The sequence below is a fragment of the Poecilia reticulata genome, chromosome 9 (genome assembly GCF_904066995.2).
Source record: "Poecilia reticulata chromosome 9, P_reticulata-male-v2, whole genome shotgun sequence".
Lineage (NCBI taxonomy): Eukaryota > Metazoa > Chordata > Actinopteri > Cyprinodontiformes > Poeciliidae > Poecilia > Poecilia reticulata.
Window position 1 is genome coordinate 15465288 of NC_088838.1, and position 71988 is coordinate 15537275.

Here is a 71988-nt window from a genome sequence, read left to right on the forward strand (position 1 = left end):
TGTTTAATTTTCCTTTGGCATCAATAAAGTGTTTTATTTTTTTCATTTGAACTGAATTTGAAAGGCATCATCTCCTCCAAACTTAAACTGACTTTGCAATCCTCTCCAGTTTTCCTGGTTACTTGTTAAAGGTTTTCCTACCACATTTGCTCGGTCCACTAAATATGCCATTGATATTCTTTGTTAAAAGCGCCGAATATGTCCATTTTCTTTAGTGATGACCTTTTGTGAGTTGTGGAGGGTGTCATTGACCATCTGCTGAGCCACTGTTTTTTATAATTTTTTAAAATTAAACCTGTATAAGATATAATATTGTATGTAATATTATAGTTTTAAATATCTGTAAACCATTATCAGTCAGTATTAACAGTGATAAATAATTTAGTGTCCGAGTGTAATGAGTATTACACTAGATTCAGCTTTAGAACTGAATTACCAAAATAATAATAATAATAATAATAATAATAATAATAATAATAATAATAATAATAATAATAATAATAATAAAAAAAGCTACTAAATTTCCGAGATATTCAAATTTTCTGCTGCATAACAACCGATGTGCAAATAGATAAGCTTTTACACAATTCATGAACGGCTAATGTTGCCATTTGACTTGCAGCGGAGCACCTTTCCTCCCAACGACCCAGCGAGTGAAGTCATTATGCTTTCCACTCTCTCAACAGGAGGTGGGGCTTTGGGCGAAAACTTATTCCACCCAGCCTCACAAAGACCAGCGTGCAGTCACAGCCTCTCCTCCACGCTGTGAGTGCGCACACATCGCCCGCTCTTGGTTTGGAACTACATCGCCTTGAATCTGCAACACTTTTTCTGAGCGTCTTTTCGTGGCCGATCGTTAACTACTGTGTGGCCGATTCCATAAGATTGCCCCCTTCTCTCTCTCTCTCCCCCCCCCTCCTCAAAAAAGCCCCCCACCCTCCACACCAGGACCCGTGAACACTTGAAGCTGTGCGGGAGTGGTCCGGGAACTTCTTTTTTTTCTTTTTTTTGTGTTGCCATAATGAGCAGGCAAACGGTCAACCTTGACACCTACAGCCTGTCGCTGCTCACGGCCAAAGAGGACATTCTCAACCCCCGCTCCTCCACCAACTGGTAAAACTTTTTATTAACGCGTTTAGTCTGAAAGTGATACTTTCATGCCTTTGCTGGAACTTCCTTGCTCTTCACGTTGTTTCATAGTGTCACAGTCGTGCACAACGAGAGTGTGCGCACACAGTTGCGTAAGGGGAGGTTTGATTTGAATTAATCCAGTCAGAGATGTAGCGGTGGCCAACTCAGGAAGCTGCACGCAACTTCTGCTATGTTTACCAGCTCAGCGGTAGCAGATGTGTGCAACTGTGGTTTATCGCGACGGGGGTGATGCACTGACGCTGGGGAGAGCAGCACCTGGCCTGCAGCCTGCTGCTGGCCTCACCCTGTGGCCCTGCGATCTGGGACTGCTGCCTCTCTGATGGGAGCGCTCCTGGGATCGTGTTTCTGCTGGGGTGCTGATCTCTGACTGGGCTCGTTTTTCAGAGAGAGACTCTTTAATTTGACGGATAACACTGCATTCAGAAGAAACAATCACACAAAGCAACACTTGACGCTACACACACACACACACACACACACACACACACACACACACACACACACACACACACACTAGATGTCTGCAATAAATGGTGTCTGTTGAGTTCAAAAAATATTTGTAGAATTGTAGTGTTTTTTCCTTTTTCTTTTTTTTTGCTGGCATATTAAAGCATGTTAGTTGTAACTTGACTACCTGACGCTTTGCTCCAGCTTTTCTCTCTTGTCTCTTTGTCCCAAAGCTTGGTCAGTCTGTCACTGTGGCAATGGATCCATCTTTTCAAACAAAAGCGGCCTATTTTTCTTTGCATTTTCTTCTTGTTTACACTTCATTTATCAAGGGTGGGGTTCTCTTTAGGCACAAACATGTCTCCTCTACTCGGCGAGAATGCTAAAACATTCTCGCCGAGTACTACCAAAGTAGGTATACTTTGGTAGTACTGGGTAAGATCTCCTTTGGACTTCAAAACTGCCCAAACTGCTTTTGTATTGCATTGAACAACAAATAAAAAAAATACAGACCAAAATCTGACGTATCGACACCAGCTATCATGTCCATATTGACACGATAGCTTCAAAAAGACTTTTCAGCTGCTCATCCACGATGTGACTCTCTTGTGATTGGGTTGAGCGCTTGAAACTTTGAGGCAGTTGGAGTACAGTGAAGTCATTGTCACCTTCAAGATCCCAGTTTGAGGTGATTTTTTGCTTTGGTAATTGGTACATTATGCATTATCCTTCCAGTAGTATCCATTTGAAGATGGGTTAACTGTGGTCATACGGGAATGGACATCTGGTAGTCTGTGGCATTTAAACGATGCACAACGAAGATACCTCCATGCCGAGTGTCACTATGGTGGTTGTCTGATTCATGGTACGATTTGTTGTTTGTTCAGCATACCTTGGTTGTCATGAGTAGTCATTCAAGCTACTTTTGCCTTGACATATTCTCAGTCTAACCTGCCTATTCTCCTCTGTAGACTGAGTCTACACTACCGCTCACTGTGGTTTATTGCAACGGGGTGATGCACTGACGCTGGACATTTTGCTTTCCAGAACTTTCCTTGTTAACCTGCAAGATGATCTTTTTTTTCTGACTTTGCTATTGGGTTTGCTTTATTAAGCAATCACGGAGCAGGTCTTTCTTGGAAATGGCAAGAACTTTACACTGGTTAATTACCATTTTCTTAAAGCCTTGGTGTCTGAAAATAGGAAAAAAAAAGAAGAAAACAGAGAGAATCACTTAACAAGCTGAGTAAGTGCAGTGGGAAAGGAATTTGGCAATGTTTAAGCTCCACCCAGTCTTTCAGTGCGATTTGGAAGGATTTAAGGTTTGAGGAGTTGCCCATCCAAGCTAATATGTATGTTTTTAATGTAGACATGAACATGTGCGTCTCAAGGCACTGAAGAGTTTGTTTAGAATGGGGTGAGAGGCTTGGTTCACTGAAGGATCCCGCCCCCCACTGTGTGACCTTGGGGTCCTTGTGTGCATTATCTAATGACCTTGTCTTCTGAATGGGAAGCAGGGCTTTTGTCAGCAAGGCTACCAAAAAAAAGAGGAGCGTTTTCAATGCGTCCTTCATTCGGACCTCCATGCTCTGTGTACGGCTTTGAAGGCCTCCGCCTATTCTCTTTGAACACCAAGAAGTTTGTTCCTTCTGGGCTGGAAACGTGCACTGTGTGCATGTGTTATGTGTTTGTTCATGTAATAAGAGAACTGAAGAAAAATAAACTGCAAAACGTCAGGTTTCATGTGATTGCGTAATCCTCTGTTCAGGAAACCACCATAGTTGCCTGGAAAAGAAATTCAGATTTTGATTTTACATCAAGGGTGAATTTAAATGCAATAATGAAAGCATACATTTCCTGGAGAGGCCCAAAATCAAGACCTGCAGCTGCTGAGCTAAACATGTAATATTAAAGGAGTGTATGCTCACACATTACAGTTTAGTTTGAGTCATGCTAAGCTTCTCACATGGGAGATCAATGCTTCTGAATGGCTAATTAGCATATTGAGATATTGTGGACTGTGACAGAGTTCTTCAAATGCATCTTTTCTGCAGGACATTGAAACTGTGTGTGAAGCTTGTGGAAAGGTTTCTCTACTAGAGATTACTGTAGTCAGGCACAGGCACATAAAGTACATTAATGATTTCATTGCAGTGACACCGTGTAACTCAGTTTTTTAAAGTGTATTACTAAATGAAATGGTTGAAGTTGTATTTGTTTCTGATGGAATGACAGCACTGCACAAACTTATTCAGGCAATTCATTTTTAAAAACTGCCTCACAAAGGCCCATAATTTCATTTTTATGTCAATATTTTTTTTTAAACATGCATTCACAATCCACTCTTTGAGTCATCTGTTTTCATAAGCTGTGTCTTTTTGAAGCTTAAGTAGGTTGTATTATGTATTATGCTGTACTTGGTTGAGTCTCAAGCCCAAAACACATAGTGAGAATTTTGACTTGGAAAGTTAGACATTGTCAAGCCATTCTGAGAATAATATATAATATGTCTGTGTGTATAAAAAGTTTATTTGCACTTCAGATAGTCTGTGTGAATCAGTGGCACTAAAGGTTTTGTGCAATCCCTAAATATGAACATATTTCTTTAGTGTCTTGGAATGGAAAGATTTTTATTGGCTTGTGATGCCAATACAAGTTAGCTTGGCCACTGACCTTATAAATGCACATCCTACTGGAAGGTGCACAGTTTGAATGTGATGTTTTACCCAATCAGAGATCTGACTTCAGGTCTGAAAGCAGCTATAAGTCTGATTGTCAATCAATCAGGATGAAAAGGAAACAAACTATTTCAAACATAAGTGATGAAGTCAGTGTTATGTCTAACTTAAAAGAGACAACTTGGCAGCAGATCAATTAGTAGTTGTGTCTCTAGGCACTTTGCTAGAGGCAGCCTTTTAAGGAAACAGTACCCTGTAAAATAAGCATAACATAAAAAAGAATGTGGCTTTAAAACCTCAACAGCAAATTAGCAAAATATGTCCGTAAGAAGCTGAAATATATAAATCTAGGACCTCACACATACCTGGCAAGTGTCATCTTATTTTTAAGACAAAATGCTATGTCTGTCCAAGCATCCTTGCTTGATATATTGTCTTTGATTTATCTAAAAAAAGAGGGTTTGTAACCAGTTAGGTATAGCGCCTGTAGGTGCAAATCTCGCCTGTGTGTAGGTTGTATTTGGCGATCATTTTATGCTGCTTAATATGCAAATCATTCTTCTGAAAATAGTCGAGTACAATGACTGAAATAAGGATTTTTCAAAAAACAACCTCTCTCTGAAATGTAAGGTTGATTGTTTAAATCTGAAACCAAAAACAACAACAACAAACTAGGTGTTTGGCCCTTTTGTCCATTTCTTTAGCTCTTGTCGGTGGGAAAATATTTCCAATTTACCCAGAGTAATGAAACAACATTTATTGAAGTGGTTTTACTGGAATATACATTGACACTTTATAATTGCTTAATGTTTACCAATGATCAGAAAGGATCTAACACTTCATAAGGAAAGCCTTTCAATATGAACATTTTTGGGGGTTGAAATGTTGCGCAATCTGTCATCACATAGTAATTAGTCAGACAATTGCATTCACTCCTATTCTACCTCAAGCAACTCTGGCAACTTTTAAGACCTTAACTTGGCTTGAGTAAGTTGTTATGTGTACAGATCCTGAAAATCATCTTCATATATTGAAACACAACACACCATCCAAATTTTAGACACAAATCTACATTAAAAAACTATTTGAGCTTTAGGGCTACCTTAGAGTTGGCTTAATGTATACCGATGACTAACGCATTTTAATTTGTGACATTATTTTCTCCTCCAGCACCATGAACACTTACAAGTAAATTACCATTTTAAATAAGTGTTAGCCCCTCCATTTCAGCACAGGCCTGGGGTGTGTGTGCTGCAGCTACTTGCCAGAAATTTCCACTGGCTCATGCATGATTAATTGATACCTTAAGAGTCACAAAGTTTAAGGTTACTTGCTTTTAAAATACACCTGTGGGCATAAAGAGAGCATAGTAGGAAGAAATACAAAATGTGTGTGTGTGTCTGCTGATGCATCTGTTTATGATTATATAGTAGGAAACAATATCAAAAAGCTTCCCATATTTTGAACTTCTTCTCCCAGGTTCTGCTTTTTTGCTCCGTTCCCTAGTTATCGACAAAGATTAACCTCTTAATAAAAGTCATATTAACACCATCTTTTGATATACAGACTCTTTTGTAATCTCTATCTGAAGTTGTGTAAAATACTACAGATAACCTCGTTGCAAACGGGCGAGACAGCATTAGTTTTCACTAGAGGTGTGCCAATCGATCGGCCACCGATCATAATCGGCCGATTTCCGTGAAAAAGTGTATGATCGGTGATCGCCGATCAGGGTCTCTTGTTGCCGATCACACAAACCGATCACCTGCATCTCATTTCGCGGGCCTGCCTGTGCAGCTGGTCTCCGCTTTCCTTCACACTGCACAAACGCACAGCAACAAATACTGAGCGATGTCGTGTGGAACCAGGGGCCCCTCAGACCAGTAATCAGCGAGCTGCCATGCTATCAGAAAGTTTTTATTCAGTAACTCAGGATTGTTTATTGTAATGGATCCTGTATTTGCCTTTGAGTGTTAAGTTTTATACTTGACTTTTTTGGCAATGTTGAGAGGTTTTATTTGGACTTTTTGCATTATTTAGCCTCTTCAGAGCCTTCATATGTTTTCAGTCTGTTAAAGATAGTATTACTGATAGCAGTACAATTTGCACAATGCCTGTTTAGTTTAGTTTTTTTCTTGGAAAAAGTTATTAAAAACAAGTTTTTGTCTAAATTAAGGTGAATTCATGGTTCCTTTTTCCACATAATGTAACCAGTAGTGTTTATGATAAAAAACCCCCAAAAAACTATGTGATTGGTGATCAGCCGTGTTCGGCCCTCATGGGTGATCGGAATCGGAATAGGCAGGAAAAAGTCTGATCGGCACATCTCTAGTTTTCACCATTTAGTCAAAACAAGGCCTCTGAAGTTGAGCACACGACCATGACGATGGAACCAGACTGATTGAGCTTTCACACAAATAACAGCATAGCGTAAAAGCAGCTTACTGAAAACGGGAAGTCAAGGAGTGTGTACTTTGAACCAATGCCCAGGCCCCTCTCTGATTTTGTCTCTCTCTGTATTTGCTCCTTGCACAACACCTGGCACTGGCTACCCACGTGACATTGATCACTACTGATTTCCAAAAAAATGCTTATGTTTTTGCTCTTGTTTATTTTTTCTTTTTCTTTTTTTTTCACAGTGGAGCAGTCGCAAAATCAGTTTAATATATCTTGTTTGTTTAATGTTTGCATTCGGTCATTCTCGTTCCCTTTTTAGGCTTGTAAAACTGGTATAAATGCAAGGAAATAACAAATTCCAAGTAATCAGGCCACATATCTCCAGTTTGAAAGACTGAAAGATAGTGTACCATACCATGTGGGTTGTAACCTTTAACCAACCTGCTGCTGCCTGTGGGTGGCCTCTTTCACAATGATGATAGCTTTGCTATAATGGCTATTATACTGGGTTTCTCAACTTAGCAAAAACTTGGAGTCAGATTTCATAACGTATCATTTAACAACTGCTTTCTACCTTCCTAAATATTGTTTAGATTAATTTAGGCACTCACAATGAAGCTTCAGAGTAATGGCAGCCTTCAGACCTGATGAGACACAACTCCACATGGTAATACTGACTTAGTGCTGTGTGTGTGTGTATGTTTATGTTTGGGTACCCAGTTGGGTTGAAGACCACTAACTGACAAAAGTGGGACTGCCACGCAGAGCCTTTTAAGGGGTGCAATTAAAGTTTCATGACTTTATGGCACTCCCGTACTGTTATTTGACTTGGTGTCAAATGTCTTTTGACAATTTGCTCACTTAACAATTGAAACTTTGAAACTGTATCCAGCAGATATAATATAGGAGATATAACATTTGTGTTTTTACTCTCATTAAAAGTTTTTTTTTTCTCCCAAATTTATGGAGCCTAGACCTGGTTTGTGGGCTCATGGTATAACAATGCTTAAAAAAATTACTGTGTGAAAACATCAAAGTAACTTGTAATATTGTTTCTTTGACATACATTATTTTGAAGAGATACGAGAGAAAGTGCCAGATTTATCTGAGGTGTCTCTGGTTGTATGTAACATGCAGAGACAGCTGGGGGAAGGCTATTAAACATTTCTCACGACAAATGTGTTGTGGAAATAAAAAAATAAATGAACGTCATTCTTAATTTGACAAGGCCATTTTGAAGCTACAACTAGCAAGCTAGAGATGTCGTATCTGTAAAGCAGATGATTGGAGGCTAGCTTGTCAAGCACTTGTTTTACTTTTTAGAACTTTTTTAGGGGAACAATCAAAATATGTAATATTCTTTTACAGGGGTGTCTAACTTCAGTCTACAAGGGTCAGTTTCCTGCATCTTTTAAATGTGTTCATATTCCAACATGGTTGATTGAAATGGGGAGGATTAGCTCATCAGGTATGATGAAATAGAAAAAAATGTAAAATATAAAAGCCCCACTTTAGATGCTGCAAAGTTATACCATGAGAATCTTGTAGCTACATACGCCTAGTGATTCTAGTCATCTAACCTAATGGCACATTGAATTCTCAAACTTACTCAACCCAAAAGACATTTTGTTTATTACAGTACCAAAAGGAAATGTCTAATTTTTATGCCAACAGTGGTAGACACAACAAAATGTGTTATTGCTTCACATAGAAAAGGATATGCGGGAAGACTCTTTGTCTGTGGAGCTTGTATTTATTTGTTTTTCCTTGATGCGCAAAAATTCAAGTTTGGTACGCAGTAAATCAATCAATTAATCAATCAAATTTTATTTGTATAGCACATTTCAGCAGCAAAGCATTTCAAAGTGCTTTACATAATTAAAATAAAAACAGAAATAAACAGTGAGAAAGAGAGATTAATAATAAATAAAAAACAAAAAACATTACATCATTAAAACGTCGAAAAGAAAGAAAAAGAAATTAAAAACATTAAAGACATAAAAACATGGAAGACATCAAAACCCGCACTCTAACCCTAATTTAGCCATAAGCAACTCTAAACAGGTGGGTTTTAAGTTGAGATTTAAAAGAACCAAGTAATATCCTTACTCCAATTAAAACAGGTCTGTCTTAAAATTAAATGCATTAAATCAATGATGTTAGTTACAAAAGGAAGATATTCAGCATTATCATCAGTAGAGAGGGCGTCAGAAGAAGCTTTGGATAAATAACGGAGAATAGTTTGCCCTGCCTTATATGCAGCTGGCATCATTTGGTGTCTAGAATGCTGATTAGATGGATTTTCTTGTACTAATTCAATGGGAGGCTCCAATCAAATTGAGGAATGTGACATTCCCCAATATCAGGCTTATACAATTATTTTCATAAGGTTCTGGTTTGTGGAGGTTTTCTTTAAAAAACAGTAAAAGTAAAAAAGTATTTGTGTGAAATGAACCAAAGGACCCATGTTCCCAAATTTTTGACACAGAAATTACACTAACATTTTCTTCAAGTTGTTGCTATCTAACACAGAAACGTCATAAATGATCTGTTTATTGTAATTCATTAACGCCAGGCTGTAGCTCAGAGTGGTTTTGTCTTATAATCCTTTTAAAAGTTTCTGTTCCTGTGTACAAAAAACAAAACTCTGGACATTAAGTACATTAAAACTGATTTTCTAATAATGCAGATTTGTTGTGCGTGAATCTTTAGAGTAACAGAGGAACCAGTTCTTTTAGCCAAGATGCTGGTTCTATTTCACATAAAAGTCTGAACTCTGAGCTGTAAATGACGTCACATCCGTGTCGGTCACCATCTATCCTGAGGTCAGCAAATAGAAACTTAGAAATTCTTTACTTATGAACTTAGGTAGCCTGTAGTTTTTGCACGTCCACACATGACAGCATCATGAGTCCTGCTTTGATTCGACTGGAATGTGATTGTTCCTTAACAAGGATTGACAGTGTTAATCTTTTTTAAGTGAAAATGCCTGGAAGGTTGCTGACTAATGCAAATCACAGTTAAAAAACCCACATGTTTTTTTTCCCCCTTTTGTCTGCTTTTACTTTCATCTATAACTTGCAATCCATTTGAATTTGACCCAAATCAGTGACGGGAACTGTTTGTTGTTTAGTTGGTGGAGTAACAAGGATTTAGTTCAACTGCAGTACAATAGAAAGCCTTGAAAATAAAGAGAATGTTGTGCAAGTAACCATGTGCGTGCTGAAACATTCTGTCATACTGTCAGTTTATGCCAAGTATAACACACCTATCATTCAGTGATATTTTGCTTGTAATTGCACAATTATGAAATCACCACACACACACACACACACACACACACGCACCCCACACACACACACGCACGCACGCACACACACGCACACCCACGCGCACGCACGCAGGCACACACACACACGCACGCACCCAACCAACAGACGGAGCACACGTCTAAAAAGGACATACACAATGTCTCATTCTTATTGCTGTTCTGACAACAGTAATCTGCGTTGCCATGGCTATTGCGCTGCTCCCCGGCTGTAGTTGTGGACTCTTATGGGTTAACTCCCACTTTGCAGGAAAGTTGCATTGAATGTGTTGTCTAGCCTGAGAACTTTAGCTGCCTTTCTCCTGTCGTGTTTATTCGCCTGGCTGTTGGGATTGATCAGTGGGTGCTGGTTGAGAGCTGAAGGGGTCCTGTTGTCCTGACGACCCCAATGGGAAAGCTGGGTTTGTTTGCCAGGAGAAAGCGAATGAATTGAGGGAGATGAGTGGAAATGGACATAAAAGGCTGAGGTTGGGCAAAATGGGACAGAGGAGGGCATTTCTTTGAGAGGACAGAGGAATAACTTGTCAAGAAGTGGCAAGAAAGAGAAAGAATGTAGTAGAATGGAGAGGTTGCAAAGACGAGAAAATGAGACACATTAAGGAAACGATTGGAGATAAGATGTCTTTCTGCTTTTTACTGGGCACATAATAACTATGATAAGGTGCAAGGGGACAGGGGGGGTCTTCTTGTGTTTATGCAAGTCAGCATGAACAGGAAATGCCACATAGATCCCAGCAGACCAGGATTTTAGGGGAATTATCATCATTTTTTTCTCTTCTTTATTCCCATTGCCTGTAATTTGTACAACAGCAAATTCAGACACTCAATTGACCAACAATGTACTACACAGAGTTACCTAACCTCCACACTGTGCTATTTTCATAAAATCATTTGCTCTTGTTTATGACATATTCCTCTGCCCCCTTATATGTATACCAATATACGGTGATTGTTTCCCATTGAGATTCTATGGCCAGAGGTGCTCCTCCATTCATACCTGTCTACATTCTCTGGCGCTTTTCATCCTTTTTTCTCAGTGGGAACTCTTGAATGGGTTTCCTTCCCTTCACTTGTTCATCATATAACTTTTTAAACTCAGGCCCTAATGGCAGTGAACCTCTTCCACGATTTTATGTAGAAATTTCTCATGTTTTTAAACCTAAAATATTTTTAAACCTTCTTTGACCCATGTGGGAGACACACATGTTGTAGATGAACCAAGAAATCAGCTGTTGACCAAAATCAAATTTTCCCTTTGATCAACTGATGATCAGCTGATAAAAGCATGTAAACTCTGACTTGTGCATCTCTATGTCTTTTTGTTGAAGCCTCTATGGTTTAAAACAATTTTGGTCACTTTGCATGCAAGATGAGATTAAAAAAAGGGGGAAGGGTACAGTTTTGTCAGTTTATATTAAACTTGTTTGGCTAATCTTTTATAATTTCTCATAATTAAATGTTTTCCATGTGTGTTTGAGGTTGTGCCTCAGATATACAAGACATACACACCTACTCAACAATAACACACCCTTATCTTTTGTGAAGGTTGTAATTATATCAGAGCTACAGGAATGCTAATGCTCGGTGTACAGTCGAAACGTGAGCTGCTCTGTTTACACTGTGACCACTCCATGTCATCTGTGGATTATTTCAAGGCCGTAACATGAAGCTGTTGGAACCACCGTTTGTCTACACTTTGGCTCGTCATCTGATAACACAGTGCTTGCTTCTGAGTCATTCATCTGCCGTCGATGGCGTGTTTTGTCTGCGTTTCTTCCGAAATTGTTGTGTGGATTGACATCCGCAAAACAGTAGCTTACTTTTTGTCTCTCTTGACCCTCTCGGTCCCCCGCACACCCTGCCATTTGTTTCCATCTGCCTCAGCAAAGGGAGGGCTGTTTTCTCTCACTGGTCCTTGGCAGTGATTTAATTACTTATTTGTTTACTTTGTCATATTCCAAACTTTTCTGGCTCCGTGTTCTGCTGAGAACAGAGATTTTCCTCCCTCCCCTCATCCTTCAGCATTCCAACCAGTCCGTTCTGCCCTTTAGCTCCTCACCCCCACTGCCTGATATTGTATGCAATCTATTGTTTACATTTTAACCAAGTTTTCCTTCAATTAACTGACTGTCACTTTTTTGTTCTTTCATCCCCCCCTCCCCATCATGTCTGTCATATTGCTGTCTATTTACTATTCTCTCAGGGCCAAATAGTTTCAGTGGTCTGTAATAGTCTCCAGAGGGAGTCTGATTTGTCCTCCACCCTGTCAACTATTATACAGATCACTCAGTGTTTGTCACAGGGTGGATCTGAGCAAATGGTCCCCGGCATCAAAAAGGCAATCAACATAAAGTATACTGGGAGATGATTTTTATCTGCGAAAATGTTACTTCACCTGAAAATCTCTTCAGAAACTCTTAAGTGTGCTGATATGCTGTTTCTTTTGTTCTTTGAACAGTGTTATATATGATATATTTATGTATTTCAAGTCATTGTAAATGTAAATGTTCCAATAACGTCTTTGCTGCTCTCACTGTTCTGAGTTTAGAAGCCTAACCGTTTTAGTAGATAAAAAATACAAATATATTTTGCTAAAAATTTACCGGTATGTAATATAAAAATGCACTTCAGAAGTGAGAACAGTGCCTCAGTTCATAAGCTTTTCATATTTATTCAGTCTTCTCTATTTTATAGATAGAAATGGAGAAGTTTGTTGCTGTTGCCATGTTAGCAAGACCCATGTGGCAAGATGAGTCACAAATGAAAGATTACTTATTTGTATCACAATTTCTATGTGAAACTACTTGTGCAAGGTTGATTTAAATGTATGCTTTCAACAATGAAAATGAGACTAATATACATTTTTTGATAGAGCAATACTTGAGAATCATAATAAATTGTTTGGATTTATTATTTTTGACTTGAAGGCACTCTTTACTACATCATTAAACTTTACAAAACCCATTTTAGAGCCTTGCCATCGTGTTTTGTATAGCCAATTTGTAAAAGGGAATGTGCTGGTTCATGTGCAGTGCTTGGTGGATTGTATCATAGGATGTTCTTATTATTTTGTTGACCCAACAAATCTTTTCCTCAAGCTGTTTTCCAAGGATTGTCTTCTCTAGAAAGTACAGCAGCAGGATATTATTCTTAGTTTTATGAACCACATCAGTGCTTAATACATCTTAAGGGATTTCAGGGATATCTCCTGAAATAAGGCAAAGACTCACAAACAGAAATAAAACCAACTTGGTTGCAGTTCCTCTTGCCCTCTGTACCACAATCATTGGTATTTTAATCACCAGTACATTTCAATCTAACACCTGCGATGGATATTAATAACAGTGAAAGTTACATTTGAACCAATGAAGCTCCAGTGCCAGTACTATGAAGGAGCCCTGTCTGAACTCTTCACATCATGTCTTGCTGATATAATGAGTCCTGAGAGGTTTTTACATAAACATCATTTTGACATCCAAGTTTCACCACTTAAAACGAGACCCCCCAAAAGGAAACTGCACACTTTCAGCAGTTTGAAGTGCTGGATAGGATGTATGCTCAGTTTGATGGTTCTAAAATTTGTTGCCTAATTCCCTGCTCCCGTAACCCCGACCCAAAAGAAAAACAAAAAAAAAACAAACAATTCCAAACCTGTCTCTGCGGAACATTTTAAGCATTTTGGCTGCCTTTATATACCATGTATCTTGGGGTTACGCAACATTAAAACCTAGTTTTTAAAGTAACTAGTGCATGCTTTTGCCCTGTGTCAGTGCTTTATAGAAACATATTTTATTGCAATTTAATCCAAAAGTTGTTGACTCTGAAATTGCTGCCTATTCTTCATTGTAAATGAGCCGAAAGCTCAGGAAAATCAGATTGAATGCGTCTGTGAATAGCAATATTCATTCTCCGCTACCGATCCTCAAGTGGATTGAAGTCTATTCCACTAACCAACCAACAAATGGCGGGTTGGTTCATTGTAAGGGAGTCACTCTGGGTGACCAAGCCCCAGCCAATCAGAGACCGACAATCTTCTGATGCTTTCAGTCTGACTCCACATGCTTAGAACTTCAGTGATTAGGTTCTAAGGAGGCTGGTACCATGAAACTGTTAGCAGTTCCATGGTACCTGAGTGGACATTGATTGAAAAGGGCCATTAGATGCCTCTTTGCTCCATCACACCTGAATCAAATTAATAGTTCATTTCCAGGCCTCTGCAGAGCTGAAGATATTTAGCCATCTGCTTTAGGTGTGCTGAAAAGGGATGCAACTAAGTGATGCAGAATAACAAAATTTGAGTACCTCTGCACTAGAGCCACATTCACCAAATAACTTTCGCAAACACAATCACAGACACGCTCATTCAATAATAAATAGATCAACAGGCAACTTGGGGTTAAGTGTGTTGCCCAGGGACACATCGACGTGCAGGAGGAAGCTTGGATCAAACCCAAAACTTTACTTTTGTAAGACCAATATTCTTCCTCTGAGTCACAGCAGCCACCAGTAAGTGTATAGAGATGGGTCCATTTTCCGTACTACCATAGTTAGAAAAGGGAAGAAGGACAAAAAGAAGAAAAAAAAACATGTAGTATAAATATTACCTGTGATACTTCACTCCACAGAATACACATGTACAGAATATTTCTGTATAAATATGTACACATGTCATCTGTAACTCTCTTTCTCTTTGTTATATCCTCCAAGTCATTTATTTTATTACTTCCTTCTTAGTCACAACCCCTCCTGATAAGTCTCCATATGTCTCTGACTGTTGTAGGAATGTGTGAAGCTTTGGGGCCGCTCTTTAGAGACTCTATGAGTAACAAGCTCAGTGGCAAAAAAAAAAAAAGGAAAAATGACTTTTTAAGCAGTCAGCTCTTGCTAGACTTATTTTGTCCATGTTTGGACAGAGGAAATGAGTGAGTTGTGCTACAGGGACGTCTACGGGCTCCCCAACGCAACATAGACGGAGAGGTAGACTAAGAGACGAGCTAAAAATAGAAACAGGAGACAGGTCAGCTTTGAGCAGAGAGTGAGGATTTGGGGAGCTGAAAGGGGGTAAAGGGAACAAAAGCGCATTAATCCCTATTGCATGCAAGAATGAAATTAATAGATAATCTTTGAGCTAAAGAGAGAGTTTTATGAACTAAATAGAAAACTTTCTTGGAGAAAAAGGTGACTAGCTGTATTCCTTGAAAGTCTACATAACTGTGAGATGATTCACAGAAGGAGAAAAATAATAAAATTTTGGTAAAGATCAGACTGATATGTAAATATCAAAAACAAAACAACACAATTTTGTCTCTGGTCCAAGGATTTATCCCTATCTGTTATTAAAGTGGTAGGATAAAAAAAAAATCTTCTGAAATTACATAACAAGAGAAGCATGCCCTGTGTTTTACCACACTCAAAGTGGATGCAGCCTTGGTGTAGGGGAATGTTTGATTTGGTAACGACAAGGTCTGCTTCTGCTAATCTTGAAATGATAGATCATAACATGTTTGTGGGGGGGGTGAAGGGTCTGAAAGCCCCAAACAAACCACTGCAATTGCAACCGACTCAAAATTCCAGCAGATTTCCCTTTGTGTGGGAGCATGTCTGTGTTTATAAACTGCTTGGATGCCTTTTAGTGCTTATTCTTTTTCATGGCTGTGTCGGGTTTCTGACTGTGGTAACAATGTCGAGATCTTACCTGTAGAACATACTATTTTGAAAACTTTACGTTTAATATTATTATATTACTTTGCCCCCCGCTCCTCTTTTCACATCCCTTAATGGTGGCCTCTTTCTCTACTTTTCAAATCTCTCCTCTTCTCCTCCCTCTGAAGTCATAGCTGGCTGCATTTGGAGGTGGGCTGGAGTAGAGGGAGAAAGAGAGTCTGTTTTTCCCATCTGTTGCTCCCTCCATGTGTGTGGAGGGGCCTATCTGGTCTATTAGCTTAGGAGACTTTACAATTTCTGAAGCTGCTTATGCTACCATGGCACTGCAGCGATAAAACTGGCGCACGATGCAAACACCAGAGCTTTCTTTGGTTTATTGCGCACTGTAGTTCATCTAGCAGACAATGCCATAATACAGCTGTGTCAGATAGGTTTACAGCAATGGGGCGGTCAGAGGGTGCAACTATGAAAACAGCCTGTATTTGAGTGTGATTGACATGGAGTTTCATCAGATTTCAAATGTTTGAGTTAAACCACTAAAAGACAAAATGGATCAACAACATGATGCATTTTGGTGCAGATAACAAGCATACCAACCTATCAATACTGAGACACATATGTACAGAGCCTTGTGTCCAGAAGCTAACCGAAAGAGTAGAAAGGAAACCGTTCTACGAAAAGTGGCTCATACAGTCATCGACTGTATCCTAATGTAAATACAAATGATGTCATGTAAAACTAGTTATTAAGTACAAAACAGAGTTTGGCATGTTTCTTTCCACTGTCTTCTGCACACAAGCTTACTGAGTTGTGAAGGTAATTGTCATGATTTTTTTTTTCATGTTGCATGTAGGGCCAAAAGGTAGATAGAAACTTAGGATGAACATGGTAGAGGTTTAATAATTTAATCAGAAAACATAGGGAACTTACTCAACAATACCAGGACATGGCATATTTGAGAATGACCTAGACGTAGATATTTTACATTATTCACATTTACCATCATAACTGAAGATTTTAGGCTTTGAAAACAGTTCACATTTAAACACTTGATAACTGTTTGTTAAAAGACTAAAACAATTCAACTGTTGCCCCTTAATGCTTTCAATGCAAAGTTTATTGTATTTGCAAAATCTGGCTGGTAGAACAAAGTGAAGGTTGTAATTATATCAGACAATGTACTACACGGAGTTACCTAACTCCCCCCCCCACACTCATTGTGCTGTCAACTGCATGCCTGCGCCCTGTGGGTGGAGAATTAGCTCATGGAGCTGGACTCAGAGGGACAGTGACATTTCCTTGTGAACACTGACCTTTAGGAACACTGGAGAACCAAGGATCCATACATTTAGGCCAGTGATTCTTGAAAATAGGGACAAAATGGGTTTTAATTTTCCCATAATTTTTTTTTGTTATTTCTCAACCTTATGTATGCAAATATGACAAATAATGTTTTGGAAATGTAAAGATGCTAAGGTACAGGCTCCCAATTGCAACATTTAAAAACAAAATATATATTTTTTAATTGATCTGACCCAGAACGTTGTCATCACCATCTGACAAAAACAAAACCAAAAAAAAAAAAATTAATGACCCTCTTAGTGATATTTTTACTCATTTTACAGACAAATTCTTCTCAAGAAACAAAATAAATATTATTTAAAACAAAAAACAACAAAAAGTCCATCTGACGGAGTTGACACTGCATGATGGAGTTGACATAGAACTAAAGGTGGTGACAAACTAGTGAGTAAAATGAAAAACTTGATACATGTGAAGTAATGCAATTTATGTAAAATACATTAAAATGAATTAACTGCACATTTAAGTGAGATTTGACAACAATTTCACTGAAAGAGTCACAAAAAACTCTGACGGAGTTGACAAAAAGCCAAACTACCTCAATTTATATAATTTTATTATGAAGGAGGCCATATTGTAGCTCATCAGGTCCATGAAATCTTTACAATATACCAAAATTAAGCTTTTATTTCACAAAATTTCACCAAAATTTTGTAAATTGTCAGTTATGGTGTTGACACATCATGGTTGTGACGAGCAACTTAGGAATAAAAAGAAGAAAAAACTAAAGAATAACTTAAGCTAACCAGAGCTAACTTTTACAGGTATCATCCACCGACTACAATGTTTAAAATAAAAAAATATTCAGCAAATACCTGGAAAATATACATTGTTGTGCTCACATGACCCAGGTTAGTTTAGTCAGATATTTGAAAAAATAATATTTTGTGTATATTTTATTCAAATTTTGTGCTTTATCCATAGGACCTGTTTAGTCCCTATTCTCAAGAATCACTGTAGGCCAGTGCCTCGGTTTCGAATGAATGCAGCAATTGTACAATTGTTTTAAAATAAATGTTTTTCTAATGGACGTATTTAATTTTTATTTGATAATTTTCTTTTCCTCCAGCTTTCTACTTTTGTCCAACAGCATCTTGTAGAGAAAATATGCTCTTTATGTGAGTTATCATATACAGCTCTGGAAAAAAAAAGACCACTTTAAATGATCAGTTTCTCTGATTTTACATCTTATAGGTATATTTTTGAGTAAAATGAATATTATTTTATTCTATGAACTATTGACAACATGTCTATGAAATTCCAAGCAAAAATGTATAATTTATTTGCAGAAATGAGAAATGGTCAAAATAACGAAAAAGATGCAGCGCTTTCAGACCTCAAAAAAGGCAAAGAAAACAAGTTCATGATTATTTAGAAACAACAACACTGATGCTTTAACTTGGGACGAGTTCAGAAATCAATATTTGGTGGAATAACCAGGAGGTTTTCAGTGGAGTTCTTGGGGTTTTCAGTGGTCTCTTAATTATGGGTTAAGAGACCCATAATTAACAGGAAAAGTATGATAGAGTATAACTCTATCATACTTTTCCTGTGTTACACTGCCACTTTAAATTAAACCCAAAGGAAACTAAGAGTTCATCAGCCTCATGAGAGAGAGACAGTGTGCTTCTTTAGGGATAAATTTGCAAAGTTTTTACTGAACAGACTTCAGAGAAGGTTTGCACTTCACCTTGGTGACGTGATAGAAACCTTGTAAACATTTCCATTACAAGGACAATAAATAATAAATGAACACTGTTGTCCTGCCCACTCATGCACTTGACCAGGATGCAACATGATGAATAGGGTGCACAATATGGTTAGTGTGTCCTCAGCGCACTAACCTGTTGTGTGCTTTGTTCAATGGAAAGAGAGAACAAAGGCAGGTTTGTTGTGTTAGAAAAATACATAACCGAGTGATCTATAGATGAAGATAACGGGCGTGCTAACAACTTGTACGCTAAACTTCTGCTGTTTTGTCCAGTTTGTCAGTAGCCAACAAACACATTTTTAAATGTTGTCTCCTCCCACTGCATACACACATCCCACATTCTCACACAAGCATCTTTCACCTCTGACCTGCTGTAATGGCTGCTTATGGCCCCCTCTCTACCCTGCTCCAGATGTTATTGACAAGGCAGAAGATTTACACACATTCAACCCTGGTCACATTCAAATTCTTGTACTCTCATGCAAGATGAGTCACTTCATCTCACTTTTAGACCATCCGGTCAAAGTTGTACTTGTCTTCTTCAAAGGACTCATGTAAATCATGTAAGACAAAGCTATTAATGAGTAGCTAGTTGATTTAAATGCTGAACTTGTAATTTCTTTGCCTCTTTTTCACTCTGTCTTCTTTATCACTCAAATCTGCCTTGGAGCATCAGCTACAAAACAAATTAATTATAGTGCTCTTAACTAAGCAATAGAGTTTGTGTCTCAATGGTCTCATGAAAACACATCTTAAGTTGAGTTGCCACAGTGACAGTAGACTGACTGAAGGGTGTGGTAGGACAGGTTTTCACCTGCAAAATGCCTAAAACCTCAGAGCTCTAAGCAGGGCTGGTTGTGTTTGTTTCACACCGAGGAGCCATCCAAGTTTGAAGAAAGCTCTGTGAATGTTGGTTATTGTGTTTCAGTGTAGCTTCATGTCTTTGATATTTACTAAAAAAAAGCACAGAAATTTCTACTGTGTCACTGTCGCTTCTGTGCAGTTGAAGAAAGTTCGTGTTTCCAGTTTTATATACATATAATAAAAAATATATAGTTATTGTGTGCACCACTACAATGGATTGCTTAAGCATTGAACTTTGGCACATTTTGTCAAATTACAACTGCACAAAGTTTTTTGTGTTTTACTGTGCCAATATAAGTTAGTATAGAATTATGAATTTAAAGGAAAATATATCAATACAAATATAAATATAATATAAACTTATTTTATGCATGCGAATTTGCAAGTTATTTAATGTTTTTATTTCATAGTATTTTTAACATCCTATGTTAAATAATTATCATGGTTAGCATTACTAAGTGTGTGATTAAACTCTGTGCGTTTGCCCTGGATAATGTAGAGGTTTCCTCACTCACCACTATTTTGACTCCAGCATGTTAAATGACAGAGATGGACATTTCAAAAGAATAAAACGCAGGAACTTTTAAAATGATACATTATTATTATTATTATTGTTTTTTTAGTTTTTTTTTTTTTTTTTACAAATAATCTCTAAAGTGTGGCATGCATTTCTATCCAGCCACTCTGAGTCAAAGCTTTCTATAACCTCTTTTTAATGCAATTACATCTAAGTCTTATGTCTCTACCAGTTTGAACATCCAGAGGCTAAAGTTGATGTCAATTCTCATTTGCATAATAGCTGCAGCTCTTTCACTCTTGAAGAGGATCCAACTGCAGTTTTTATATCTTGCCACAGATTTTTAATTGGCTATAGATCTAAACTTTGAGCCTTTCTGTTAGATAAATAGGTATTGATTTAAGTCCTTACATTGAGGCTTTGCTGGTTTATTAAGGGTTATTGTCCTGTGTGAAGGTTAAGCCAGTCACAAGCAGCCAATATCATTTGTTCTTCCAATATTCCTCTCCATCTAGCTCCAGCAATCTTTCCACTAACCCTGATCAGCTTCCCTGTCTCTACCGAAGAAAAGCCTTGGCACAGCATGGTCCTACCACCACTGTGGGGATGGGAGTTTCCAGTCTGAACATAGGAGATGAGTTGACAGAAAGACTGATGCCATGCGGGTCAAATATAGCTAAATTTAAGTCTCGGGAGAACAGAGCACTATCTTCTACATATTTGCTGTATCATGTGTATTGGTTGTGGTGAACTTTGAATAGGACTTTCCAAGTCCAGCAGAATCTCTGTAGGTCCACCACGGTTATAACACGTCCCTAAGTGTGGGATTTTGTGTAATAACCTAACCCTGCTATAGACTTCTCCACAACATCAACCATGATATCCATGATGATGTTTTTTGCAAACTTCATGTTTTCCCTCAAATTCACAATTATGTACAGCTTTTTGTTGCATTTTCTGGGTGTAATTTGACAATATGAAAAAAAAAAAGTTTTTCTTTTGCGACTAACTGTGCATACTGCAATGAACAATGTTAAGCTTTAAAGTTTTAAGTCTCCTCACGAGCAAGAAGCTTTAGATTCTGGATAAATCTACTGACATGTCAGCTGTGGCTTTGTGTCACATTTCTTTGTAGCTAACCTTCATTTGTTCTCCTTATGCTCACAGGGCATTATTTACATATGAAGGGGTTACCAACAAGCTCAAACTGGCCGACTCAGGAGGTAAAGTGAACTGTTAATTTGTGAAGTAATAAAAACAAATTAATTTAGTGTTGTAAAAAAAAATTAAACTGCACCACCCTGTTTCCCACAAGTGGTGTACTTTAAAAGTAAATGTGAATAATATTGCTTTTTCCTTCTTTAAACCTTTCCCTTTCCAGCGGGCGGTGTGGCAGAACTGGCAGAAAAGTTTCACATGTCTAAGCCTCAATATGGACTGTGTAAAGTGGGAGGAATGGATGGAGGAGCTCTTCGGATTGCTTTGATAAGCTGGGTGAGTTGCATCAATTATCATAAAACATGCACTAAGACGAGTGAAAGACTCACAAATGACTTGCCCAAGAATGAACTTAGACTAATTTCCTTAATCTTGGACAGGGACATTTACAGTGATTCCAAAGTTCTTACATAATGCATAAACTGTACACACAGAAAACCTACTAGGCTGTTATAAATTCTTGTAGAGAGAACATTTAGAGCTATGTTGGGAAATTTACCTGCCACTCTTAAAATTACCCGTTAATATTAAAACTCTGAACTTGTCGATACCGATTTAAGCTGATTCCTCTTTCATAATAGTCAAAATATTTCTTTCTGGCCTTCCAGCTATGTGCTGTCATCAACGATTAATTTATTTAACAAGCAAAGATGATATCACATCAAGTGTGTGACAGAGCATGTGGAGTTTTACATATTGAAACAAAGACAAAATTATTTAAAGTGTTCACCTTAAAGAATGTTCAGCATTCTCTGTTAGTGATTAGCTGAGTTTGTTTGGTTAGTGTTGCTTACATTGTCATTAACCTCTGTGTGTTTGCTCCCTGGAAAATGTAGAGTGTACCAAAATGTAATTTTATGTACTTTTTTTTGGCATTTTGGTAACTATTTATCACATAAATTACCGTATTTTCCACACTATAAGGCGCACCGGATTATAAGGCCCACTTTCATTGAATGGCCTATTTTAAAACTTTTTTCATATATAAGGCGCATCGCATTATAAAGCGCATAGAATAGACGCTACAGTAGAGGCTGGAGTTACGCATCCACTGGATCAGTGTTTCTCAACCTTTTTCGGCCCAGCGACCCCTAGCCTTTATCCAGGTCCCTCACTGCCCCTACCAAAGAATTTGAAGGCTACTTTGCACTGACTATTTTATTATTAATATTATGCTTGTTTCTATATTTATCACCAACAATAATTTCCCAGAGAACAAAAAAGCCATGGGAATAGAAATTATTTTCACAGGTGTCTATGAAAAATGCAATGAACATTCATCTTAAAATTGGTAGGCATAACAGCAGACAATCAGAGTGGAAAAAATATCCTTATCCTGTGCCATTTTCTAGTTGTTAAATATTCCACAAAATGACCAGATAAAAGATGTACAACATGCCAGTTTAAACTTTGCAAAACGACTGAGCTCTGCAACATTAAAACATGGATAGAACTGTAACTACATTAATCATAGCTCTTCTTCTCTTCAGTGTTTGTCAGTTTCTGGTGGTGCAGCTCTGTGCTGCCTTCAGGAGAATGGGACATCAGAGTATCATCCATAAAATTTCACCCACAGGTCATTTATTGTGCAAACCAGAGCTTTCAGTGGAGAAACAAAAGTTCCAGGTCCTTTTAATGCCATACAAATATGAGACAGAAACATGGATTATATCTTTATATAGATCTGTCTATAGATTTATAGATTGATAGTTTTACTGGACAGAAATTACAAAGAACAAATCTGGTTCTTAATCAAATCCTAATGAGTCAAATTGAAAGTGTCATGGAGTCATCAGCCTCATGACATTAACACTGACATGAAAAATAATATTGAAGAAATAAATATATAAAATCTAATTAAAAGCATAAATAAGTGATAAGTTATTTACTGTGATGGTTTGTAAAATATATTTATTCTCAGTATTAGATGTGGTCTCAACAAACCCATGGCACTTCAACAATATTATTTTACTTTTTATCTGGAAATAGTGTCTGTTTATTCTTGCCATACAGTCCTCTGTATTAATTATTGCTCGAAAGGTCTTGCCATACAGTTTATTCTTCTGTATTTACTTTAGCTTCTTAGTTTATTTTTGCATTTTGTTCTTCATTTATTTCCATTTAGTTTCCTTTGATTAGTATTATCCTCTCTTGGTTTATTGCTATGTCCACTTTAGTTTCTTTCCTGTTGTTAGATTTATTTGATCGTTTATTGACCATCAGTAATCTTCACTCATCACCTGCTGCGCCGCCTAATCGTCATGTGTTTCACATCATGTGTTGATTTTTCACTGTTCAGCGTCGGATTCTCTGTTTTTATGCCATAATTCAGATCTAGTTCGTCGCTCCATTTTATGTCCCACTTCTCCTGTTTCAGAGTTTTCTGCAATGTGCGCGTCGTCTTTTTTTTTAACTCCCTAAGGTGCGCAGCATTCGGGAAACGTATCGATGGGGAAAAGCAGACTGACATTAACCTTTTAAAACTAAAAACAATGGAAACAATTTCGGTATTCGGATTATTGAAATTTAAAAGTGCTGTAGTACCGTTGTTCTATCACCCCCGTTTCTTGCCGGACCACTTACAGCACCGGTATTAACGCTATAAAATGAACGCTCTCTATCATGGTATCACCCACGGAGGGATTTCTTTATTTAAATGGGTTCATTTTTCAGAGGGATATAAAGTGAGGGTATCGTGATTTTAGTAATTACATGTTTGTAAGAGCGATTTTCTGTTGTCCTTCCATGGAAGCGGGCAGCTTTTAAACGGAAATAAAACATTTTTTAATATAAGTTGCCGCTTAACATGATCACAGAACTGCCAAAACATATGTACAAAAATCCTCAATAAAACATTAAATATTTGAAAATCAGACACCACGCAAGTGAATCACAGTAACGTCATCAGCCGGTGTAACGCTGAACTGATGCGGTGAAGCTACCAGTAGCAGGAGCGGAGCTGCGCCAAGAAGCTACAAACACTGCAGAGAAGAAGAGCTGCCATCGATACAGTTGCAGCCAAGCATGATTTAATGCTACGAAATATAGTTTTAGCAAGATGCTCAAAGTCTAAACTGGTGCATTTAAGGTGTAAAGTTTACCTTCGACCAAACGCCCCCCAAAGGAATTCCAGTGCCTCCCTTTTGTAAAACTCTCCACCAGCGCCCCCTGCCGTCCTCTGAACGCCTCCTGGGGGGCGGTAATGCCCATGTTGAGAACCGCTACACTAGATGGAGCTGCACTAAAGTGAATTGTCAACAAAACAGTCCGACTCCGGTCGGCGAGGAGAGCCTTCTGCGACTGGGCCGGGGCGTGGCCGGACGATGGTCACCCTTCTCCGTTCGCGCACAGCATATTGGTGGAGAACGTGGTACTAAATGACCTGCAGAGGACCTGATTCTAGATGGTCGGTAGGTAAATAGGTCAGTCAAACTTTATTAACAGATTACAAACCAGCGTTCTGACAACTATCCCAGCATGCACCGCGCGCTGCTTCTTCTAGGGGCGAAAATGAAGTCGGCTGCAGCTTACTGTAGTTGCTAGACCTGTTGTGGCTCAATATTGGTCCACATATAAGGTGCACCGGATTATAAGGCACAATGTCGGCTTTTGAGGAAATTGAAGGTTTTTAGGTGCGCTTTATAGTGCGGAAAATACTGTAATCAAAACACTTGACAGGAGAAAAAACTCACAGCTTAGGTCGGTGGGTATGCAAAACCTTAGTAGGAAAGCCCAAAACGTGAACAGATTGGTACAAAGTGGGTGTATGAAATGTGAAAAGGGGAAATTGACCTTTGGACCAGATCTGATTGTTTCACCTTCAAGCAACACATTAGTCTTTGTTCTTTATACATATTTATAAACCATTTCTTATTTTAACTTCTAGTGTTTGTTTTTTTATATATTCATTATAATTCATTTTCCTCCTATCTCTTATTATTTGAATTTAAATACTGGTTGTAGGCATGTCCACATTTATGGTGCAAGACTAACCTTTCAAACACCAAAAGAAGAAAACATAATGGATGCTAATGTGCCATATAGCTAAACATATAATGTCTTTTGACATTATCATGAACCCTCCTGTGCCCCAGCCTGTTTCCCTCGTTTTTTTTTTGTCTCCTAAAAGGGTTATGACATGAATGCAATTATGCGTATACATCCTGTGTTTGTTTCCAGGTCGGCCAAAATGTGGATGACTACAGGAAAAATGAGTGTGCCAGCCACATTCCAGCCATCAAACACTTCTTTAAGGTATTCAGTCTCAAGTTAAGATACTTAAAATTCACCACCGACATTCTAAACTTATTTTTGCCGTGATTTCACTTTGCAAATACTTCCTACACCACAGAAAAATATTCAAATTCTGCTTTCCCCTTGGGCTCTGTATTTCACTCTCAAAACACTATATTTATACTCAGTAGTTTACTTAGCATTGTTTTGAGAGCTTCCTGTTCTCAGTCCACTTCCTGCTCTGTTGGTGTCCTGATGTTGTCTATGTTCCTCCACAACCGGAAGGAGTCTGTTAAGTCTGGAGCAAAAAGCTTGTGTTTTTTTTTTTTTGTGATGGAGCCTGAGCAAATTTATGATCTGACCTGATTCTAAAGGGATGAACTCTGCTCTTTGTTGTCTTGTGGTTTCAGTCTAAGAGATTTTTAACTGTTGCCTGGATATTTCTGGTTTCCATATAAAGGCATCTCCCCATCAACAGCAGAGGCATCTGTGGAATGTTTGTTGCTTTTTTTTTTTAAAGAACAAGGAAAATATCTGGGATTTTGTGATCCACAAAACTCTCCAAGCCCATAGTGAAACCATGCATGTGTGCAAGTTTGAGCTGTAAATTTTAATTTGAGAATTTTTTTTTATTACTGTAAGAAAATTACTGCATAGCTAACCTGGAAAAGACTGAACAAGGTCAACCCTGCTTTTGTGAGCTGTGAGAAAAATTTGACCTCTGACCTCAGCAAATACTCACACTTGTAACAGCTGGACTTAGGTCACAACACTGAAACCTGTGCTCACAGCTTCAACTGCTTTAGCCGTTGTTCTTATTGAACTCCATGTAAGGAGATTTTGTATTTAAAATAAAAGAAAAATCAGATTTTTTTCAGTCGATATATAAACTTAAACTGATTAAACTTTTTTAAATCAAACCTGAATCAGATTTACAGAAAGCAAGCTTGCAGTCAACTTCATAGCCATGCACATGGATTCCATTTGTAAAATTATCTTGGCCTGCACACTGCAGATGAATATCTGAAGAATCAAGCTTTTTTTCCTCTTCTCTGATCTAATTTGGCATTTTTCACGCCGGGGTACGCTGAATCGGCTTTCCTGTTTTTCTCATGCACAAAATGACATAATACACTGATGAAAAATCCTTTACGCACAATGGAAGCATGTCTATAAACAGACGAGACTCCATCAGAATTGTTTCTGCTAACTTCCTGTAGTTGGTGTGTGATTGGAGCCTTCAATTCTTTGTCTCTATCAGTCGATTTCAGCAAAACTGCAGTGATATCATAGCAACACGTGAAAGTGAAATAAACAGCTACTGATCTGTGCATATGTTCCTAACCCTTACCTGATTTTCACTTAACTTAAAACAGTTTGTTGATTTAAAAGAAGTGCAATTTTTCAGTTTTGATACATTTAATGAACAATAAACAGCAAGGTCTTTAATTGTTTGACCTATCCATCATTGGAAATGTAATTAGCAGAAAACAGATTTTAAATAAAGTTGATAAACTGGTGCAACATTTTGCCCACTGACACTTACAACTTCTAAAATATGTAGTTATTAAGAGATTTATCATTTATAATTTTACCTGTTAGTGGGCGGAATATATTAAATATCAAGACTACATTTTGTCCTCAAAGTGTTAGAACCATAAAAACTCATCAAGAATAGTGATTTTAAAGAGTTCAAAAAGATTCAGGATTCTGGTCCGCAGTGGCCAGCATCCATCAAATGGGTACGAGGAGAAATTGGTGTTAAACCTGAAGCACCCAATGCACTTGCACATCAGGAAAACAAAAGCTACCCCATGTGGTGCAATGTAAATGTCACGTTGCTGTGGCTCCTACCTGCAGACCAGTCTGGGTGCCCATGCTGACTTATTTTTGCTGTTGAAGGTTCCAAAACAAGGTCAGTCTGGTCAAATAAATCATGTTTTCTTTATAACACAGTGACGGCTGAGTGCCTGTGTTGCTTACCTGGGGACACGTAGCATATGTTCAGTACAAAGAAGGCAAACCGTTAGAGGTAGTGCAAGGTTTTGAGGGAATGTTCAAGTAGATGTTAGTTTAACACACACCACCTACCTGAGCACTGTTGCGGACAATGTACACCGTTTTACGTGAAGTTTATTTCCTGATGGCTGTGGCTTCTTCCTGCAGCATAATACCACAGTGCAATGAGGCAAAAGTGTTTTAGGAATGCTCTGAATTCAAATCTATCTGTATATCTTGTATATTCTGTGTAAACAATGCCCCACCTCGCAACTTACACAGATTACATAAAATGCTGCTTTGGTGCCAGCATCCCTTCATGGGTCTAATGGAGTCCATGCCATGATGGGCCAACATAGTGGGCAGGTGGTCATAATGTTACCCCTGATCAGCATTCAATGAAATGTAACTAAGTGAAAGAAGAGGAGGCTAGAGTCAGTGAGTGGTTTGAAATACTTAAAGAGCAGCAGCGTGGAAGAATGACTCTTTAGTTTGGATTTCAGACTCTGTAAGTCTGCAGACATTTAACACAAATATAATACACACTGAAAAGAGCCATGCTGCCTCTTTAATGGATCAACACCACCGATTGTAAACATAGTAAATGCTACATACATGAACATGCATTAAACATTTATGGACTACATACGTATCTTGGCAGTTTTCACAGATCTAACGTGAAAGAGATTATGTGAATGCTGCACACAGCTTCTACAAAATCATAAACAGATATTGCCTCTTTAAACAGATCTGCTGCAAGGCTAAACTCTCTTCTGGCCTTGCAGTGACATGCAAACTAAACCTAGCACAAACGTTTCATAACACACACACACTGATTAATGGTATAATTGAAAGCTCAGCTAATATTTCTCAGAATCTTGTCCGTCACTGTGGGAGATTTTCCTATATTTTCTTTGCGATTACTTTAATACTTTCCTCCATTCTCATTCCTCTTTTTCTCTTTACTTAGGTTTTTCGGCTAACTGTGCTGCATGTCTCGGCTGGCAGTGAATAGGTTCTGTCGAGGCGAGTCTGCAGCTGCTGATTTGGTTCTGTTACAGATTGAAGTCTAAAGTTCCATTGGCTTATGAAGGCTAAAGCTGAATAACGGGCAAGGATTCACATTGTCATGGATATTAGCTAAGAAAACTTGGATCAGTAAGGTTTTGCGTTTGAGTCCGTATGAAATATATGAAGATTAGTCTGTAAGAAAACAAGGATGGAAAGTTGGATTAAAAAAAAAAAAGGACTGTCTAGATGCTGTAAACAAAATATGAAGAAAGATGTTCATGTCAAATCAGTGAACCCTGAAACGCTGCAGCTTTTATTTTTTTTTAATCTATTATATAATGCAAGGTTCAAACCACTTTGGTTTCAACTCTTCTTAATTTTGTATGTAGTTCATCTTTAGATTCAGTGTGTAAATTCATCATAGATATTAGTTTCTGTTATTGTCTTTGAAGTGGCAATGACAGACTCTGAAGGAGAACAGCGCAAATGAAAATATATTCATTAAGTTGGTCACCGGCTCTTAACTTTTTGTTTATTGCTTTAGTTTTGTAAACCTCGTATATAACATAGTTTTTATTTATTGGGATTTTTACACGAGGTAGCAAATACACAAATGAAAAGATCCACAGTGTGGTGTGCGTTTATATTCAGTCTCTTTTACTCTTGATGTGTGGAAATAAATTTCACCTGTGTCAAATAATCTCGGTACAGCTCATCTGCAAAGAACTTTAGTCAACAACTGGAATCATCCACCTACTGACAGCTCTCTGACAAGGAGAGCGTTAATCAGCAAAGCAGCGTTAAAGATCCATGTCTTAAGTAGGACAATCTGTTGAGAGAAAAACTATTAGTTGTGCGCCACACTGCAGAATTTAGAGAGGGCAACAAGAGGAAAGCAAAAACATATTTGAGAAAAAAGTTTACTTTTATGGTCTTACATGTAAAATGCCGTTTTGAGGAAGACCAACACTTTTTTCCTCTGTGCGTCATGGTGCTAGGAGCATCATGTTATTTGGATGCTTTTTCTTAATAGGAACACAGAATTAGTCAGGATTGATGAATATGATGGAGATGAACAAAATAAAGAGCAGTCTAGGAAGAAAACGTAGGTTCACTGTAGCAGGTTAACAACCCAAAACATACAGACCAAAAAATGTAATCTTTAATAAAAACACATTCATGTATAAGAATGTCCTTATCAAATTCCAGACCCAATTGTAACCGAAACTGTGGTTTTAAAACTTGAAGACATGAAAATTGACGTCATGAAAGCTTTCTTCCAATCTGACCTGATCTTGAGGTGTTTTCCTAACAAACATTTCAGTATCAAGATGTACAATGCCTGGAGAAACCAGCCCAAACAGAACCACAGCTGTTACTGCACTGTAAAGCTGTTCTGTAAAGTTTACCCTGGTGAAACTTTGGTGAAAATGAATTCATATGCTCATGACACTCTTCTGATTCTAAAGGGTAAATGGCCTGCATAGTACTTTATTAACTCTAAAGGACCTCACAGCGCTTCGCTCTACGTTCAGTCATCCGCTTGCAGAAGGTGGTGACCTACTTTGTAGCCACAGCTGTCCTGGGACAGTCTGACAGAAACAAGACTGCCATGCAGTGGTGGAACCAGGCCTTCTGACCAGCAAGGCTGGTCAGGTGTCTTGCCCAAGAGTCACCACCAGTGACTCTTGTTCCAAATGAAAACGCTGACAGCGTTGCATCAAGTTTTCTTCCAAATCAGATGTTATGCACAACTTTGTGTCTGTCACTTTGAATTCAAGTAAAATATACAGAAGTGTGTGGTTGTAACATCGCAATGTCTGAAAAAAAAAAAAAAAGTCTATGGGTGTGAACACTTTCGCAAGACACTGTGGCTAATGCTGTAGATGTGCCATAAAATCAACTTGTGGAAGTCTATCAGTGACATTTCATAAGTCATCCATCTGCCATCTGAGACAAACTTTTACTGGGAAAAAATTGAATTTTCGCACGTCTGCTTACTTATGCTGCTTCTTCCACTGAGCTGAGTCGGGGAAATGCCGTGGAACAGTTTGGTTCCAGAGCAGAAAGACAGTTTGTGCGAAACTGAGCCCAATTATAGCAAAAATCTTGTCATATCACCTTGGACTCATTTTTCCCCCCCCAGACAGGTTCCAGTCGCATACCAACAGTGACTTTTCATTGTCACAGGTCATCAGTGCCACAGACCCTTAAAGATTATTTCACATCCATCATACGGCGTCACCCAAATTCAGAATTATGCAGTGAAACTAACCATTGACCTCCTCCTTTCTCCACCCTGACTCGCTACTGAAGCATTTACTTTAGACAGTGATACCAAGATCTGTGCTTAGATCTTAAAAAATAATGCAAAAAATGCTAAGGATTCCTCATTTCCATAGGAAAGACACTTCACCTACCTTACCTGCTGCTTGTGGTCAGAGGCCACTGCTGCATGGCAACTTTTTTTCTTTTACAATGTAACCACCATCTGTATGTAAATGTGTTTGTGACTGAAAGTTGTAGATAGTGCTCTGAGTTCCTCTGAATTTAATTAAGTGTTAAACAAGTAGAACATGATTCAAACACACACTGAATTGGTTTAGGAATGGATAAATCAGGGTGAGGCTACACTTTTGGAGTACCCTCGGCTCTCTTGAAAATATTTGGACTAAGATGGGTCGGTGCCAGAATTATGTCAAGATATTCTTGATGGTTTCAACAAATGTTTGGCCACTGAATCATGTTTGCTAAAAGACAATTTGTGATGGATGTTTGTATATTTTTAAGCATGCACTGTATGTCAAATTATGACTTTCTTTGGAATAAAAAAATTCCTCAAAATTCTTGTGTCAAAGATTATCGATATAGTGAAGTGACAAATATGAAAATATATTTCTTTTGTCTGAGTAATATGATAACCTTTAACAGTTCTCTAACGTCCTGCTCTTACTGAATTACTGTAAATAAAATGTATAGCTTTGTCAGTACTCTGAGAAAAATAAAAAAATATTTTTCTTCCCTGGCTCATATCAAAATTGATCCCTGCACATCTGCTTCGGCAGCCATTACTACTTTTTTTTGACCGTCCTTTTCTGACTGTCAGCTCTGTGGACTCCTTGTCTGGTTCATGAGCCAAGTATGTGCAGTTGGCATTGACAGCAAGATTGATATGGATTGCACACTATAGTGATGCTTATTATAAGGCACACTGAAAGCTCTGTTCAGTGTCAGTGTTGTCACTCAGATATAAAGCTGTGCTTTCCTGTAGGAGGTTGACAGACACGGCCTTTGGGAACAAGCCTGGAATTATTCTCACAGGGAAATTATTCTAAGGTCCTGGCTGCGCTCAGATGCCTGCATCCAAACAAAGGCTTGGTGATAAAACATCTGAAGGCTCTCAGTGTCAAGAGATTTTTTTTGGGGGGGTGGGGGGGATTTATAGTTTTTCTCTAAATATCCCCAGAGACTGAAGCCTTTCTTTGGGAGAGAATATTACGCACTTTACCTAATAATGGTGAGTTTTTGCTCAGTGTTTTAGGGGAAAAAAAATAAAAATAAAGCAACTTTAGGGAGATTTATTTTTTAAGGTGATAAGCTTTGAAAAAAATAACTCAAAATACATTTCAAAAAGCTAAAGCTGGCAAAAGCTAAAACTGGCAGAAAAAATTGTATCAATCCTGTCTGTTTTTAGGAAATACTACCGCCACAATTTTCTGGATATCTTCTGGCCCCTACACTTCTCATTTCCCTTCTCCCTCTTTTGGCAACCCATAAACCAAGCATCACATTCTTGTTCTCATGCTTTGGCCTTTGCTGTTTTTTTTCTCTCCCTCGTTGTCTGTACAGCTGAAGGAGTTGCACAACTGTTTGGCTTCAAATTTTCATAACTCAAAAGTTATAACTAATATGAGGCCGAGAGAAAACCACAAGAAGTACTGTGTGTGTTAACAGCATTGTGTCTATGTGTGTGTGAACAGAGGCACTGCATAGCAGCATATAAGAATGGATTAAATTCATATCTGTCTTACGCCTGTCGTTTTTTTTGCTGTTTTTTTTTCTTTTCATTTCTTGTCCTCTGTGTTTCAGGAAGCACATGCTTTCATTAGTGCAGAAAAGCCAGAGGATGTGACAGAGGACAGGGTAAGAGCTGAGCTGAGCAAGACTCAAACTCAGGCTCCCACACAGTGGGTGAGGAGGAGCTCCAGGTCTGCGGACAAGGAGGAACTTGTTGTGAGTCTCCTGCACTACTCTGTTTGTCCATCAGATGGAGACAGAGCATTTCATTTATCCATAAATCGTCTTTTAAGACAGAAAGTCCGTTTCTACAAAAAAAAAAAAACTTTTTACTTCCAGCTTGCCTGTCAAATGAAAACCAAACCTTTTCGGTGTCACTCTCATTAATACTGTTTCATTTATATTTCTCTTTAGGGTACCAACTACAGAAAAACTAATGCCGCGATGGAGATGAGACTAATTAACAGAGACTCCTTCTGGGCACGTGCTGAAGTACGTCAAATGCATGCAAAGATGGACTTTTGCTTAACACAATTTAAACAAATGCAAGATTAAATAATTAAAAAAAAGAAGCAAACTGAATGCATAAACTAAAATGCATGTTATTTTGATGCCATTGGTGTGTTTCAGCGAGAAGAGGAAGCGCGCAAAGATGAGGAAAAGAGAAGGGCGACGGAGGAGAGACGGCGCCTTGAAAGAGAGAGAATTCTGAAGGAGCGAAGGGATGCGGAGGAGAGAGACAGAAAAATGAACGAAAAACTTCAGATGATTGAGGAGCAGAGGTCTGAACACAGCATTGAACGTTATGCCAGTTCACCTCTGACTAATTTTTAATTCACTTCACAGATTAAAAATTATATACAATATTTGTATGAACATGTTTTTGATCATTCACTTTCTTTAGGCATTAAAGTTTTTAAAGATAAGGTTGTTTGCATCTGATCAGATGTTATTCTGTCTCTTGTAAACTACTTGCAGATCCACACCTTGACTCACTGCCTGCCTCCGGCATTCTCCCACACAATTACAACAGAAAACGTGTATAGAAACAGCTGGACATAATCTGAAGGTTTTGAGAGTTAAGACACAAACCTTCGGTTTATATTGTGAACTTTGAATCGCATAGACATGCAGCTAGGTGTGCATATTGTACAGCTGTCACCATCTCCTTGCCCTTGAGGGTAAATGTTAGAAATGCTTTTTTTTCTTTATTAGATACATTGTTGTTTAATGACAGCAGGGAGAGCTGCTCCCAGTTCATATTCTCCATGTAAAAAAAAAAAAAAAGTAGCAATGCTATGTTGAAAATTCTTCCAAAACTTCACCCCACTCATTGACATCCTCATTTAAACATAATTTATTCTTATCAACAGAGACAAAGTATATTATAATCTGTTTAATTGCTAAAAGCCTTTAAACCTGTTCCACCTGTTTCATTGAAATTATTTTTTACAGACAAAAACAAAGAGCAGAAGAAGAAGAGCTACGCAAGAAGGAGAAGTTGAGATGGGTAAGGATAAAAAATTAAAAAAAACTTTTGCTGAGCCTTTTCTCACATCACACGATATTTCAGCGTTATGATTTGACGCTATGATTGCAGAGAAATTGCATGAAAATTAAAATGTTGATAGAGGTTCTACCAAATCAAAAAGAAACAAACCATTACTTGAAGCATGCTTTCTGTAAATCACAGCTTAAATGTTTGCAGATAAAACACTCAGATACATATATTGTTTTTCTACCAGGAGCTGCAGCAAAGAGAGCATGAAGAGGATATGAGGGCTCGTCTTAGACGGAGTGAATCCATAGAGAAAGCAGCTGTAAGTTGTTCCTACCAAATAACTCTGTTAAAATGACCTTTTGTGACTGACTGATGAAAAATCAAGATTTGGACTTTTTTGCAGAACTGAAATTAGTGAGTTATTATTATAAATACTTGAAACCAGAGGTTTCAAGTATTTATACACTAAATTTAAAAAAGCACTTTTTCTCTTCTTCACTGTCTGAAGTTAAGTTAGACCAAACTTCTCATGTTTTGGGAAAGTTATAATTACAAAATTATTTCTATTTGCTAAATACTAGAAAATATATAAAAAACAATATGTAGAGATATTTCCGTAACTTTCTTTGAATTCAGGAGTTTATAATACTTGCTTAGGATCAAGCATAATTATTTTTTATACTGTATGTAAATCTATGATTTTTAAGACACTTACAAATAAATCACAAACACATTTTTCTCTCAATATTGAGGAAAGAAAGCATTAATCATTTTGTTTGTAATTCTGTCCTAAAACAAGAGGAGTTTGATCCGAGTTAATGTCAGGCAGTGAGAAAAAAAATGAATTCGTAAGTGTCTTGTGTTTGTAAACTTCTGGTTGTAGCTGTTCTTATTTCCGCATGTTCAATTTTTTTACTGCTGTATATTTGATGACCTGTAGGAGGCAGCAGCATTAGTGTCCCAGCGCTCAGTGAACCCCAGAGAGTTTTTCAGACAACTGTCATCATCATCATCACAGAGCCCCACCAGTCCTGGATCTTCCCGCAGTGGTAGGATTTTTTTTTTTCTCTTGAAAATAAAACACATCAATCTGTTTTGCACAGGATTATATATATATATATATATATATTTTTTTTTTTTTTTTTTGCATGTCCAACCTGTGTTATTTTTAGAGCTGATAACTGCTTTGTTCCTCTGCAGGAAAACCGTTTAGACGATACCAGCGCAGTCTGACAGATACAGCTTTCATCTTCTCAAAAGCAGAAGAAAGCGCAGCGTCTTCTCCGTACACTTCTCCGTTGGTCTCCCCCTTTTCAAGAGCTCCTCACTCTCCCGTTTTCCGGGCCGTGTCTCCCCCGAGGAGCCCAGATTTTTACCCAGTCGCCTCCCCGCAGAAGCCCAGAGCCCCCATGTCTCCGCCCACCTCACCCATCCGGCCTGCCCCCCCAGTTTCAGCTCTGCCCAGTATTCCACAGAGTACCAACCGGTTTCAGGCCGCGGCCGAGCCCGAGGCTTCAGAACCGACAGAACCGTCTGCTCCTCCTGCTTCCCCGAGTCTCTTAGATTCTTTGCCTCCAACTGTGATAGATGAAAACATCGCTCAGCTGCTTTCAGAGGCAGAGCAGCAACCTTTAAACTTTGAGTCTTTGCAGTTTTTAACAAACATTCCTGATCCGAACACAGGTAAGACTGAATGGCAAGCCAAGAATTTATTGAACAAATGTATTGAAAGATTATATATTTATCAACTTTCAGATGCTTCAGAGCATTTAAGTATTTTAGACATGAGTGTAAGTAAAAACTATTCCCACCCCATGCACTTTTCCCCATATTGCCACATTATGAGCACCAATTTTGACCAGCTTCTCCATCCAATGCTGAAGGAAAACCTTCCCACAGCATTATTTTGCTACTGCCATGATTCACAGTGGGAATGGTGTTTTCAGGACAGATGTGTCTTTATTTGGGGTAATTGTGACTTTCTTTCAACATTTGCTTTCTTCTTCTCCTTCTACCTTCTAATTAAAATTGTCCTTGCTCCGTCTATCTGTCGTTTTGGTAGGTTTGCAGTTCTACCACACTCTTTCCATTTTTCCTAACTCTGCTTTAAACGTCTTCACCTTATTCCGATCCGGTCTGGTATTTTTCTGGTCTTCGTGATACTCTTTGTTTACCAATCCTCTCTGACAAACGTCAAAGGCCTTCACAGTATTTATGCTGAAATGAAAGTGCACACAGGTGGACTCCATTTAAAAATTAGGTGACTTTTAAAGGCAGTTGGTTGGAGTGCATGGAGTGGACATCAGATTTAAAGGGGCTGAATACAAATGTGAGACTCAGTTTTCAGCCATGTATTAATTTCCTCCTGTATAAATTATTCATGGCTTAGTCTTAATCTCTTACATAAAACAGTGATAAAATACATTGAAGTTTGTGGTTGCAACGTAATGTGTAAAATATATGTTTGCAAGGCACTGCAATGTCATCAGCAAATACTTGTGATTTTTGTATTTGAATTGTAATTGTGTAATTGTTCCAATTGGCAGAATTCAACACACCAAGCCTCGGCAACACCAAGCTGGTCTCAGACACTGGCTTCAAAGTGCAAGCGGTGCTGGTGGAAGCAGATGAGGAAGAGGAACTACAGGAGGAGCAGGAGGGAGATGAAGCTGAAGCACAACCAGAGGTGGATTTTGTCACCGCTGAACCAGACCGGATTGAGACAAAGGAGGTGGATAAAGAAGAGATGCAAGAGGTGAAGGAAGACGAGAAGGAGGAGCAAAACGAGTTGGACAAGGAGGAAGAGCACGAAGAAGAGGGTAAGGGTAGAGAACCTGAGGAAGAGAAGAAGGAAGAGAAGTATGAGGAGGAGGATATGGAAGAGCAGCATGAGGAGGAGGATAACAAGAAGGAACTGGAGGAGGACGAGGAGGAGGTGGGATCAAAACAGGAAACTGACCCTTCATCACCAGCAGAACCAGCAGAGATGCCACAGGTTGAAGAGGAGGCAGAGGAAGCCGAAGAAGGGAACAATTATTCAGGATACAGCCAGACTCTTGCTGAGCCTGCTGAGTTTTCCGAGGAAGAGGAGGAGTCAGTATGCACAGGTAGTTCTTGTCACTCCTACTGACTTGCATTGTCGCCGTGTCACCAATCATAAATGTGTTGAAACCTTCAAAAATAATTTAAATTAACTCCAATTCTATTCAGATTTTTCCTATGTCGTTATCAAAGATCCTGAACCAACTCGTCAAGATCTCAAGCATGAGACTCTACTTCCATCAACCAATGGGATGACAAACGGTGACGGCACAGAGGAACAAAATGGCACAGGTTTAAAACGATATATTTTTCAATGACCACGTATTTTTACAGTTTAAGCCCAGATTGAACTGTTCTAAATTAGTTTCCTCTGTACTTTCAGTGAGGTCCTTGAGTCCAACAGACACAGACGGCAGCACCTCTGAGTCTCCTGTCTGCTACAGAGTTCACACAACCACAGAAGATGGAGACATCACTGAGGATAGAGAGCAGCAGATCTCTGAAAATGGACAAGAGGTGTTTTTTTTCCCCCCCAGACCTAAATATAATGGTTTAATGCATACAGCAACGTTTACACATTTTCTTCAGAGATTTATTCTTCCTAACCAGTTGAGAGTAAAATAAAGATGGATTTCCGTGATGTATTTTTTAATGGTGGCACAAAATCATTAAGAACAGTAGAAGCTTGACATGCAGTGAGGGAAGTGGTTATTTGATACCCTGCTGAATTTAGACTTACAGCTAAACATTAATTTAATCTGTCCATAATAATTGTGGTAGGTTTATTTTTAACAGAGAGAGATGTGTCATCTGAAAACTTGCTGAAAAAATCTTTAAATAAATGTGACAAATTTATGAGGATTTTGTAGTATGCATGTACAAATAAGTACAATACTTGATCCACATGCAAGGAAAAAAACTTGCTACTGAAACCTTTGCCAGGAGGCACAGGGGTCGGACATTTTTTACAGTTGATCAGATGCTTAACAGACATTGTCAGAGAAAATTTGGTTTCAACCATATAGATATCCCCAACTGTTGACGACAACTCAAAGTTTCTGTTACCTCCACAGATTTTCTGTAATGTTAAGGTCAATTAGAGACTGGACTGGGCACTCTAGGACCTTAATGTGTTTCTTGTTAAGCCACTCTCTTGTTGCTTTGGCCGTAGGCAACAAGAGATGGGTCTTCAAGCACTGTTATGCTTGAAGACCCATCCACGGTTCATCTCTGGAGTTCATAATGTTTCTTTCCACCTCCATGTTTGGCAGTAGGGGAGGTGATCTTAGGGTCATATTGAACATGTGTTTACCTCCAAACACACAAGTCAAGTTCGTGTCAGGGATCTCGTTTTTGGCCTCATCTGACCACATCATACGTTCCCAAACCTTCAATCAAACATCAGATTGATCAATGACAAGTGGCCTTATCTTGTACTTCCTTTTTCGAAATATCCCAACAGCCATTTCATCTTGTCCAAAGTGGTCAAGAGGTATGAAAGGATGACAATGATTTGAAGTCATTTGTCTTTTCGAAAAAGCAGTCGAGTACTTTTTTAAAGTGACAGGGCATCTTTGTTTGCCTCATGGGTACATTTACCTGTCTGTTCACGTCAGAATTCCTGTTGGTTGGTAGACACCCAAATATTCATCTCTCTCCAACAAAGGTAAATCAAATTATACCTCTTACAGAAACATTTTCACAAATTCAGCTTGGTATCATATTTATTTTTCTCACCAATGCTCAGGACCGTGCTTTTCAATAGCTAATAATGAATGATGTATATCATGATTTGACTGCAGATGTTTTAGCATATCATGCCAGAAAAAAGTTACATGAACATTTTACTGGAACATCTGTCAGTGTTCCTGGAAGTGGTGTAATTTTTCTCAAACTTATGCTAGTTGAACAAGAAATTCAGCATTTCATGATTATAGCCTGTTCTCTTTTTTCCCCCATTGAATTTTCCTATCCACCGCAGGATTTAGCCGACCGTCATATGTGCGTCCGAGCTCTGTATGACTACCAGGCAGGTAAGCTGCCATTTGGAGGACAATTACCACACATGTTCACATAAAGTGCCTCCGTTTTGCAGTAATTACACTGTGATTATCTGGTCCTCACCATGTTATCTTGTGTTTCCCACAGAGGACGAATCCGAGATCTCCTTTGAACCCGGTGACATCATCAGGGACGTGGAGACAGTGGACAAAGCCTGGTGGAGGGGGTGGAGCAAAGACGGCCGTCAGGGTTTATTCCCCGCTAATTACGTGGAAACCATATAGGCAGACAGAGGCACACTATACACCTACACACACACGCACACACACTTTCACACATACATGCACACATACACTCAGGGACACCTTCTCTTCTCTTGTTTCTGCATGTTTTTACCTTAATCCTCCCACTGAAACTTTATGCTCTCTTTTCTGTAGGAAGAATAAAGAAACACGAGACTCCTTGTTCTGAAGAAAGCATAAAGAAAAGTGTAACTCTTTTATTTTGATGGGGTTTTTTTTGGAGAACAACATAGTATGCAGAAATTACCTAGTCTTATTTCGTATGGATAAAATAGTAAAGACCTTTCCCTGGACCAAAATAACTTATTTTCTTTTGAGAAGCAGTGGAAATGTAAGTCTGGGGGAGAAATATGGGGGCACAGATGATGGGAAACTTGGTTTGCTTCTTAGTAACACAAACATGTTTTAACTGCAGTGCTCCTGTTTGATCCACACGTATAACAAGCATACCTCTGCTCACCATTCGCATCCATATACCAGGTATCATCTCTGTAATCATCATCCTGCGTCTCTTCCATTATTTTGGAGCTCTGCATTTTCCTACTGATGTTCTCACATCACAGGTTAATTTACCAAACCAGAGCAAGAAACAAAACAAATGATGAAAAATCAGCAGAAAATGATGTTGAACTTCACTCCTGATGTTGACAAACTATTTTTTTTATATATGTATATGGGTTGTATGTTGACGTATGTCTCATTTCCTAGTTTTTAACAATTGCTTGCATTTTTTTAAACACAATCTGACTCAACAATTCAACAGAGTGTATATAAGAATGTATAAAAAAAAACATCAATGATTCTGTCCTTTTCAATTTTTAGGTCATATATTTCTAAGTTCTTATTTTAATGGTATCTCTTTATTATGTACTCCTAACTTTCAAATATACAGCCTTTATGCACTTAAACTACTTCAGAATGTTTCTGTTTGTTTTTATTCTTACATGTAATGCTTTAAAAAAAGAAAAAAAAAACAAGCTACATCTGCCCTTGATCTCATCCTTTTGCGTAAAGTCATTTCATTTTTAATATTTTATATTCTATTATGCTCATTTTAAGCATCAACACAGTCTGCACTTCTTTATAAGAAAAATAACATATTTTTTCTAGTGTTACAACAAAAGCCCTCTCTAGTATTTGGTATTTAGCATTAGGTTTAATAAAATTAACTGCAACATAGATAAATACAGGAGATACTTGGATAAATAAATTACTTTTGAATTTAATATGAACTGAATTAGAAACTTCACCAAACCAAAGAAGCATCAAAACAAAGTATTTTGCTAGAAACAAGATGAATAAGAATGCCTTAATAATGTTGTATAGCTAATACATGTCTAACTTTGCCTTTATTTAGCTTTTATAATTTACTGCAGACATTTGATATTTTTCTTCAAGTGTTATATTGCAGAAATCCTGTATGTAATGTTTACCATTAAATATGAACACATGAATTAAACTTCTGTCACAGTTTCCTGTTTTGTATGGATCTCTATTAAAAATGTGTCATTCTGATCAAAAAGTGAGAAAAATAAGTGTATTTTGTGAATTTTCACTCACAGTAAATGTGTATTGGAATCAAAGATGTGAGATTCAGTATTAAACTATGACACCATGAGTTACAACGCATTGATTTTGCCATGACACCATCATGTTCAGGTAGTTTTTTTTACTATTTAAGGATCAACTAATACTAAATTAAAATGATATTTACATGTTATACAATTGTATCCAAGTATGTCAGGAAAATAGCTCATGCTATCAACTCCGCTTTTAGTTTTAAGCATCTGCCATCCTGATCTTCATCGGCACAGACAGAGATTTGAATATTGTTTCTTGAGGATGTCTGTTATTATTAGGCCATTGCTGCAACATTTGTTTAACAGTTGTGTAAATAACATAGTAGTAGTGCACACATGCAGCACACATGATGTATGACAGGTGCGCTTATACTAAAGATTTTTTCAACATGTCCAGAAAAAGAAAAAAAAAAAAAAAAACTGACAGTTTTAGCTGGTTGTCTAATTATGTAGTCTACAGTGTTTAATGCATAAGAACGTGATGCTAGAGCATTATTTACTCCACATAGCATGTCTTCCTACACCATTTAAACTCATTGCGTAGTCAAAATTAAATCATTCTGCCAAAGAATAGAAACATGTTTTCAAATGAAAATGTTCATACAGTCAATCAACATGCAATAACTGTCAAAGTTCTTGCAACTGCTGGCTTTAGAAAAAAAAACAATCTTGCATTTATATATGATTTTTCAACATTTATTGTTTGAGTGTTGAATGTTGGCACCTATTGTTTAGATTCTAAGCTGCTGAAAAACAAATGTTTTATTCCATAACTGTATATTATAAGAGAGATACAGTAGGGGAAAAAAAAACAAAAAACAAAAAAAAACAGGAAATAACAAAACTTCTGACAATTAACAAATTCATAAAAAGAGTGACAACTAAATACAGTCAGTTACAAAAACTGCAACAAATTAGCAAGGAAGAAATATAGATTTCTAATCTCGTTGATCTTTAAAGTCGAAACTTATGCTTCTACCACCATGGTTCCTAAAGAAATAGAAATAACAATAAATTAAAAAAAAAACTCTTGTAGTGTTAGATCCACCTGCAGCCGTCGTTAGCTTTGATGTCAATGCACTGAGTTCCCACATCATCAAATAGGGACATCTGGTCTTGTTGCTGATGATCATAGACTCTCCACTACCTTTGAGAAGTCCCGCTTTTATGTGTGTCACTGTAAATAAATAATAATACAATTATTTGTTTCTTACTGTGCTTAGCCTGATCTGATTCTCAGAGTAACAGCGCATACATGTAATACTCATCTCCTACCTGTAGGTGGAGACGTTGCCTTTTCCAATTTGCTGCTGACTTTATAGAGAGGAAGCTGCCTGATTTGAGCAGATTCCTCAGGACAAAAGGGGAAATATTTTGACAGGCAGAGAGGAGGCTCATTGTTAGACACATTTCAGGAGCAGGATATCCTGACATTCCCAAAGCTAAAAATTGCTAATGCTTCTACACCTTAAACAGGATTTTCCCCCGAGGTAATGATGATTGATTGGATATGACATTAATATTTCTTAACCGTGCACCTTTAATGCTTCCAGGGCGGCTAGGTTACGCTCTTGTAGTGCCAGTTCAATAATAGCGTTTGGCAGACGTGACTCTGTTCAGGAATAGAGAGGTAATGTTTGACATGGGTCTCATCCTGCTTGAACTGATGCCTGTTGACAGATTGACTAAATCTATCCAGGAGACTATTCTGTCAAAGTTATCCCAGAAGGTTAATCATCAGTGATATGTGTGAAAAAGTGATGGGCCTCTTATGAAATTTTAATTGGTTAGCGTGGAGAAGTCTGGGAAAACCTCAAATGAGCAAGATTGATAGATTAAGAAAAAAACGTGATTGAAGCTTAAAAGTAGCGGTGTAAAGAGAAAGTTCACAAATGTTAAAACAGCAGCGATGATCATTATTTATTTGCGTTTAAAACAAAAAAAACACACAAAAAAACAGAGAGGCAAACATTCGTAGCAATATTTTCCTCCTTTCTCGTACTTTGTCGGGTTCTTGTTCCCATGGTCATCATCACAACTCAAGAGAGCCCTTGTCTCCTCTAATTAAGCAGACTGATAGAGAGGCACCAGCTAATGTGCCAGTCAACTTTCCCTTGCTTGTTCCTTTTGTCTTAAGGCTGTGTTTTCCTTCGCTGACCCTCATCGGTAACAAAAACTCCTCAACTGGAGCATTAAACCAACAGAGGAGACCACCCCCCTTGACTTTCCCCTTTATCTATTCTTTAACTGACAGACACTATCTGACCGGCGGATGGCTGACAAGTGTGGGCCGGCCGAGGTGACATGGCGGTAGGGAAGTGCCACTCATTGTGGTGTTATCAGCACAACGCCAACGACAGAGAGCTAATCTGACCTGGCTGCTGATGGCTTGTGGCTTATTGGCTGGGTTTCTGGCTCTAAAGCAGATTCTGGCATTCTGCCGAGACACTTACAGGGAGGGATCAGCTGAACACACGTGCATGCACGTGGGACACACACATGCATGTGCACCAATCCGCCGATGCCAACCATTCTGAGACCTCTGTTTTAGGAAACTCCTTCCTGTCGTAGTCGAGCTTATCTTGCAATATTTGCGATTAAGTATCTATTTAGCAAAGGTGTTAAGTTTACAAGGGACAAAAATGCTATGGCAAGCTTATGGTTACTTTCAGCATCTGTGAGAGTTGCTGTGTTAGAGTTTTATTGAAAGTCATATAATTTTGAGATTTTAATGGTGGTTTTGAAACACTTCTTTCAAGATTTGTATGACATCAACGAACAAAGAATTATATATATGATTTTTTTTTTTTTATCCAAGAAAGGGCAAAATTATATGAACAGACTCAAATATGTGTTTCACTGGTTGTTCAAATTTCCCTTGTCAAATTACTGAGAAGTCACACTTTTTGTAGCTGTAACAAAGGTTCTGGCATAATTCTGACTCTATATATGATGAATCTCATTTAAATAAACTGCAGTAAAACTAACTTAAATTGGTAGGTATATCAACTGGTATACCATCCTGTGAAGGACTCAGTTTTTATGCAAAATCATCAAACCTTTATTAAGGTAAGGGCTACTCAAGAGTCGTAATGCTAGCCTGTTTCATTATTTCCAAAACTAATTTTAATGTTTATTTGGGATCATTATCATGTTGGAAAACGAGATTATGTTCAGGCTTTAACCACCTGGTACCTGGAGCAGTTGCACTGTGTGCACTCTGCTCGGTGCTTCCACCATTGTGGTTGACAGTGTCCTTATGTTTGGAAGGCTTACCTTAGTTCCTTGAAACATATTTCTTTTCAATGTAGTCCACCAGCTTAATCTTTGTCTAATCTTATTATAAAACTTCTCTCAGGAAGGTTGGCGATGTGACCTTGTGGGAAGGTGCAAATTCCTGTAAATTCCTTCCTTGTGAAGCACTCTACCTTTATATTGATACAATGCTCACCCCTTGGTTGATGGTGAGATTTGTGTTCCAGAATATTCCAGTGTATGATGAGTTTAAGTCTTTGCGGTTCCCTGGTTTTCAATAAACATCCTGAGCAATTTCCTTTCAACTGAGGTTACACTTTCGGTCAAAAATGGAAGTTTGGACACAACTGGGTGTTTCACAATCCTAAACGCACAGCAAAACTGGTTTTGGAAGGAACAAAGTGGCCCAATATTAAGCTTCTGGAATGGCCTTAACCTCAGCGTTGTTGAAAATTAATGGACTATGCTTAAATGCCGGGCCAGGAAAACAACCAATTTAAATGAGCTTTAGCACTTCTGCCAAGAAGAGTGGTCAAATATCCAGTTAGAACTGATGGTAGGGCATTGATGATAACTACAAAAAATGTGCAGTTGCTCTGGAAGTAAGTATGTGTACCCCGGCAACTTGCTTTGTGGTGTTTTGTGCATACACACACAGACACGCACGCACACACATACATGTTTGTCTTTCTATCTTCATAAAAACTTTGCATTGACTCCCAATCATTTTACATTCATCTCTTCAGTCTAACCTTGACCCCTAGCCAAGAACAGCACTCCTTCCTATGGGGCCTGGGCTTTGTGCCCCATAAGGAGCAGCGGGTCCTACAATGCTGGATTTGTTGGGGGAAAAAAAAATCCAACAATAAAAATATTTTTTCTCCCCTATTTTCATCATTTCTGTTTTTATTGTAGAGATTTTCCTTCAATTTTAGTGTGGTGTGTATATATTTGTGTTTCTAAAATATCAGTATTTTAGCGTTAGCCACGCAACGCTAAAACACATATATCTATATCTGTAGCTCCCTATGTGTCTATATCTTTATATGCGTATTTATTTAGATATAGATATAGCTATATAGATAGAAATAGATATATATTGCACCCCCTTCTGTTTTCTTTTTCAAATTGTGAAGTTACACACTTGATTTCCATCCTGAAAAAATTATTTCCAATGATACGCAAAGCTCCAAATTAACATAGCTTGGCTTGAAGTAAACTTTTGACCGCTGCTGCAGCCAGATTTCTTTTGCTGTGCTTTTCCTTTTAGATCCAGATGTAGACATGAAGGGTGCAACTGCCTTCTCTGTTTTAGGACTGCTGTTTAGAAAGTAAAACATGCTGCACTTGAAATAAATGCTTTTTTTTTTTCTGGCTCTTGCCCTCATAAGCCAAATGTTTAATGGCAGACAACACATTGTTCAGTAGACACGACTGCAGCCTATCAAAACTAAACCCAGTTCTGATGCTTGTGAGACTATTTCAAAGCAAGAGTATTCATCTAGGAAGAATTTAGTTTAAAATGTTATCCAGCATAAATCAGCTTAAGCTCAGAGATAATTCCATCTGGTTTTAAGTGTTGATAAAAACCTTTGCATTTAAGCATCTCTTTTGTTCTTGACATTGTCATTTTCCTTTTAAAGATAATCTTCGAAACTGCAGAAGCAGATAACGCTTCGGAAGCTACGCATGGCTCTCGGCTAGATTTTACTGTCAGCATAGAAACTGGCCCATTAACTTCTGAAGCCCTCTTTGGCAAAGCTCCATATCCTTTTCCATTGCCATCAAAGGGCTATTTTTCCTCGGCCAGTCCCACACAGCCCTAACAATGAATGGAGGATTAGAACATCTTACTGTCTTGAAGCAAAATAATGCAAAAAGGGATTTTAAAAAGTGTCTCTCTCTCTCTCTTTTTTCCACCAGTTTCAAGTGAGGGGTAGCTGGCATGCAGCATTTTTTTTCTGGATTTTTCTTGACACCATTCCCAAGAGGTGGTTCTTGTGTCTACAATACCAGTTCAACACTTGCTATCAGCCAACATGTGGCATTGTGATCCAATCACAGAAACCTTCTTTTCTCCTTCAGTTTGTAAATGGTAAAGTCTGCCAGTCTATTGTGAAGGAATCTTCAAAGTGCTTGGAAACCACTTGGGAACATGGGTAGCTGTTAATTAATACAATAGAATCTGCGAATGCTTTATTTTCCTGTTTCTAAAGATGAAAAAAGGGGGGTGGGGGGGGCACGCATGTCTAAATCCCTTACTTAATGTTCAAGATGTTATCCTAGACAAAGGAAAGCTGGAAATTATCATTTTTTTATTAGGTCTTATGAGACAGAAAAAGCATTTCCTCTTTTCTTGGTTCACATTTATTGTACGTTAGCTCATAAAGATCATTTTCATTTAGGAGAAGTATATTAAAAAAAGTTAAAAAATTATTAATCAACAAAAAATGAACAAGAAAATATCTCAAAAAATTGTTGTCATATTTATCAATGTTATGTGATATTTTTAAAAGCAAAAAAGCTAAATTAGGTTATGGATGTTTGATGTGTCTCTTGGTTCTACTGAAAGATTAGAAGCGGCTAATATATTAGATGACTGTTTCAGCATCTTCCTTTAGCATGAATCCAGATTAGTTAGACTAAGAGGCTGAAACAAATGTCAAAAAAGAGTCACCATGATCAAAGTGGACTTCTACTGTCTTAAAACAACTCCGATTTTAAAAACATTATAGTGCTTTTAATGTTTTGTTTTGTTTCATTTTATTTCATGAACATATTTAATGCAGCGTTGTCATGGGGGGTTATGTACACATAGATCACAGACTATTTGCATAGGAAATGAAAGGTGACATTTAGTCCTTAATGAGAGGTCTTAGCTACCATGAGACACAGCTACCACAGATAAGAAATTAACCACTAAAAATCATTAAACAGAGCTCCAATAAAAAAAAAATAAATCAGAACTATTCCTTTAAGATCTTAAAAACTGTTGCTATTCAGTTGGGTAAGAATTTGTTAATTTAGATTTTGATTACACATATTTTCATAAATGAGGGTGAAAAGAATGTGCAGCCTTTTAACTTGGAAAATGTTCTTCAGAAGTTTATAACTTCTGAATAAGTCGCCACCCAACGTCATGTAAATATGATAACAATCCCGGAGCTCAGTAATGGGCTAAGCTGCCTTATACCCTAAAGCCTAACATGGCTGAAACCCCTTGTCCCCTTGGTGACAAACACACACTCATACAAACACAAGCTCTGTGCCTGCAGAAACTTTGCTTAGGGCACCGCAATCACTGCCAGATGCCGTGACTTTCTGTCAGACAATACATTTAGAAAGTATCTTTGAAGGAGTGATGCCGACAGTAGCATTTCAGGGAGACAAATGTCCATGAGCGAATGTGTGCACGTATCTGAGGAGGGAGAGATATGCCAGTGGCAGTGTGAGAAAAGGACACATATGAGATCAGATAGAGTTGAGACTAATTCACAGCCTGGCTGGAGGGCACTAAGCGGAATAATGTGAGACTTCTTTTCTCATGTCATTTAGGCTAAGCCCGTGGGGACAGAGTGTTTATTTTTTTTGACCGGACAACGTGATTCAGGCTCACAGAATGCAGTTGTGAGAAAAAAAAAAAAAAGATTACTTCCGCTATTGTTTCAAAGACTGGGATGCTAATCATGCAGATTTATAGAGGGAGAGACATGCAGTGCCAGCCCTTGGCAGCCCAGCCACCTTGCCTGCCCCAGGGGACGTAGATGATGGCGAGCAAACAGCTAATAATTAATGCCATGATTACACAGGCTGGAACAACAGTGGCAGATAAGAGCACCCAGCCACCATCAGAGCATCAAAGTACATGTTACAGCAGGGGAAATAAGCATTGAAAGTGTTCTATGTCCTTGAACAAATACATTTCGAATGTGTCTGTTGACATGAAATCCACGTCAAATATACAAAACAATCAAAGTAATCAACACCTACAATGAAAAGACAATTGGTGTATAAATAAATCAATTGCCCTGGTTGTTAATTCTAAATTAACAGGTCAATTGGAAATGTACAGCACTTACTGTTAAAAACTTTGCTCAAACTTTCAAAAATGAGCATGGAAACTGAGAAGCACCCCTAAGATATACTTTCATTTTTCAATATCTTACAAATGTAGTCAAATAAAGAACAGGTAGAAAACGTGAATAATACATTGTAGCAATAGAGAAAATAAAAAGTCATTTATAATAGTCTATTCACTGTGTGGTGAAAGGAACACCAGCTCCCATACGTCAGCTTGGCTCCTCTGAAACATTTAAAGTAAATAAATCCAGCTTGCTAACCAACTATTAAACCCCATCTACCATGTGCACAACTGATACTATAATTCTAAGACTAAAATGACCATAAAATGTGTTTAGGGTGTAACAATACGGCCTGGAAGTACCCCTGAGAGTGTGGATGAAACCTAGCATCCCTTAGCCATTAGCTAAGCCACACAGTAGGATAACACTATAAAAACGTCACAGTCACCCTCATTAGCAGGTGGAATGGAGTTCTTCTGATTTGTGTGGGTGTGCGATTGCTTCCATATGGGCACTCCTTCATTTTTTTTAATATAGCAGGCTTTGTGTTACTCCAAGATGAAGTGATTGCACTTTCTCCAAAAACCACAAATATTCTTTTTGTAAATGCACTCGACATGACCAGGATTTCATATCCTTCGGAGGGATCACGTGTGGGTTCACTGCAGTGTTTGCCTATGTGTCTCACGTATGTGTATGTTAAATCCTAAAGTGGAAGAGAAATGCGGTGTGAATGAAGTGTGCATGTTTAAACAACCATGTCTATGTCTATGTATAAAGAGAGACAAGCATGGAAGGGGCCACTGAGGCCTTGAGGCCTGCAGATATTGGCTACCACTTCCTAACCACCCGTGCCACACTGACTCTTGTTTCCATTTCCATAGTGGAAGGAACAGTAAAGGCCTGATGTGGTGGATGTATGGTGTGCTAACAAAGCAGAGAGCAAGACAATCTAAGGCAGTCAGGATTCAGATAGGGAAAACTGTGTGGACTCATGCATTCAGTTTAGGTTCCTCTTTTGGATATTTTCTGGCATAAAAAAGGAAATCTCACACAAATTCATAAATTCAGCACAGACTTCCCATTAGCACCTCATTATGTGATGTAACCGAGTGTGGTGTAAAACTTGTACTACCGTCTTGGAAGTCAACAAGCTTCTCCCCCATTTCCATTCTAGAGTGAAGAGTCCCAGCCCAGGCACTGGTGGTGACACTGAAGCCTCTGAGGAAATGTTAGAGATTCATTTATTTAAAGGCAAGCAGAAATCTGCACAATCAGGTATGATGATCTAGTCGGCTCTTACCGAGCAATAGGCTTTAGTCCCTCTACCCCACGTTAACCTCCACTGACTATTCTGAACAGCGTTAACCAGGTAGAGGAAAAAAAAAAGGTGAATTTTCAAGGTAACATTTTCAAAACTTCACAAATATAGGAGGTGCAGAGATCAGCTAATTAAGTTTTTAAAACTAAGGTGATGCCTTGGAGAAGACTCCATATTTATTACATTTTTGAAGAGAACCTGTCAAAAATGAAGATCAGTATCAAAAGAGCAATCAAGAGTTCGCTAGAGCTATTATGTTTAATTTTACATGTATACAAATGTAATGTGAGATCTTAGACAAATTAAATGGATGCGCCTGGAGCAAATGCATAAATGCAACAGAATTATTTGGAAAACACGTTTTTTTTTCTTTCTTTTCTTACAAAAGACATGGCTGTTACAACATATTTCCAACTCCCAACACCAGCGCAGTGTTTCTTAACAACAGATGGTGGAATCCTGAGGATGTTAGTGTGAAGGAGCGCCTATGCAACCAGGGCACTGAACTGTTAGCTGTGAGTTTCTGTGCATGTTGTCTTAAGAGACAATTCACCAGTATTAGTTGCCAACGCTTCACGTGACACCATCGGCTCAGTTGTTGCCAGGCTACAAACGCAACACCCTGATGCATTTATGGTCTCTAGAGATTTCAGCCTCACCTCTCTCAGTGCTGCACTTCCGACTTTACATTTTTGTGTGCATTTTAATAAGGGAATTTGCTCTTCAGAATATCGCAACTAAATGGCTTAAACCAGAACGCGCTACTTCACTTTAGTTCGCTTCAATTGCGGATTTGACACCGGCGACAAAACTTTGCTTATGCTGCAAAAGAGGAAGAGTTTCTCCCATCCTTTTGTTTCTTTGTTTGAGGAGATGACGACACATTTGATCCCGTCTCCCAACGTCACATGTCAACCTCCTCATGCCCTGTCACACTGACAGCTCACAGCCTGCGAGGCAAAGGATCATGGGCGCAGTGTCAGGCTCAGTGGGGAGGTCGGGGGAAGGCACAGCTTAATACACGGTGTGTGTCTCCGTGCGCCGAGTCGTGCATGTGTGTGATATGTGTCTGTGTGACGAAAGTTGCATTTGAACGTGTGTCACGCTGAAGGGATGGATGCATGCCAAAGGCGAGAGTAACACCATGTCAGAGTGCTAGCAGACGATGCCTATTTCAGATGCACTAATACAAACAGTCAGCTCAGCCATGAAACCATTTCTTCCACTTCCTTCCTCCCCGTTCTTCCGAGCATCAGCAAGGTAGAGAGTCGCTGTGAGGTTTAACGATGTTTTTAGCTCAAATTCAAATACGGAGGATTTTAGTGAAAAATATAAAAAAAAATCTTTTGCATTTCCAAATAAAGCTAATAAAACTAACAATGTGGTAAATGTATCCCTCAAGAATCTCACTTAATGTGTCCAGAGAGTCAAACAATTATTAAGCAACTTCCTACCATGAACTTTATGAATTCAGCCCCACTGAGTGTTTTCTTTGTAGAGCCAGGGTTTTTTTGGGCATGTCTCTTCCAGCTTTACACACTGAGCGTTTTGCCTGCTCTTACTTGCAAAATAGCTGAAGCCCAGAGAGAGAGTGAACTGAGAGCATCTGTTAATATTAAAAACTTTTTTTTTTTTTTTTTTTAAAGTCCGCCACCGATTTTGTGACTTCGTTTGGACCATTTATGCTTTAACTCAAAGCATGCCATGGTAGTTCTCGCTATGGTTTTTGGAACGTAAACCTGCATCCCCGTGTCAGGTTTCCTTGCAGGGACGCCCTGGGTTTAGGCCCATTCATCTTCCAACCATCTTCCCTGTCCATACTGAGGTAAAGTGCCCCCACAGCACGATGCTGTCATCACCATTCTTCACTATGTAAATGGTGGGATCAGGTTGATGTACGGTGTCATTTTTCTACAACAAATAGCATTGTGCATGCAGGTCTAAAGGTTTAACTTTGGCATCATCTGGCCAAAGTGCCTTTCAAAACATCTTTCATCTTGCCACTCTTCCGTAAAGCCCACAGCCAAACCTTGGGATATTGTTTTTACAACCGAATCCTGCTTTAAACTTCTTCATACATGAATCTTGACCTGTTTACTGTATTCATTGAACTTTATGATGCTGTTTGTTCTCTCTTGTTCTCTCTCAAACCTCTGCGGCTCACAGAACAGCTGTATTTATACTGAGATGAAGAAACACACAGAGGAACTCTATTTACAATTTCGGAGAATTCTGAAGTTTTGTTGGATTTCATTTAGGATTATGAAAGGAAAGGGGACTAAATAAATATATAGGCATCAGTTTTCACACTTTAGTTTGTAAAACAACAACAACAAAAAAAAAGTTACAATTGCCTTTTTGTGTTCATTAATCAAATAAAACTCAATGAAATACATTGAAGTATGACTGCGATGAGACAGTGTGAAGACATAAGATCCAGTTATAGAAAAAACCCATTTCCTAAATACACAACTACATGACATGTAGTCATGTAGGTGTTTGGTTCTCACCTAAAAATAATTTTTAGACATGCCAACATAATTGCAAGATAAATTTAACAACGTCTCAGCGGCTTTAGCCTTTTTGTCTAATCATTTCCAAAGGATTTTCACATAATAAACCTATATGTTTTCAGGAAGACGTGTTAAACTAAGATGTTCAAGCCTGGGGACTAATTCTTCTCTGTGATTTTGCAGTTTCTGTGAATAAACAGAAATGCTAAGCGCTAGTATGAATCAGACATCATTGCCATGGATGCAATAGAATATAATAATAAAAAATAAAAAAATGACGAGGCCTTGCATGTAATTGCCCATTAGAAGCTGGAACACTGCACACTTATGAGCTTGCTCCAACAAAGACCATTCTGTAGTTAAAACCAGAGGGCAATCACACTACATACAAAGCAAGTATGGAAATTGTGATGACCTCATGCAAAGATAGGAATAGTACACCCATAATAGTTGTGGCTCTGCCTAAATTATCCGTTTTGACTGAACGGTTAGTTATAGCGTTGCTTTGAAATCGCTTTAGCTGTCCACAACTGTCAGACAAAAAAGACTCCCATTTACATTCAGTATTTTGGTTATTGTATAATGTATTTTACAGGTTTAGGAGTCTCAGAGTAATTGGTTTTGGGCAATGGCAACGGGGGCCCCTATATGTGCCACCTGGAGAATCCAAATAACCCTGCCAAACCACCTCCCGTTTACACCCAACTTCACACACACATATACACACATGCAGTATTCACATAAGGATGTCCCTTGGAGGGAGAAGGAGAGAAAACTGGCTCTTAATGTAGATGTATAAATAGACCTCACAGTGCACGACTCGCCGATGTAATTATAGTTCAGGAAAAGCCTAGTTTATTGAGGAGCACTTTTGGGGTCTTAACAAGGGATTTGGTGAGGAAAACGGTTGCACCTGTCTGAGCCTGGCGCGTTTTGGACCGAAGGGAAGGGAAAGACAGGGATCCAGAAAATGTAGAGACTGAAACACCATAACTGCAGGGAGGGCTGAGAGGTAAAGAACACTAAATTACATTTACATTTACTTTGACCAGGGCTCAACTGGACTCGATGTGCACACATTATGGCCAGCAAAGCTCTCTGTGAAGTTTAATTCAGACTAGAATATGTCTTTTTTTTTTTTTTTTTTTTAGCTAAACACATGAAGTAAAATAAGTTCATTCTGTCTCAATAAACGAAGGGGTGGCTTATTCAGGCCTAATACAGGTATTAATATTTTTCATATTAAAAGCATATCTAGCGAGTGTATGATGATATGATTCATTCCCTATAACCCACTGCCACACTGTCCCATAAAGTGAATGAAGATTTGAAGCATACTGAACACAAGGGGGAGCAATTATGCTTTCCCTGTGTTTCCTAGAAACTTCAGAGTGGGGCAATATTTTCCAGTCCATTGTTCCCCGCTATAAATCAGGAGGTACAGGGTGCTTGTTTGTCCCTCACTGTGAGAAAATACACCAAACAAGACTAGCCACTCTAATCACCCTAATCACACCAACCCGCACAGGCTGCATGAACATAGGACTATTACAAATACATAAACTTAGAAATTTCCACCAATAAACCTCCTTGTCTCCTTGTGTATATATATATATATATATATATATATATATATATATATATATATATATAATTATTTCAAAGCACAATTGAGCTCAACAAGCTTCTTCTTAACACTTGTACAGGCCTGTGGCATTGAATGATTTAAATTCCTACTCTGGTGAGTTTCCCTCTTCCGTGAATTAATTAGTCTTTGCCAAAGCGGGCCACATTTGTCATTTGAATTTATGCTAATGAGTGCCGAGGTCTCGTGAAGGAGCTGATAGGCCAGAGCAGCTGCTCTGTCCTTGCGGGGCCCAACTGTCTCCCCCTCTTTAACTGCTTCATCTCTCTGTCTATTCCTCTGTCTGGCTTCTCTTTCCATTCCACCCTTTCAAGTTTTTTTTTTTTTTTTCACATCTGAAACACCAACACTGCTCCCTCATTTGCAACATACATTCACACACACACACGCACGCAATCGCACATACACATATACACAAGTGTCTTTTCCTTTAGCTTCCTGTTATTTCTCCCTTCATACTCCTTGAATCTTCTCCTGTGGCCTTATCATCCCTTTCTCCAGCCTCCTGCTGGTCTTGGGCTCCATGACCTGTCAGTGTAGAGGAGATTGCCCATGTCCCAGGCTGATAAGCCAGCTAATTATCCAACACTTCACACAGAGAGGCAGAACGGCAAAAAGACAGCCACACACGCAGAACTATATTGGCAGACATGGTAACAATAACAGACAGACAAAGTTTGTCTTGCAAAGGTACGGACACAAAGGTGAGTGTTGGACTGGCTGTCAGCGCGCACTTCCATCAGCATTTTCAAAAACTCCTATTTGTGTGACAGCCTTTTGAGTGCCTTATTGAAAAAAGACCTACAAGGTGTAAATGAAGTGTAACCCTTGTCACTCTGTGTGCAGTAGTCACACTACTAGTTTGTTGTTTTTGTAGTTTGTTGTTTTTTTAAAAAAAAAAAAAAAAAAAAAAAGCACTCAAGCATTGCCGGATGACACATTTAACACTAGCATACAAGTACGGCTTAATGAGTTTGAATATCAAGATAAAGCTAAATATTTTTTGTCACGCATCTCTCATCTTCTACTGGACAACAGCCCGTAGATTCTCAGCGGGGTTCAGGTCAGGCAACTTTTTCTGACCAATCAAGGGCAGGAACGTCATGGTCCTTGAAATCTCATTTGGCAGGGTGGGCAGAGGCCAAGTCCTGCTGGAAAAGGAGATTTCCATTGAGCAGAGGGATGGATGTGGTGCTCTAATATTTTCTGGTAGATGACTGCCTTTACTGATAGCCACAGATTATCTCCCAAATCATCTGTGGCTGTGGAAAAATCACATTGGACTTTGAACAACATAAATGCTGTGCCTCTACACTCTTCCTCTAGGTTTTGAAAGTTGATGAAATGCAAACTTTGTTTTAATTTGAAAAGAAGACTTTGGACTATTGAGCAACAGTCAGACTCTTTTTCTTTTTAGCCCAAGTGACACTTCTGATGTGTTCTCTGGTTCCGGGGTGCCTTAACATGAAGACTCTTGATGCACAGACTCAGAGTACTCTTTGTAAAATGTGCTCCGAAATTTATGAATGGATTTAGTTCGCAATCTTCAACTCAACTTTTTAAGATTAGGTTTGAAAAAGACAACAATTTTTTGTTGTCTTTTTGAATAGCTCATATAATGAGCTATTCAAGCTCATTATATGAGCTTGAATAGCTCATATAATGAGCTATTCAAGACAAACTACAAATTCTTTAAAACAGTGTGTAACCAGTAACACTTGTTCTCCAATGAGAAAAAAAAATGGGTTCCTCATTTTCCCAAAAAATATGTGAAAATCATTTTGAGCTGAATGTCATGCCTCTAATAGAGACATAGATAGATACGCACAATTGTTACCATCCTCCCACATTAACAAAACAAGGATGAACACAGAAACCCCTCTCCTCCACTCCTGTGTTATGCTGTTACAACTGAAAGCTGGTTGAAAAGTCAGTGGCATATCTTGGCGGCAATTTTTGGAGCCGAGCACTCCAATCCTCCCTCCCAGGCTCCCAATTTGCTGGAGCAGAAATAAGCACTTTGGTGCTCTTTCTGCAATGCTCGAAATGCGGCATCGGTGTGGAGTGAGAGGTCCACATTCTGAAATGCTCCATTTTGAAGTTTGCCTTCAAGTAGCGGCCAAGTGGTTAAGACAGTGGGTAAGAGGACAATCCAACCAGGCAACACAATGCACTTCCCTTTTATTTCAGACCGTCCACCGAGCACACAGCTTTTATTTTATTTTATTTTTCTACTCCAGTTTTTGTTTGGTTGGTGGAGGGCATTTTTCAGATCTGAAGATTTTCTTAATCAGTTATGGTCAGATTTATAATGGTCAGAAAACAAAGATTTTTTTTAACAAAACATAACTGAATTTACCATATTTACATAGAATGTGTGAAATTTACTTAGCAACATGTTTATGTAAAAGAACCACCAAAAAAAATAAATGATCAGTGCCATGACTTGTGGTGGTGTTGGTTTGTCTTTTCAATTACAGTGTTTCGTTTCATGTTTACTTTTTTATGGAAAGCTGAAAAGTCATTTTTGCCTTTGTTTAGACAGAGGTTACCGTTGCATTTTGAAATGTGAGTCATTATTGTCAGGTTAGTATTTATATTCTTACTGTTGTCAGAAAACATAGGCCTCAGAAATTAGTGTATTGAAAATGATACGTCTGAAATTGTAGTTACTCAAATGCGAATACATTCATTATCCCATTAAAGCACAATAGAAGATGAAGTCACAAAATTATGCTATTTAAAAGACTGAACTCCAAAGATTGACCTGAAACTCCTTTGCCAGGGGACAGATTTAGAGCATGACATGGTTGCTGTTTGAAGACAATGCCTACATTGCTAAATACATAAAGTTCAAAGATGTCTGACGTCGAGTTAATTGTAGCGGCCGCAGCATTTTTTGAAATAACAAACTGGCATCTTATGCAGATGTCTAAACATTTGTTTCTTGAGGAAACGGTCGCTAGCAGAGAACGACAAAAAAGTTTTTGAAACACTTAGTGTTTTAAGAGCCACATTTTTTTACTGCCTCAGAAGTCAAGTCAAACTATCGTATGGAGCAAAATTCATTTACTGTAGAGCTCCTAATAGGCTTACCATGGAACGTTGAGAAGATACCATATTTATACTTTTTAGACTTAATCAAATTACATTGGGAACTTTATATGTTTATCACATCGTTCCCAACACCCTAGAGTGTCATCAGTAATTTGGCTCACATGCATCCCACCTACTCAAAGAGGAGAGTGAGGACTAATGTCATTTCGAGGGGATTACTGTGATCTTTCAACACATCTTTGGGGAGTTAAGCATGTTGTTAAAGAGAGGAATGGGAAGAGCAAGGAAAAGTGATAAAACCCCACCACAGAGCTTCGGTTTTAACTTTTACATTTCTCCATTCTCACTCTTTCTCTCTCTCCCTATCTCTCTCCCTCTCTATCTGTCTCTGTCGCTCTCTCTCTCTCTCTCTCTCTCCAATCCAATCGCTTCCATTTTCTCCCTCAGATCACCAAAAGCCATATTATGTGCTTGTCAAGATGGATAAACCCCTCAGCCAAATGTTCAAATGAAAACAAATAAGTAGGAGACGTTCATGTAATCGCTTCTGCCAGAGAAAGGCTTTAAGAAGAACATAAACACTTTCTGGAAATGTGCCTCGCAAATTCTAATTCCCTCACGCTTTTGTTTGAGTCTCATTCAACTTCAGGAGCATTTCATACTGCACCGTGATGAGGTGTCACCACTGGAGACACGCTTAAAACTACTTTGCAACACCGTTAGCAGCACTAAATAAAAATATGAGATCATATTACCTTTGCTGCTTGTAAAACTGCCATGATTCTATTCTGGGGATTTAAGAGAGGAATTCTTTAATTAACCTGGCAACAATTATAAATATGACAGGATGGGGTGAAGCAGCAAAGGTTGTGACACTTTAAAAAAAAAAAGAAGTTACAATTCAAGATTATCTTATTATCAAGTCATGGCTGGTCTTTGTTTGTAGTGGTGTGTTTTTCTCTAGAATGGTTGGGCTTTTTCACATGAGAAAAGTCCCCCAACTGTCACTAGCCTCCCACAATCTTTCCAGCCAACCCCTCTAGTAAAGTTCCCATGGTGGTCCTTGGACAGCTCACAGGCTTCTTGTGCCAAATGCCTCGGATAGATAAGCAGTTTTCTTAGGTTGTAACACCACAGCAGACTGCTGATTTTTAGAAGAGGGTCTCGGAGTGTAGAAGTTTGAACACACATAAGAGAGAAAAACAGGCATCAAGTCTGAAGCATGACATGTAATAATATCATTCTTAACTGTATGTAGTTTGGATTTGATTTTGCATGTAGTTTGTATTTGAGATTCAAACAGAAAAAAAAGTCACTAGTTTGCTTTTTTTTTTTCTTTACCCAGCATTTGAGACGTCATACAAAAATAGCAGAGTGAAGAGAGGCTGGTGAGATGACAAACACACACCAGCGGCCAGAAGAGTAGCTGAAAAGTTACAGAGAAAAAGCTCTCCTCTTGTTAAATATTAAAGTGAGAGGACATGCAATATTCCTAACAACTTTTCTGAGCTTTTTCATATTCCCTGAGTGTATGTGCAGAACATAGAACCCATTTCTCCTCTCGATTCTCTGAAACTAAAAGCTTTGTAAGTCTAGCTCAGGCCATTGCTCTCAATCAAAGCACAGAAACGTTCACTGTCACTGGTTAAACGTCTATATCTGAACAATCCTGACACCTTACACACTATTTTAAATGCATGCAGTGTTCATGCACATGTATTCATACCCTTTGACCTTTTTCATATTTTGCTTTTCAAAAGGTTCTGTAAATACAAATCTGAAATGTCAATATCTTTTGAAGTGGCCAAAGCAATAAGACCTTTGGAACATTTTCTCTACTAGCTGTGCACACTGAAAAACTGAAAAGTTTAATAATTCGTCCTTGCAAAATAGCTTAGTATCAACACTCTGACTAGATCACGCTAACACACACACGCATGTGCTTTGAAATGAACCATTAAATTCCTTCCAGCCATGCATGTGATTGATGGATTTTTCTTCTAAGATTGGTTGTATTTTGCTTCATTCATTATTCCATCAACATTGACCGGTTTCCCCACTGGACTCCTCCTCTCCAAAAAATGCCACGGCATGATGCTGCCAAAGACGTTTCATCATGGCTAGGTTCTGGTTAGGTTGATGTGCTGGGGTGGTGTTAATTTTCCACCACACGGCATTTTGTGTCTAAAGATTTCAGCTCCTGACTCATCAACATTGGTTGTAGCAGCTGCAAGTAGGATTTGATGGTTTTCCTTAAATACATTCTTTCTGGCCTCTACTGAATAGTTTTCAACAGATCATGGATGTGTCCAGTTCCCTCAGTATTAATGTTAGTCTCCTCTAATTTATCACTGTCTTTTTATGACACTTTCGGTAGTTTTGCAATTGTGCCTTACTGCTTACATTTTTTTTCTATGGTTGATTGATTAAACAGAACATCAAGAGATGTTCAAAGCTTTGGTTATTATTTATAAATTAAATACAACTTAAACTTCTCCATGAATTTATCTGTGATCTGTTAAGTTCCACAGTTTTCAGATTGCTGATTCTTCACTGTTGTGTTCTCATAAACGTCCGAAGCCACAGAAAACAAACGTATTTATACAGAGGTTACATTTCAGTGGAGAACTATTGATACTTGTTCTGACAGTCTAGTTTTAAATGTATTGCAGTATTAAAGTGGGCTGAATATGCGTGCATGACACATCTCTTTATTTTTTTATTTTTAAACAAAAGTAACAAATGCGGTATCGTTTTCAAAGCATTTTGAAAACCATGCAGACTTTTCCTTCAAATTCAGTCATAACCCACTTTTTCTTGGTTTATAATTTCCTGGTTGTGAATGGACAACAATATGAAAAAGTTCAAGTCTTATATGTTGAAAATGAGCATTTCAATGGCTAAATGTCTGAAAATGAAAATAGTCCTCCAATGTTTGTGAATTTTTCGTAACGCTGTAACTGTTGATAATGTCAGAACATTATGCAGTCGAAATGACCCACTGAGATTTCTGCCTTTTTCCACAGGCTTGATTTTAAGGGATGTAATATAAAGAGACCACAGCAACTTGGTGCAGACTTTAAGTTGTGAACTATGTGTCTAGGGAGCTTATTTACATATTAAGTAAACACTAATAAAATGTTTTCTATAGTATGAGCAATATCAGAGCACCAGACTTCCAATAAAATTAACAAGGTGTGTGCTGTACATGAAATATATTTATTTTATGTTAAAGAAGTTGCACTGACAAGAACCAATATCCCCTTTAATGTTCTTTGTATACCATTTCATATGTCACCAGTAAATGCATTTTGGGTGTTCTATGAGCAACAGGTATAAAATATAGAGCATTTGATACAGTGGCTCATTGTGAGATCTGTGAATATCCAGTTAAAGTTGTTTATTTATGTCGTTTCTCTTTGGGTATTAAATTGGAAATACGGCAGACTAAATATTACAAAACTGCATTTTTTTTTCCCCAATAAATTAAATACTTATAACCAGAATGCCTGTTACAATTCAAGCCCTTATATTGGGACGGGTGAAAGCACTCTGCTTTGGACGGCCGTGTAAACCTTGTTTTTAGGCATGCAGTGTGTTAACAGATAAGCAAGCGAAGCATGTCAGGTTTGTTGGCCAGCTGGCAGGATTCGAGTGTTTGTGTTGGGCTAGTTGAGATGTCAGGGCTATGGTGAGATGAAGAGGGCTGAAGGGGGTACATTAGCACCAGACCTCCTCCAGACTTGGCTGCTCTAACTAAATGGACCAGATCAATCACATTGGACGGCACTGTGACAGTGAGTTAAGGTTCTGCAGCACGGCACAGTGTTTTTGGACACAACGGCCCTCGGCAAGGCTAGCTGGTTGGCTGGCAGTCACTTGCAGAGCATTCCTCTCACATACCACAGGCCCACTAAGCAGATGGCAATGGCAAGGACAGAGGCGACTGTCCTGCCGTCAATCCCAAGCTTGCATCCATCAGGAGACAAGTGATGAGATTAGAGCGTGGGAGATGTGGAAAAGGATGAAGTGCCTGGTGTGGAAAGAAGATGGATCTGTGACAGGTCAGGTCTGGGCTGGTTCACACACAAAAACGCAGGTCAGGCCTGACCTGAGCCTGGATCTGTGAAGGATGCAGCTGGATAGTGCTGTGGGAATCCAGTAGCTGTGGAACCCCCGAACAGTGGTGCAGTGTGGTGACATGTCTCAGGCCAGGCTGGCAGGGCATGTGTCAGAATGAGCTTGCATGTGTGTGTGCGTGTGTGTAGCGTGTGTGTGTGAGTATGTGTTTGTGGCCCATGAAGTTCTACGTATGATGGTATCCAGAGACATGCAAGTGATGGTCTCAAGCTGAAACACTCAAGAGTTAGTGCAAAGTGTGCCCTACATTGCTTCTATCAAAAATATGACTTTATTAACAAGTGTGTGAAGGAAAAATATCCTCTCAGCTTTAGGGTTAACACACTTCTGAGGGTAAATAGGATCATTACAATTGTTGCGTTTCAATTGTGTTTCAGTGCGCAAGTCATGAGTTATTTTTATGTCATAAATTAACACATATTTAAAGGATAAATAAGCATGGTTTTCTAATGTTGTACAACAGTACTTGTAAACATTATCACACAAACAAAATGCATGGTTATCCTAAATATCTGTTGTTACTATTGGATGGAATGTGTTGGATTCATTTTCCTTAGTCCTAAGTTGTTTTTTTTAACCACTGAAATTATGGTTGAGATTGTTAAACACCTCTATTCCTCTATGGCAAAAGAATTTCAAAAGATTTTGGTGGACGACAAGAAATCTGGTCTCTTCTCCTACTGTGTTTAATGTTCACAAACTCACCGACTTTTACTGTAAAGAAGATCTTTGAGGAAAGTAATTGTTCACTCCATCGTTTTCATGTGTTGGTCATTAGCTGCCACACATCTATTCAATGAGTTCCTTTTATCAATGTCTTTCTGTTTACAGCAATAGGAAATCATTCTCCACAGTTCCAGACAATTTGTCATTATCCATTTATAGTAGCGCTGCTTCTTTTAGGTGTGACTTGACAGGCTTATTCATTTAAAAATGTCTTTTAAAATTAGTCATATGCTTTTTTGATTGTTTCTATATTTTAAAATTTCTAGCTCCAAAATCTGATGTTTTCTTTTAAAATATATTGATTTGATGAGGTACAGTAATTTAAATTTGATGGCTTCTGGGAAGCGTTGTGGAAAACTTTGTAGTCAGTTTAAGATGTACGCGGTGCTATGGTGAGAGTATTTAACTAGACTTAACCTGATTCTGTATTGTGTTGTGACGAGGAAATCTTATCCCAAAGATATATGGCTTTGTTTGCTACTCAACAAAGAATCGTCCCACTTTCATTTACATATCTTCCTCTAAGAAATCAAACTTCAAAGCTCAAACATTGAAGACGGCTCCAAGAGGGCGTGACAATGTATTAGATTATTTATAATAAATCAGGTAGAGGTGATTCATACACATGGAAACACTCAGTCAGTCCATTTATCAATAAACATATTAAGTTCATTTCACTGTGTATTTAATGCCGACAATGAAACAAATTAAATGATTGCTCATCTTTTGGTGTTTTAAAAGTAAACAAGGTGACATTAAAATGCCCTTTTTCGTGTCTGTTTATGTGAGGAGGAAATGTGTGCTTGTGTGTGTGTGTGTGCGTGTGCGTGTGTGTGTGTGGGGTGGGGGTTATGAGTGGCCACTCTGGCACTCACACAGCATACATTGTAAATAAGTAATGGTATTAGACGTGTAGTGGTTAGTCATAGAGGAGGAAGGTCTGCGCATCAACCCCACCTCTGTTTGGCTTGTACATATTTCATAGGATGCTGGGCAGGAGAGAAGCTGGAGGTTGTGGGTTAGATGGGAGGGTGGCTGAAATAAAAGGCACACACACAAAATCCTTTCTGTTCACTGTCATGGGTCTGTTACTATTAATATTGCCAAGTGTCCTGTCTTTTTTTCCTCTCTCTCTCTCTGCTGATATAGGTTTATGGTGTTTTTTCTCATCTCTACCTTCCTGTATTTGACAACGAAATAGAGCTGGCTGCTGCTGCAAGGACTTAAATGCAGGAAGAACATAGTACAGGTGACACAGTGTTAGTTTTAACAATTAAGACAAAGTTTCCTTTACATAGTCCAGATGTCCATTTTCTTCGGGGTTCGCATCAGTGCCAGAGTGGAAAGAAAAATAAAAATGCACCGAAGCTTTCATACCTCTGAGAAAATTAAACGGTGAAAGTCACCAAGCTGCTCTTTACTGCTGGTAAAGTGTCATTTTGTTTGTTGAGCAGTTTTTTGTTTTTTTTCATTTGTGAAACAGATTATCACGTTTAGTGAGTAAGCTTTGGTTAAAGTGGTAGATTTTGATCAAAAACACTAAGGAAGTAGTTGATCTTTTCCTCTAATTAGATCTTAGCCACAGAAATGATTTAGATAGAGACCAGGTATTTATTCTAAGCAGATCAAATGTAAATGTATGTCTTATGATAATGTAATTGGAGTGCATTATATTATTGCTATCAATCAGAATTATCCCATCTGTTTAGACAAAACCGTAATAAAAGATTCTTATACTTAAACATGTCGGATTATTCAAATAAGTCTAGATTGAAAGTAATGCATACAAAAGCCTTTTATATAACTTTTATATAAAAACACTGCTAGAATTGCAGTCTTTTAAAGATATTTTCTTTACAATACTATGGAGATAACTGAAGATCAGTGCTTTAAAAAGCGTCCCAGTACATCTTCAAGAAGTGAAAACTTTTCTGTGGAGGAATAGGCCAAAATCTCACCTGAGCCATGCAATGACTCAATAAGACTGAAGACGTCTTTACCAACTGCTGAGTACATGAGTGTAACAACATCTAAAATCTAAAGAAAAACTTTTGAAGATATTACTCCACATGCAACGCTATTGATCAAGAGCACTTTGAAAGTCTGGCACCTCCGAAGCTGAGTAGAAAGAAGTTACCAGTGGTTAAAAATGCTTGCTCTGTACTGTACATATCTATAAAAGCCCACAAAAATAAGAAGTATCTGTTGCCAGGTAACTGGTAGCCTGCAAGCACTACCTCTCAAGGAAGAACAAAGACAGATGCGCAGAGAATCAGGAGCACACCTCTAAATATAAAGTCTTGAGGTCTTATATGTTTGCAGTTTTCTTCCAGCTCTATGGAAAAGGTTAATGGGAAGTGATGGTCATGCAGCTTGACGCCACAAGCTAGTAGTCTCTGGGCATCACAAAACTTACAACCCCATACGTGTGGTTGGTGATGGCTAATTGACCAGCGTCTGAATGAAATGTATTTTAAATTTGAAAAGAGAACAAGGGAAAAGACTGACACATTACATGCATCTAACTAAATGGGAAATTTGCCTTGAAGTTGTACAAACAAATGGACAGTTGAAGCTTTTTCATGTTCTCTAAGGCTAATGATTCATGCATGAATCATTCTGTTTGTATCATAGGCAAGATTATTAAAGCTTGTGCACGAAGGCATAATGTCACCAGAAGTGTAAACTCAACTAGAAGTAAAGTTCTGGGAAACTTAATTTATGCTGTTACTCCACAGTACCTAGGTATATGGGTCAGACACTGTGCTCCTGGGGGCCAATTGCAGCCTGCAGCTGAGGGCTTTGGCTGACTCAGCACATCCACGGCACTCTCTGGGACCAGGATGCAGCGCAGTGTTCCGCTGTGACTAGGCAACCTGCCTCACTGTTATGTGCACACATCCCACTCTTGCGCCTCTCTTTAATTTGAGTCTTGCTGTGCCCCATTTTTGCCTCGCAGAGTCTACACAACACATCTACTGAAAAAAATTCATTCACTGGTATAAGGTGTGCCATTTTAGAAAAACAATGTCTGGCTTCATTCCACCTGCTGGGGTAAATATCCTCGCCTTTTCTCTATTACATTCAGAAAACATGCTGAACTGTTTCTTCAACTAGGTTTCTGCTGTTTGGACAGACATTGGGTAGTTTTAACAAAGCATTCAGTCAAAACTTGTGACCTACTTTGCTGGTTTAGAGCAGACTATAGGGACCCCGTAACTCTTCACAGACCACCGTCTTGAATTACACAAGCTGATCAAACTTTACTGAACCCAGTGGACCAAATAAAACCTGGTTGCATAGTAAAATTATGACACATAGAAATAATAGTCAGTAGGCCATGTAGTGACTTTAAAATTAGTTTAACTTAAAACATTAACCTTTCACTGGCGAAATAGTGGAAGCTTGTAGTAGCTATGTTCACACTTTACATTTTGACAAAAGAATTGATCATAGTCATAAAGATGCATTATTATGTAAATTTCTATAAGTATAAATGATCTTATCTAAATTAAAAATTTTTAAATTGGTCTTATTAAACATTAGCTGCTTGGACCTTTATCACCAGCATGTGCTCTGTTTGCTCTTTTTGCGCAACTGAATTAATCGTTTCAATCAGAGATATTAAGTTTTTCTAAGAACCTAGTAAAAGACATTAATGGCGAGGTGTACACACTGTCTACTGGAAAGGAGAATAAGAAAACAAGGAATTGGTGGATTTATGATCAGAACAGCATTGCAATGTTTGAATCACTGTTTTCATTGAGAAACGACTCAATGAAAACAGTCATTGCTCTGTTTTTATTAGCTGGAAAACAGATGCTCTCTCATCACCTTTTTCATCCAAATACACTTTGTTGTTGTTTTTCTTACTCTGATCAAACTCTGATCTTGTTGTTTTCCTTATCTCCTTACTGCGTGGCGCCACCCTCTGTCTGGAACTAATATTGTTCCTGTTGCTTTGCACATATTTGACACTGCCAGAAAAATCTGCGGTGAATGACCCTAGTGAGAGAGTACAGATTACAAATTGTCACTTAGGGTTTGGAAAAGGAGATATGTGTTGGGCCTAAGAGCAATAATGTTCCGAAGTCCTTTAGTATCAGACAAAGATTAGCTTGTAAGTGACAAAATGCAGTTTTCAAATAATAATTTTATTTATTAGAGGCTATGCAGTTATCGCTACAAGGCAAACCCAGTTATTAAGATGAGGGCATACATTTTTTTGACATCGGGCCAGGTTGGTAAAGGTAATCTAAAAACTGCATTTTGCTTTGACTAGGGCTGCCTTTTTATGATGTGGACATTTGCTTGACGATAGGAAACATTTAGTAGTGACAAAACCATAAAGACGAAATCTGTAAGCAGGTAGAAACTTTTACACAGAAGTGTACAGTGCAATTTAATAATTGTTGGTTATATTACAACAAATAAAACAGCAGCTTTAACAAATCCAGTGAAATTCATTGTCCTGTGGATGCACAGATTCCTAATGTGACCAGGGCTGATTCACAGAGCTCAATACTTAATGACAGAGATGACAGAGAACTAACTTGTTAGGCTGATGCAAATGGATATATTGTGTTCACCAGTTTGCCCTGCCAACCATGTGATGAATAATAAAGCTTTATTCTTTTTCTCCATCTCTGGCCTCCACTTTAGAGCGAGTTTCCTTCATTTCTTCTTTATGACGGTACACTTGCAGGCATCAAAGAAGGTCATGAATATCAAAGCGGTGATCGTCGCTACTCCCAGTTTAACTCTAAACGTGATTAGATGGTAAGCTTCCAATATTTTGTGATACTTGTGTGAATAACTAGCCTCCAGGGGGAAGAGAAGTTCTCTTAACTTATTTGGCAAAGACATTAAGAATAATAATAATAAATAACATTCTCTATTGCATCTCTTTCTGATCACTTAGGTACATATTACATAAATATTACTTTGCTTTAGGAGGGTTACTATGGATACGAGACCTTTACTTAATCTCTTTGCTTGTGGCATTTGGTCCCGGCATTAGCTACCCCAGTAATTACTTAATTTCAGCATTTCCAACTATTGCTTTTGTTCAACTGTAATTTAAATAATTGCAGAGTGAACCGTTTTTGAGCCAAGCGAAGTGCAGTGGATGCTGTTAAGGGTCACTGTGATTAAGAGGTATTAAGTAGTGTGGGAGCTTTTGAGTAAATTGATGCTTATTGCATTCACTTTAGGTGGCCATCTTTCTATTGTGCTGAATCAATACACATAATATGACAGACATGAAAGTACCCAGGGTTGTACTAGTCTGCCGCATTTGTGCAGACTGAAGACATTGCTCTGAAACAAGACTGGTTCTCATTATATCTTACACTCCTACACTATTCAAACACATCTAGAACTTTACTTCTAAACCCAAAACTTAAAAAGGATCGTCAGTGTCAGGTACCTCTTTAGTTTACTCTGTAGGAATATGAACAATTGTCTGTAAAAAATCTTTAACTTGAAGACTATATTTCACATCACAATGAGACAACAGCCAGCAGCCACATTTAATTAAATTTTATATGCAGCTACTGCTCCATCTGTGTTCCTTTATTGGCTCTGGAATTCCCTTTATAGTGGCTTCACGATGACAGGCTTTGTGCTTGCATCAACAGCTGGAATTTTGGAGGCTCTGTGCTTTCTTAGAGATTCTCGATGACATTGCCTTTGTGTGCAAAGTGAAAGTGTGTGTTTTCAGCTCTAAATGTAGGAGTAACATTTACCTCTTCCAAAAAAGATTTAATAAGACGCCTAATATCATAATAAGAGCTTATTACTTAAAGTGAATGAATAAATGTTGTTTGGGAAAGCAGATGTCTCAATGTCTAACATGACAAGTTGTGTTTTATGGGGGTTTGTGAACCTCAGTGTTTTATACAGCAGTAAGTAATTAATTTTCATAGAGAAAATGTTCTTTCCACTGTATCTATGACAACATAGGATCAATTTTGGCATTAGCACAACATCACAGTATCCAGTTAGACCAAAAATGGTAAAACATGTTTTTTTCTCCAACACACCTCACTCAGTGCAAATCAAAGAAACAAATGTCTGATGTGCAAAGTTGAAGGAAAAAGAGACATGATTTTCAAAACGTTTTAAAATTAAAGAAACAGAGGCCAGATTTCAAGGCGTTAAATTACAAAGTCAACTTTGCGCTAACTAAGTCATGTTTGATATATTAGGCATTTTTACAACAACCGACCTCCTTGGCTCCTTTCTGTTCCTCTTCAGAATTGGACACTACTTTCTGTTAGGTACTTGATTGGGCTATAAAGTGATACTATGTGGCTGGAAAACACATAATACTGCGTTTTGAACAGCTGAATGGTTGCCATGGGAGATTAAAAGATTTCTCAAGCATGCACGAAAGAATATAAGTAAAACTCCAGGGATGTTTTTGGTGAGGAAATTATATTATTACAGGATGGAAACAAACAAACAAACAAACAAACAAAAAAAAAAAGCTTTTATAAAATAGTACCCCTTTAATCATAGAGGTGGCCAAGTGACCCATAATAACTCTGGAGGAGCAGCAGTGGTCCATTCATCAGGTGGGATAATCTGTTTATGGAAAACTATTAGTTGTACACTTCACAAAAGTTGTGTAATTAAGAATGGAGAGAATAAATCATTGTTAAATGAAAGCAATATTTAAAGCATGAGTCAAGTTTTGTAGGGAACACAACAGATATAGAAGGTTCTCAGATCAGATGAGACCAAAATGTACTTTGTGGTCATAAATACTATGTGTGGAGGAGAACTAACACCCACCACACTGAACACTCTGTTTCCATGAGGAAACATCCTGCTCTTGGGTGCCTTTCATTCAGCAGGTGTATTCAGAGTTAATGGGAAGATGAATAGAGCCAAATATAGAGCAATCCTGGAAGAAAACCTTACTGGTCACAAAAGAATTCAGATCAAGCTGTCAGGTCATCTTCTAGGATGACAACAGCATCCTGTCAGAGCATAAATAAAGTCTTTTGAGCATATCAATGTAATAGAAAGGTGCAGGTAGACTCCAGACAAGATAAGAGAATATTTTGCAAATTTGAAAAACGATGTTTACAGATGCTCCCAATCCAGTTAGTGTGAGTTTAAGCATTTTTAAAAGAAGAATGAGAAAAAAAATGTGTCTAGCTGTACAAAGCAAAAAGATGCTTAAAAACCATGACTCCTTTTTGTTTATCTGCAGAATTAGGCACTGCTTTCTGTCAAGTCTATGACATACAATCCCAATGAAACCACATTCTGTGGATGTTTACTTGTACTTGTGTGCGATGCTTTTTTATAATGTCTTTTCAGCCCTTTAGTCTGTCTTGTTGTTTTAAAGCGCTTATAAATTAAGTTGGCTTGGCTTGTAACATGACAGAATGGTAAAAAGTTCTTGATATATGGATATCTTAACAAGTCACTGTGGCCCCTACAAAGACAAGAGCATGGAGCTGCCCACTGGTACTGCTCTTTAATAAAGAAGTTATTCTAGCTGGGATGCAGTGCATCATGCTGGAAGGAAGCTTTCCTGACCCACAGTCCTCTTAAAGCTCCAACCAAGGGCACAGTGAGTTACAGCTCTCCCCAGTATGGTGTCACAGAGAAAAGTACGAGGAAACAGAGGTCAGGGGAACAACAAGGCGCGCGGTAATCGATTACTCCTTGGGGGAATCCAACACAGACACTGTCATCACCTTACTGATTTCTCTTTTCCTCTTCCCTGTGCCCTCTATCTTTCTCTCCTTCTTCTTGCTCTCAATCTAGATTAAGTATCCATGCTTTCTTTTCCTCATTCTTTCTTACCTGTCTAGAACCCTGCCAGCCACATATCTGGAGGGTTTCTCTCTACTCTGTTGCTTTTCTTGAAGTCTAACAGCCTTCGGTTTTTGACTCTGGCCTGACCCAACCCTAATTAAACACAATTAGGCTAATCCCATGGACTGCGGCCTAATCCTCTGGACTGCAGTAGGAGCAAGAGAGAGCACAAGCAAAAGAGACAGTAAAGGAAAAGGAGAGAACTTGGCAGAAGAAGGGACAACACATCCCTGCAGAATAAATCCAGGCAGAGCGTCTAATATATCAAACACATGGATTAGTGGTTAGCTGGGAGAGCTGGGGGCTCAGCAAGAGCCTGCGGTTTCCAGCTTTCTTGGAGGGTTGAGTTGGCCTAGTGACAAACAGGGGGCTGGGGGGTTGAGAAGGGAGCGATGGTTTGTCTTGTGGGAGGCTGAACTTCATTTTTAATGTGTAAATTAACAGTTAAGTGAAAAAAGTATATTACAATTTTTCTTGAACGTTTTTTTTTCTATCCATGTAGAAGAGGTGATATGATGGTTTCCAAATACACGTTGAATTAACCAATTCTCAATGTGGAACACAAGAAAAACACAAAAACAACAACAATCAAAAACATTTATATTTAAAGGAAAGCCATTAAAAAATCTTATATAAAGTTTGCCACAGGCCATGAAGGTGACAGAACATGAGTGCCTCTCATCAGGACGGATCAGAGTTGTGATGTTTGACTAAGCTCATCATAAGGGGATAACAACAACAACTATAAGATACAGAAAACGGTTTGAGACTGGACTGGAGGATCACCTTCCAGGTCCTTAAATTCATTGCTTCCAAATTCAGGCAAAGAAACCATATTCACAAGATGGATCACTGGAAAAGAGATCAGAAATTTACTGTATCACACTGGTAAAAAAAAAGAAGGCATCTCTACAGTCTACTTTCAGCAGGAAAAATAAATACATCTTTTAAACACAGAGGTACATTAGCCCTTGCTTTTATGCTCCATGGATTGCAACTTTATCTGTCCATCCCTCTGCTGACATGCCTTTGGACAGGCGTTTTAGTAGCTAACATAATGAGCCATGTTATGGAGTAAATTTGATAACATTTTCACATATCACTGTAACTATAAGCCTATGACACGCAATCATCTTCTCGCCTCTCCTATTGTTTTACAAAGGCGGCAATATTTTCATAACTGCGGAAAAATAATCTCTCACTTGACTCCTGGTATTGAGTCATTTCAGTAGACCCACTTTTGGCCATGTATTATTCACGGGTATTCAAGCCCCACTCTGGCCCAGAGAGGAAGTGCTCTCTCCCAGTCTCCGTCACAGGATATCAGCCTCTAATTCATTATTTAACAAGCTGGAGCAGGGCCACTCAGTCTAACTGAGATGCTGCCTGGACAGGAGAGGGCTGGGTGGGACTACACAGGCTGGTCTGAGGCCTCCAGTGATTTATGCCTCTGCTCTCGAAGCTCATCTTTGCTTTTCTCCCTTTCCAGATGGAGGAATGCGCGGACGGACAGATGGATAGAGTTGCGTTCTATCTTTGTTTCTGAACTGGTCACAACAACCATCCCATCCCATGCGCTGCGCTGCGGAGCAATCAGAGTCGCTTGCTCACCTGATGATGGCAACAATGATCCCATTAGTGAGTCTGATGATAATGACGACGCAGCTGTGGCTGCCGCTACTTAAAACGAGAAACTTTGATGACGTTAAATAGTGAATAACTTTAAAATTAGCACCACACAATAGTGTTATTAATTTTACTTTATGTGTTTTTTTTTTTCTTTTTTCATTTTCATCTGCAAACTTTTTGAAACACCACCAGATTCAAGACAAGAACAACAAAATATACTTAATTTACTTTAGGTTACACTGATAAGAAAATGTGGGTTTCAAAGGTCAGACTATTTGGCGTACAACATGACAAGAATAAAAACTAAAATATTATAGTAAGCTCTCCTTAAAATGTGATCACTTTAACCCCAGATTCAAGCAATAACATCTTTGCAAGAGAATGAGAGGCTCTTTTCAAAAATGCTTAACCATATTTACACTGGCTAATCATGCAAATCTTTTTTTTTTAAATGTAGCATATCATTTTCCACCAAACACCAACTACATGTAAAGAACTTAGCTCAATGCAGCAAAATAAGCTTGTTTTTAAAAGGATGAATGTGAATCACTTACTTGTACATCTAACTGTATGTGACTGTATGGTTGGAAAAAAAAAAGTTATCATAGATCAGTTAAAACATCAACACAGCAAGGAACCTTTCAAGTCCTGCCATGCAGTTATGTCGTAGAGGAAAGTGGCTGAGAGGTCACATTTGATGGCTTGGAAGTAGATCAATGGGTGTAAATTAGGTCAGACCAAAGCAGGTCTCGGGAGGTAGA

General features: G+C 38.4%; 1 protein-coding gene across 2 annotated transcripts; it reads left to right on the forward strand.

Moving 5' to 3' along the window:
* The first annotated feature begins 573 nt into the window (after nucleotides 1-573).
* On the forward strand, nucleotides 574-40916 carry LOC103470450 (uncharacterized). 2 transcript variants are annotated; one of them, XM_008418906.3, is made up of 16 exons: nucleotides 574-1113; nucleotides 21288-21343; nucleotides 21502-21614; nucleotides 25518-25592; nucleotides 32670-32813; nucleotides 33012-33089; nucleotides 33228-33379; nucleotides 34053-34107; nucleotides 34343-34417; nucleotides 35039-35147; nucleotides 35299-35781; nucleotides 36645-37205; nucleotides 37333-37431; nucleotides 37523-37656; nucleotides 39122-39173; nucleotides 39289-40916. In XM_008418906.3, exons 1-16 carry the CDS (start codon nucleotides 1022-1024, stop codon nucleotides 39423-39425), a joined length of 2415 nt encoding a protein of 804 aa, XP_008417128.2. In that variant the 5' UTR covers nucleotides 574-1021; the 3' UTR covers nucleotides 39426-40916. The 2 variants fall into 2 exon arrangements, with proteins under 2 accessions (XP_008417128.2, XP_008417127.2); XM_008418905.3 differs by having other exon boundaries at nucleotides 575-1113; nucleotides 37309-37431.
* Nucleotides 40917-71988: the final 31072 nt, after the last annotated feature.

Bases quoted from the DNA above. Each gene is read 5' to 3' on its own strand.
- LOC103470450 (XM_008418905.3), top strand. From the start codon at position 1,022: ATGAGCAGGCAAACGGTCAACCTTGACACCTACAGCCTGTCGCTGCTC. The intron at 21,615-25,517 runs GTGAGTTGCATC...GTTTGTTTCCAG, and splicing joins GGATTGCTTTGATAAGCTGG to GTCGGCCAAAATGTGGATGA. The intron at 35,782-36,644 runs GTAAGACTGAAT...TCCAATTGGCAG, and splicing joins CATTCCTGATCCGAACACAG to AATTCAACACACCAAGCCTC.